Source organism: Camelina sativa, chromosome 4 (genome assembly GCF_030686135.1).
Source record: "Camelina sativa cultivar CO46 ecotype springtype chromosome 4, ASM3068613v1".
In the NCBI taxonomy this organism is placed as follows: Eukaryota; Viridiplantae; Streptophyta; class Magnoliopsida; order Brassicales; family Brassicaceae; genus Camelina; species Camelina sativa.
In genome coordinates, this window is record NC_141883.1 from 7,041,425 (window position 1) to 7,102,802 (window position 61,378).

At 35.9% G+C, this 61,378-nt stretch overlaps 4 protein-coding genes, 1 non-coding gene and 2 pseudogenes across 5 annotated transcripts; 2 read left to right on the forward strand and 5 right to left on the reverse strand.

Annotated features, from left to right (window-relative positions):
* Positions 1 to 1,436: 1,436 nt before the first annotated feature.
* On the reverse strand, positions 1,437 to 1,543 carry LOC147945528 (small nucleolar RNA R71). Its single transcript, XR_015597862.1, has one exon. It is a non-coding gene; the product is annotated as a small nucleolar RNA R71 (small nucleolar RNA).
* A 19,790-nt stretch (positions 1,544 to 21,333) lies between these two features.
* On the forward strand, positions 21,334 to 23,726 carry LOC104780048 (RNA exonuclease 4). The gene is made up of 6 exons (XM_010504504.2): positions 21,334 to 21,476; positions 21,625 to 21,776; positions 21,868 to 21,998; positions 22,097 to 22,524; positions 22,637 to 22,717; positions 23,249 to 23,726. Exons 1-6 carry the CDS (start codon positions 21,436 to 21,438, stop codon positions 23,487 to 23,489), a joined length of 1,074 nt encoding a protein of 357 aa, XP_010502806.1. The 5' UTR covers positions 21,334 to 21,435; the 3' UTR covers positions 23,490 to 23,726.
* Positions 23,727 to 32,095: 8,369 nt separating this feature from the next.
* Positions 32,096 to 35,113, forward strand: LOC147945529 (uncharacterized). The gene is made up of 6 exons (XM_087509287.1): positions 32,096 to 32,957; positions 33,054 to 33,308; positions 33,391 to 33,488; positions 33,783 to 34,114; positions 34,207 to 34,294; positions 34,394 to 35,113. The coding sequence occupies exons 1-6, from the start codon at positions 32,096 to 32,098 to the stop codon at positions 35,111 to 35,113; spliced, it is 2,355 nt and encodes a 784-aa protein (XP_087365413.1).
* A 1,474-nt stretch (positions 35,114 to 36,587) lies between these two features.
* On the reverse strand, positions 36,588 to 39,255 carry LOC104783645 (uncharacterized; annotated as a pseudogene).
* A 6,793-nt stretch (positions 39,256 to 46,048) lies between these two features.
* Positions 46,049 to 48,029, reverse strand: LOC104780049 (bidirectional sugar transporter SWEET4). The gene is made up of 6 exons (XM_010504505.3): positions 47,618 to 48,029; positions 47,482 to 47,518; positions 47,159 to 47,375; positions 46,730 to 46,891; positions 46,507 to 46,626; positions 46,049 to 46,421 (listed from the first exon to the last, which is right to left on the reverse strand). The coding sequence occupies exons 1-6, from the start codon at positions 47,658 to 47,660 to the stop codon at positions 46,248 to 46,250; spliced, it is 753 nt and encodes a 250-aa protein (XP_010502807.1). The 5' UTR covers positions 47,661 to 48,029; the 3' UTR covers positions 46,049 to 46,247.
* A 5,979-nt stretch (positions 48,030 to 54,008) lies between these two features.
* LOC147945530 (DNA-binding protein) lies at positions 54,009 to 54,849 on the reverse strand (the record flags this gene model as incomplete). The annotated part of the gene is given in 2 exon segments (XM_087509289.1): positions 54,009 to 54,505; positions 54,508 to 54,849. Coding segments are annotated over 2 exon segments (723 nt in total), but the record flags the coding sequence as incomplete, so codon positions are not given.
* A 2,392-nt stretch (positions 54,850 to 57,241) lies between these two features.
* LOC147945531 (uncharacterized) lies at positions 57,242 to 58,373 on the reverse strand (annotated as a pseudogene).
* Positions 58,374 to 61,378: the final 3,005 nt, after the last annotated feature.

Sequence of the window (61,378 nt, forward strand, 5' to 3'; positions counted from 1 at the left end):
TTTAGCCGCTTTTGAGAGAAAGAAAAGGGAGAAAAAGTGTTCTTAAGTGTTCCTGAGTGTTCTTGAGGACTTTGGGAGATTGGAAGTTGTTCCTATAGAGATCTGTAGTTGGGATCGTGGTAGGAGCTTCCTAGAAGTGTTTTCTTGCTTGTTTGAGGTTCAGAATCGTCTTGGCAAAGGTAAGTGCATGACCATGGCTTATCTAAGCTGGAAATTTCTCTGATCTCCTTGTTATGTGTTGTTTAGGCTGTTAGAATGTTATTTGAGACTTTGTGAAGCTTTCTTGTGGCTTGGGATCGAGTTTGTTGGTTGTAGGAACAAAGATCCGGCGAGAAGCTTCGGGGAAAAACGATGCTCGGCATGTGCATCGGTCGGTGCGAATGCAAGGACAACGCGTTTAACCTAGGAGCATCGGTCGATGCCATGTGGAGGCGTCGGTCGATGCGATTAGGGTTTTCGTGCTATGTCGAGCATGCGTCGGCCGATGCAGTGTGTGTGTCGGTCGATGCAAGCTTGTGTCGGTCGATGCAACCCCAGTTGGTGTTGGTCGATGCATGGTTGGTGTCGGTCGATGCAGAGTCCTGGTTTGTTATTGTTGGTTGTTGATTGTTGGTTGATTGTTAGGGATTTCTCTATTGCTTGTGTGTATAGCCCAGTAGATGGGAGGATTGCCTTACTGAGTGTTTATAAAATACCCATGCATCTCAATTTGTGTTTGTGGTGCAGGTAAAGGCAAAGTGTGATCGTCGAATCAAGGCAATGAAGAGGAGGATGTTCTAGGGACTCGATTGGTATTTGTCTGGCATTGCTAGGTTGCTAGAGTTGGGTCAATAGAACATTGCTAGGTTGCTGGTTCTATGTTTCATGTTGTTTGAGTATTGGTTAATTGTTATGTTTTACATATTGGTTATTTATTGGATATTTATTGTCTATTGTATTATTTATTTTCCGCTGACTGGTTTGGTTGTGGTTAGGTGGCTAGTGGGTATAGGACCACTAGTTGTAGATTATTATTATTATTATTATTATCATTTATTATTATTTTATAAAAAACAAGTTTGGTCGTTTCAACCAAATCCGAGGCCTGGACACATTGGTGTTGGGGATGCATCGAACACTCATACTCAACTTGCTGGAATCGTCCCTCTTGTCGTGCAGAACAACAACTTCGAAATCAAAAGTGGTCTGATCTCCATGATCCAAGGAAACAAGTTTCACGGGTTACCTATGGAGGATCAACTAGACCACTTATACGAGTTCGACTGTCTGTGTAGTCTCACCAAGATAAACGGAGTGAGTGAGGATGGTTACAAGTTACGCCTCTTTCCATTCTCCATGGGAGATAAAGCTCATCAATAGGAGAAAAACATTCCCAAAGGATCCATTACCACTTGGGATGACTGCAAGAAAGCCTTCTTGGCCAAGTTCTTCTCCAACGTCTCATGAATGACATCTCAAGCTTTACTCAGAAGAACTCGGAATCATTCTGTGAAGCCTGAGAGCGTTTCAATAGTTACCAGAGCCAATGCCCACACCATGGATTCAGCAATGAGTCGCTGTTGAGCACTCTCTACCGTGGTGTACTTCCAAAGATATGCATGCTGCTTGACACAGCGTCAAAAGGCACCTGAACAAAGACATAGATGAAGGTTGGGAACTCATTGAAAATCTCGCCTAGTCTGATGGCAACTACAATGAAGACTATGAACGCACAGTTAGAGGCGACGCTGGTTCTTAGGAGATATACAAGAGGGACCTCAAGAATGTCAATGAGAAGCATGACCCCTTTCAAGATCAAGATGGGGAGGGTGAGCAGTCTAAAGAAATCAGTTACATCCAGAATCAGGGTGGATACAACAAGGGTTACAACCTCTATAAGAAGAACCCCAATTTGTCTTACAGGAGTACCAATGTTGCAAATCCACATGATCAAGTGTACCCTCCTCAGCAGCAACAACAAGGTCAACCAAAACCTTTTGTGCCTTACAATCAAGAATTCATGCCTAAACAACAGGTTCAGCAAGGGTATCAAGCTCCCTCAGGACCACCACAAGGATTTTCACCTCAAGAGGTTCATCCTACTCAAGCTCCTGATCAATAATGAAGCACATGATGCAACAAATCCTTCAAGGTCAAGCTAGTGGTTATCTGGATACTCCCAAGAAGTTTGTTGAACTCAGTCAGCAGATGGAATGTTCTTACAATGATTTGAACGTCAAATTTGAAGCTCTTAATTCAAAGATGAGGTATATGGAAGGCACATCTGTCTCTATTTCTGCACCAAACCCTGACCAACTCCCAGGGAAGGCTGTTCAGAACCCTAAGGAGTTTGCTAATGCAATTATGCTGCGAAGTTGGAAAATATTGCATCCCAGGCAAGGAATTCCATATGTCACTAAGGACAATGAGAAATTAGATGGGGAGGATTTTATTTAAGATGAAGCTCAGATGAAGGATCCAGTCGACGTCGTCAAGGACCCAATTGAATCAGTGAAGCAGTCTGATCCTCAAGTTGTTAAGGAACCTGCTGTATCGGATGAGAAACCTGTGAGATTCATTCCTCCACCATACAAGCCTCCTCTACCATTTCCAATGAGGTTTAAGAAGCAGCTTACTGAGAATTATAAAGCTTTGTTCGAAAAACAAGTTAAGAAGATTGAGTTGAGGATGCCATTTCTGGATGCCTTCGCACTTGTTCCTCACTACCAGAAATTCCTCACGGACGTAGTGATGGAGGGATCAAAAGAAGTTTAAGGCATGGTGGTACTATGTCTTGAGTGCAGTGCAATCATTCAAAAGAAGATTGAACCCAAGAAGCTCAAAGATCCTGGATCATTCACTCTACCTTGCTCCTTTGGACCTACGTCTTTTGATAGGTGTCTGTGTGATCTTGGCGATTTAGTTAATCTTATGCCACTCTCTGTGGCTAAGAGGTTGGGTTTTATAAGGTTTAAAGTTTGCAACATATCCCTCATCCTGTAGACAGAAAAGTGAAACTTCTACATGGTATGTTAGACGACTTACCTGTCAGGATTAGAGATGCAGAAGTGCCAACCGACTTTGTGGTTCTGGAGATGAATGAAGAACCAAAGATCCTTTGATCTTAGGAAGACCATTCCTGGCGACCGTTAGAGCCATCATTGATGTCAGAAATGGCAAGATTGATCTTCATCTGGGAAAGGACTTTACCATGAAGTTTGACATCAAAGATACCTTGAAGAAACCAACAGTAGGAGTACAAGTCTTCTATATTGAAGAAATGGATCAGTTGGCTGATGAGTTGTTGGAGGAATTAGTTGAGAAAGACCATCTCAATATTTCCTTAACCAAGGATGTAGAAGAAGGGTTCCTTCATGAAGAGACCAGTTGTTACAAGAGCTTGCTTGATTCCCATAGAGAAAGGGATGGACCAGAAGAGTTTGAGAAATTGCCTAAGACATGAGGGGAGGTATGCACAGTTGAGGCAGAGACTTCAGAACGTGAGATCTCCCACTCGACCGACATCAAGACGCGACCCGCATCCCACTCGACCACTGGATTTATCTCCCTCGAGTTGCACCCCTGCCACTCAACCGTGAGCTCACTAGACTCAATCGCTGATGACTAGTCAGAACTGAAAGTTCCAAAGGTAGAACTCAAAACTCTCCCCTCCGGACTAAGGTACGTTTTTCTGGGAACCAATTCCACTTATCCTGTCATAGTGAATGCTAAGTTGAGTGATGAGGAATTGGAATTGCTAGTGATTGAGCTTAAAAAGTATAGAAGGGTTATAGGGTATTCATTAGATGATATCAAGGGAATTTCGCCTAGTCTTTGCATGCATAGAATCAATCTCGAAAATGAATCTTATGCTAGTATTGAACCCTAAAGGAGATTGAATCCTAATCTGAAGGAAGTAGTAAAGAAAGAAATCCTGCTTGATGTTGGAGTTATCTATCCTATCTTAGATAGTACTTGGGTATCTCCAATGCACTGTGTTCCTAAGAAGGGGGGGGATCACTATAGTCAAGAATGAAAAAGATGAGTTGATCCCAACTAGGACCATCACTGGACATAGGATGTGTATTGATTATAGGAAGTTGAATGTTGCATCTAGGAAAGATCATTTTCCTCTGCCTTTCATTGATCAAATGTTGGAAAGATTAGCTAGTCATACCTATTACTATTTCCTTGATGGGTATAGTGGATTCTTCCAAATCTCTATCCATCCAAATGATCAGGAAAAAACAACATTTACTTGTCCTTATGGCACTTCTGCCTACAGACGTATGTCATTTGGTTTGTGCAATGATCATGCTACCTTTCAAAGGTGCATGACATTAATTTTTTCGGATTTAATTGAGGAGTCAGTGGAAGTGTTTATGGACGACTTCTCTGTATACGGTTCCACTTCCTCTTCCTGTTTGTTAAATCTGTGTAGGGTGTTATCAAGATGTGAGGAGACAAACCTGGTCCTGAACTGGGAGAAGTGTCACTTCAGGGTTGAAGAAGGGATTTTCATGGGACACAAGATATCAGAGAAAGGAATCGAGGTTGACAAAGCCAAGATTGAGGTCATGGTTCAGCTTCAACCACCTAAGACAGTGAAGGACATCATAAGTTTTCTGGGACATGCTGGGTTTTACAGCAAATTCATCAAAGACTTCTCAAAAATTGCAAGACCATTAAGAAGGTTGTTGTGCAAGGAGGTGGAGTTCGAATTCGATGCAACATGTCTGGAAGCCTTCAGCAAGATCAAGGAGGCCTTGGTTTCAACACCCATAGTACAAGCTCCGAATTGGTATCACCCATTTTAGATTATGTGTGATGCTTCAGACGTCGCAGTTGGAGCAGTTCTGGGACAGGAATTGACAAGAAGCTTCATATCATCTACTATGCACGTCGCACCTTGGATGAGACTCAAGGAAGATATGCAACAACAGAGAAGGAACTTCTAGCGGTTATCTTTGCATTTGAGAAATTTTGGAGTTACCTTGTGGGTTGAAAAGTCATAATGTATACCGACCATGCTGCTCTGAGACACATCTACTCGAAAAAGGATATCAAGCCAAGACTGTTGAGATGGATTCTGCTACTTCAAGAGTTTTACATTGAGATAGTTGACAAGAAGGGTATAGAAAATAGAGTTGCAGATCACTTGTCAAGAATGAGGATTGAAGATGTTGTTCCTAATAGATGACTCAATGCTTGAGGAACAACTTCTGGTCGCCCAAGCTTGTGAGCAGATGCATGACACAGAGGTTGACACCTCAGACTTAAATGTATGGTGATCACTTCAGAGAATACACCATGGTATGCGGATTTTGTGAATTACGTGGTTTGTGGTGAGGTTCATGAGGATATGGATCCATAGAGAAAGAACTTTTTTTTCAGGGAAGTTAACCATTATTTCTGGGATGAGCCTTATCTGTTCAAAAGAGGTTCTGATGATCTTTTCAGAAGATGGATAGCAGAAAGGGAAGTGTAGGGAATGCTTGAGCACTGTCATGGCTCCACTTATTGAGGACACTTCGCAACATTCAAAACAGCTCAGAAGGTTCTTCAAACAGGTCTTTGGTGGCCAACTTTGTTCAAGGACGCTCACAGTTTCATCACCAAGTGTGATGTTTGTCAAAGGATGGGCAACATCACAAGGAGGAATGAGATGCCCCAGAATCCGATCCTGGAAGTAGAAATATTTGATGTTTGGGGTATAGACTTCATCGGACCTTTCAACCCTCCATCTAATGGTAATTTTTATATTCTGGTAGCAGTTGACTATGTTTCTAAGTGGGTTGAAGCCATAGCCAATCTACCAATGATCACAAGGTCATTCTGAAGTTGTTCAAGAGTGTAATATTTCCAAGTTATGGGATATCTAGAGCAGTGATTAGTGATGGTGGAACTCATTTCATCAAAAAAGTGTTCGAGAGTATGCTAGGAAAGTATGGCGTGAAGCACAAGGTGTCTACTGCATATCATCCTCAGACCAGCAGACAGGTTGAAGTTTCAAACAAACAAATCAAGGGTATTATGTCAAGGATTGTTGGAGTTTCGAAGAAAGACTGGTCTACCAAGTTGGACGAGACTCTTTGGGCATACAGAACAGCATTCAAGACTCCAATAGGAAGAACAGCATTTCAGTTGGTCTATGGTAAAGCATGTCACCTCCTTGTGGAGGTTGAGTACAAGGCGCTTTGGGCTATCAAGCTTCTGAATTTGGACATTGACACAGCTCAGACTAAGAGGACTCTTGACATCCATGAGTTGGAAGAGATAAGACTTGATGCCTATAAAAGCTTTAAAATTTACAAGGAAAGGACCAAAAATTTTCATGATATGTAGATTGTTGTCAAAGAGCTCAAGGCTAGAGATTAAGTTCTGCTTTTAAATTCTAAACTTAAGTTATTTCCTGGAAAGCTTATGTCTAGGTAGTCTGGACCTTTTAAAGTCAAGGAAGTTCTGCCATTTGTAGCTATCACTCTTCTGAACAAGGATGGTAGCGAATTCACTGTAAATGGTCAGAGATTCAAGAAATATTTAGCTGATCAATTCCAACCAGAGGGGTCTTATGTGCTCCTCTTTGAACCCCCAAAAGCATAAAACGCTGAAAATTCAAACTAAGGACTTTAAACAAGCTCACTTGGGTGAAAGTCCCAAAGGTATCACTGAAAATATTATTTTTTAGGATCCTTGTGTTTTAATTTTTTGTTTTTAGTTTTCTGCTATTCAGGAATCTACATAATAGAGTATGAGCAACAAAAAATGAAAAGTGAAAGTAGCAGTCAAAAGAGTGAGTTCAGAGTGAAGCCAAGTATGATGGGATCTACAGAAGAGATAGAAGATACAGAGAAAATAAAGGAAAAGCAGAGTTAGACAGAGTGTGCTGGTTTTATGCGTGAATAGAGTGAAATCTTACATGGTGTGTAGTGAAGAGGAGTAAAAAACATAGAGAAGGAATCTTCACTGTTCGCAACCCCACTCCTTTTTTCTTTTTTCCCCACCCACGAAATTACCCCCCCCCCCCCCCCTCTAACTCTCACCCACATGAACTCTCTCCCATCACTTCACTCTTTCCCCTCTCTTGTTCCCTCTCACCAACCACATCACCTTTGTGTCCCATCTTCCCACATCATCCCACCACCACTCACCCACCACACTCCCCCTCTCCATCACCTCATACTCGATATTCATTCTCCATTTATTACACACTCCCCTCACTCTTCAATCCCACCAACCAAACACAACTTCATCTCACCATCACATTTGCTTTCTTTGTTTGATCCAATTCCCGCAAGTTCCAACAAGTATCCGACTAGACAGACGTCCTCCCACTCGATTGTCATAGTCTCGCCTCTGTTCTTTGTCTTCAGCTCGTCTCTTCCGAGCCACGCCACATCGACTTGACTGCTGTCCTTCTCCATCGTTCCATTCATTCTTGTACAAAGCTCCACTCGACCAAACATCGTCCAACTCGAGTTCTCGCCGTTCCACTCGGTCCATCCAACAAAATCAGCACAACTCGATCCGCCATCCTGGAGCTGATACCCACTCGATCCGGAGAACAATCACGCGACGTCCATCGACTTGATCGGAGCAGCCCTCTCACTCGAGCCAACGTCCTCCGACTCGACCGACGTCATTCGTTCAGTTCATCCCAAGAGACTTGTTCCCACTCGACCGAGGAAGCCTCGTCCCTCGAGTCAACACTCTCTGATTCGATCAGTGGTACTGTTTGCCACTCTAAATCTTCGTCCTCTTCTTGCTATTCCACTCGATCCAGCTTCATCACCACTCGAGCTGTGCGACTCGACCCAGCGACTCATCACCAGAAAACCGACGTTCTTCCTCATCGATCTGTCACGCAGTGCTCGACTCGACCGACACCGTGAAGCTTCCCTGGAGTCGCGACGTTCTCACTTGACCGACAAGTTCAAAACTGTTAATCACTTGATCCGAGAAATCTTCAAGTCAAGCCGACGTCCGTCAGCTCGATCAGAGAACTCAACACGTCCCACTCAAGAGAGACGAGACTCAACTGGATCAGTTGCCCCTCCATCGACACACTCGACTCCACCACCGTCGAGTCCTCATTCGAGTTGATCTATGAAACATGCTTTCTACAATGTGTATGTGTGAACCTATGAATGAATGATGCAAAGTCAAACAAACATAAGCATTGAGCAGTGATGATCAGATGAAGTGCAAGGTGTTTCAATACCCTTATGTAGTTGTAGCATAAAAGATGTCAATCTATAAAGGGTGATTATGCAAAGACTTAAGGTGTGAACAGTGATTCAAGTTAAGCCAAGTATGGTTATGAGTTTGAACTAACAACCTAATGACAATGATGAAGATGCAGAATGTAAACTACTTAGAACAAAAGCTAAATGCAAAGTAAACAAGGGTAAACAATGCTGAAACTAGACTAAACAATGGTAATAACTAGATGTAAGCAATGAAACAAAACTACAGAACAAAGCCGAAATAAATGCAATGAAACAGGAATGAAACAGAAAGTAAACTATGGTGCTCGATCAAGCACTCGACCGTGTGTGTGGTCGAGTGGCTAGGTCGAGTGACATAAAACGAAGAACATAAGCTATTTTGACTACTTAAACAGATTGAAAATTAATGAAACAGGACAAGATGCAATAACAGACAATCAAATAACAAAGTAGGCTCCTAGAGATGGATTCATGGGCAGGACTTAGGCTATTGCTATCTAAACTGATCAACAAACCTCAATCAACATGAGCTATCTCTAGACAATGATCTTAATGACTTACTAATCCACTCTCATGACAGAAGTAATCAAGTTTAGATACTCTTACACCTAATTCTTATTAGCTAAGACATGAACAAACAGGCATTGAAGACCCATATCGTTATTTGTCAAAAACCACCCTAGACAACTAATCTCTTAGGCTAGGCATAGTAATCTCCAGTATTAGCTTTTTATCTAACAACCTAAACATTGATATGATGCAGAGAAGCTTAAGATCTGTTCTTACCCTCTCAAATCTAAGAACATCTTAGAGAACACCTAATCTGGAAGAGATCTATGAACAAAAAATCTTGACCAATCTAAACAGCCATAACCCTAAACCAGCCTAATCCATCTCTAGAACACTAGCTCACTACTCAGATGAACAGATCATGATGATGAAAAACTCAAACCCAGAAATTAATGAAACCAACATGATGAGAAAGATAAGAGAGAGATCTACAACTTAATACAAATAAGCAAAAACAGATTCTCAATACTCAGAAAGTTATGAACCTTACAAAGTATGAAAATCTGGGAAAAAACAAGAAAAAAGTGGCTAATGATGCAGAAACATAAATAAAACCCAAAAGGGGTAAGAACTAGGTTTGAGGTGGCACTAGATACTATTCTCTGACTATTCTGACTTGTGGGCGGCCATAGAGTACAAAAGATATTTACAGGATATGAGGGAAGCCCTAATTTAGCTAACAGACAAAAACACTAAGTCGGCTGGAAGTGCTCGACCATGCACAGTCGAGTGCTTTCTTCTTCTGTTTCTTCACTGGTCGAGTCCATCTACGCACACGGTCGAGTGTGGTGGTCGAGTGGCCTCTGAACCTTGGTTTTCTTTTGTTCCAGCCTTTTTCTGCTTCACTGGTTGCACTCTATTCCTCTTCAACTCATTTCCATGCTCTTTGAGGTCCAAATCACCTGTTTAAACATGAAACAATGCAAATGCAATACAAATCCTACTCTAATGCACAAACAGAGCCTAAACTACAAAATAATGACAAAACTTGCTAGTAAACCATGCAAAAGATGTAAATAAACTATGGTGAAACATGGTAAAATATATGCATATCAACCTACCCCCACTCGACCGGCGCAACGTTGCAACTCCACCACACCTGCTTTCTCATCGTCACCCGAGATGTGTGCGACTCAGTCTTCATGTATTTGTCTCCCTCAAGTCAGCCAACTCTCACTCAACATACGACGTCTCTCACGCGCCACTCGATCGATTTATCATCTCTTTGCACTTAAAATTTTAAATTTCATAATTGTTCTTGTTATTTGCTCACTAACCTAGTAATTCCTAGCTTTAAGTTAATCATGTCTCAGAGAAGCAGGAAAAGTATTGAGCTCATACATGAGATGAGAGAGGCGTATGGTTGTGTAGGTGGAGAACGCTCATCACCTAAGTCTATGGCAAATCGTTTCTTGAAAATGAAGAACATGGTCGGAGAAACTGTTGACGGTTCAAGGCAGGCAGAAGGGTCAAGCAGACCCGTCTAGCCGCTAACCAAGAGCAAGAGTAGTGGGAAGAGACCGGTACCAGCTTCTGAATCAAGAGAGGAGGACAGTGATTACGAGATGGAGGAACCTCAGTTGCGTTCAGGACAGGCGCCCAAGAAATCAATGAGTAGGAAAGCGGTTGAGGCGAGATTAACTTCCAAGGAGTACTATGAGCTGTTTCACCAGATGGAGTTCATGGGAACGAGATATCCCCATGTTGAGCCAATGGAGCAACTTGGAATTTCTGAGGATGTGCAGTGTTTGTTTAGACGGTGCCATCTGGAGAGAATCATGAACACCCCCATTCATGGATACAGAGAGGAAACAATCCAGTTCCTCTCTACTCTGAGTATCCACTTGTATACGGATGAACCAAGCACAATGTCTGATGGAGGTTTGGGCTACATCACATTCCGCATTCATGGCCAGTTTTACACTCTCACCATCAGGACCATCGAAGAGGTACTTGGATTCTCCAGCGGAACTGGGACCACGCCGCAGTTTGATAGGAATGAAATAGCAGCACTCTGGGCAACGAATGGAAGCGCGCCCACATTCATTTCATCAAAAAAAAAAGGCGATGCACTTGAGAAGCCCAGTGTTGCGATACTTCCAGAAGGCGGTTGTTAACACGTTTTACGCAAAAGAGATCAAGGGCTATATCACGAATAGTGAGCTTGAGATGATTGATCTAGCGCTTAAGGGAATCTCGTTCACTGCAATGGATGGAACGTAACTACAATGTGACACGACCAACACCTCCCCCTCGTTCTATCTTCTGAACTACATCATGACCTACAAGACTTGGTTCTCGCGATTCAACAGCAACCGAACTCCAGGAGTGATGTGCATGGGCGGTGTGGTTACTTGGTTTCTTGAAGTTTCTGGTGTTCCACTACCCTCTGAGTCATACCCACCACGCTGGATAGACGTGAACAACTTGCGGCAGCTTAATACTCTGGATCGGGGTCAGAGGCATGGACGGCTCATCTACAAGTTTCTGTATCCTGAGGCAGGTCCATCGAGATTACTTCTCCCTTGCATCGAGTTGACTAAGATTTTGAGCGATGAGCATATCGAGTTTATTCCTCCCACAGACAGTCTGTACGATTCTGAGGTTAAGGAGCAACATGTAGAAGTTGCAGAAAAATGAACCGACCCGATGGAGGAAGACACAGATGAGTACCGCCCTGAGCAGTTTCACTTCGAAGAGTACTCAGAACCGAGAATGGCCAAGGGGTCAAGGCAGCTCATGAACGTCTCAACAAGCTTCAGAGATGGGACAAGACAAGGGACAAGGCGTTCAGCAGTTTCACGAAGACTTTCACGAACTTCATGCGCAAGTTCAGCTGTTCGATATCCACTACCACCATTCCTATGTCTATTCCCGAGAACACCATACCAACACAGAGTCGCGTCTCCACAAGCCTTAAGCCAACTCACCAAAGAACACTCTCTCCGGTCCTTCACGACACTCGTCTCATGAGTTTAGGGAGAGAAGAAGAAGAGGTTCGCGAGGTTCCAGGGATAGAGCCTCCTCAATTCATCGGTCGGCGCATCGCTCAGCAGCTCAAGGTGAGCAGGAGGTTGAGCAGCAGAATGAAGCTCAGGGTGATTATCAGGACATGCACCCGGTTGAGCAGCAGATTGAGCATCAAGGTGATTATCAGCCTATGGAAGTTGTTGTGTTAGTATCAGACCACGATGAGTCAAGAGTCGACAATATGCATTGCGACAAGCAGCCAAATGCTTATCAGAACACGCAAGCGGTTGAGCAGCAAGTCGACCAAACAGCTGGGATCACTCATGCAGATCCAGAACAAGGTGAGGGACAAATTCAGTATCACGCTCCTACTGAGGTACTCCTACCTTTCCTTTGTATATACCATCTCATCCTTAAATTGTTTATATTGTGATTCTCAAATCCTTTTTCAGATTTCTCTTACACAATGGACTATGTAATTTAAGTTTGGGGGAGGATTTGAGATGATGTATCTGATGATTTTTTCTGTGATTCTTATTTCAAATTTTTGCATTTTATCATGTTTGAGTCTGCATTCATCTATTTGCGTAGAAAACCCATGAAATATTGAAAAAAATTCGAAAATTTCCACAAAAACAGAGTGTTTATGTAGTTTGCACTTGCATATTAGGATTAAGTCTAGTGTTATTCATATAGGGCTGTTGCATTTAGCATAGGGGTTGATGATGATTGTAACCTTGTTAGCATGCGGAATTCAATAGAATAGGATCAAGGCCCTTGTTATTAGTTCTTTGATGCATGTTGATTGAACTTGAAATGTAAGACTGAACCAGGTTGTGAATTCTTGAAATTGCATTCTAAGTCTTGATTGAAGCCTGTTTTGAATTGACATCATTCCCTATCTACATGAACCTGATCTTGACTTGCAATTATCTTGTTATGCATTGAAGTTGAACTCATGGATACCATATATATACTTTGATTGTCTTTCTCCTTTTTACCACCCTTGTCAATCCAAGTAGCTGATTCCCATCTTTGGAATAGTTTTCTGCACCCTTAAACAACCGTTCTTTCAAGCCAATTGTATTCTTGAGTGTCTCTTGAGTGCCAAGTCTTTTCAGAGGTTAGCTTGTTAGAAAATGTTAGGTTCTATCCGACAAGAGTAGGATCCTGTGTAGTTCTAGTTCGTGTTATCCGGACTAGTAAGACTAGGTGAGAACTCAATTTTGGGTATTGGGATTGGATTTGTGCAGAAAAGTGAAGAGTAAAAGAGTAAGCAACGGGAAAATAGTCTTTAGGAGGGGAATGTGTTTTCAAGGTTTACAAGTCTAGTAAAGGATTCGGGTTGAGCAAAGTAAAAAAAAAAAAAAAAGAGTTATTGGTTCTGGGCATAAAATGAAAATTTTAGACAAAGAAGAGAAAGCAAAACGCTTAAGATGTCTAGAGTTCCAAGAAAAAAAAAGAGAACCATAGTGATATAAAATTTTTTCAATCCGATAGAATGATAATAAGTGACCTCCTCCTTAGACTAGGTTCAAAGAATAAGAGAATCGGTTTGAGAAGAGATATTGATGAAGGGTAGAGATAGGACCAACTCATGGTTTAGAATGTCAGAGCTAAGTTTCCTTGGGACCTTTGGGTAGACGGGGTACTGCTCTTGTATGTATCAGTTGGTTTAAACATTTAGCCTTCTCTTAAGCTCAATTCCTTTTCATGAGAGAACCTTGTTATGTATTGATAAAAGCACTTGAGAAGGAGACCACCTTTGTCTCTAACCTTTTGCCCTAGCCAAATGAGTTCAATGACATTGCCTAGCTTGATTCACGGTTCTCTGTTAATGAATGTTAAAGTGAATGATTGATAGGATTGCATATGTACATTAAAGATTGGAATCGTTTCAGCTTGTGAAGAACCTGTCTAAAGTTTTTAAATAAAGCTCCCTCACCATGCATCATAGGATTAAAAACAAGGACCTTGATTGTAACTACTCTATTCAACATGTTTTAGGTTATGAGACCTCATCTTCACACCTCTCTTCTATACTTTGTTTATGATTGTTTGCTTGAGGGCAAGCAAAGAATAAGTTTTGGGGAGTTGATATGTCTATATTTTTTCTCTCCTTAGCATATATTTATCATGCATTTAGCTAGGATAACTCATTATTTTGCATCATTGTTAGTCTCTTTTGCATAGAATGCATACTTAGATAGTTCTGCATAAATTCTGCATTGCATTGTGCATATTGGAATATTTCAGGTATTTAGGAGACGTCAAACATGCGACTCGAGCATCACCTCCAGGAATAAGGCCATGCACCTCGAGTCACGCTGTTCCACTCGACCCAGCTCGAGTCGACTCCACTATACTCGACCTGTTCCACTCGACCCAGCTCGAGTCGACTTGCCTCTACATGACGCGCACCGACTTGACTGTGGTTCTCGCCGTCTGACTCGTCCAGCCATCTCGTCCCACTCGACCGCACCCCAGGGAGAGACACCATGCGACTCGACCACCATGCAACTTGGACGTGTTCCGACTCGACCACACACGTTAGGAAGAAAGACGCTCTGACTCAGCCAACCCGAATCCCGAACCACCTCTTAATCTTGTCGTTTTATGTTTTAGGGTTTTCATTGTTTTCCTATAAATACTCTCTTAAGTCTTTACCCAAGGGGCAAAACTTTTATCCTAGGGTTTATGAGTAGCCACCAAAATATTTTCTGAGTTTGTAAACAAGATTTCTCTTAATCTTTTCAGTTTTAGCATTTGATTTCTTCTCCAAGGTTGTTTATCTAATCTCTATTTATTTAGTCATGCTTGTATCAATATTTTCTGGATTAGTGTTCTTGAGTATCATGTTTTCTTGGTTTGAGCAGTGTTAGTGTTCTTGAGGATGGGATAGATTAGGTAGAGAATCTTAGTATATAGGGTATTTAAGCTTAGATTTGTATGTTTCTCTTATGGACTAGAGTTAGAAATGCTAGTTTCTCTCTGATCAACTGGAACTAGGTCTTAGACATTTTCACACCCAAAAGGTGTTTGATGAAATGTCTGACCCAGCTAGTGCCAGAGACTTACATTCCTAGCCTAAGAGATTAGTTGTCTAGGGTGTTTGTTGACGTGAATGAACTTGTTTGTCATGTCTGGTTGATCATGTTTCTCTAGCGAGAGTTAGGTGTGGAAGTGGTTGAGTTTGAGTAGCTTATGTCAAGAGATTGGATTAGCTAAGTTGTGATGTTCATTGTCTATGGATAGTTTGCTTGTGGCATGTTAAACACTCTGTAGACTAGGAGACTCCGCCTATATTAATTACACCCATCCTTAGGACCTCTATCTTTCTTATTGTGTTTGCATTCCTGAGACTGTTTCTGTTATTGTTGTGTAGTTCATGCTTAGAATCGCTTTTGCTTTTACTTTTTCATTTTCGCTTCTTGTCATGCATGTTCGTTTCTAGTCATCTAGTTTATTTCTGTTTTGCATTTTGATCATTCTAGGATGGTTAGACATAAACACTCTCTTTGAATTGGCTTGACTTGTGATATCTTGATTGCATTTTGAGTGACTAGCATCATCCCATTTGGACTGACACCTTAAGTACTATAACTACATAAGGTTAATTTAACCAGCTAGGATAGACATATAAAAATTCTAGTATCAGTTATGTTTTTGTTATTGCTGGATGGTATTGGTTATTCGTTTAATGATATTGGTTTATGTTATTGAATGTTATACATTGATTGTATTGTTTGGAGCTAGGTTGTTAGTGAGTATGAGATCACTAAATATTATGGTATTAAAAAAAATGGTTCGGGTTGTTTCAGTTTGGTATCAGAGCTCTTAGTGTTCTAAGTACGGGTTCGCTAAGTGATTTGTGTGTCTATATTTGGATTGCATGCTTGGTTGATTATGTGAGTTAGTCAATTGTGTGTGGCATGGGGTCCTAGAATATCCTCTTCGAGCCTTCAATGTGATTCCATGGTAAGCTGTGTTTCCTTGTGTAGTCAAAATCGTTTTGTTTGCTTAGTCTTCTGTTCTTGGTGGTACAAATGGTTAGAGGTACTGGAGTGGGTGTGGTCGTGGTTAGGAACAGATTCCCAAAGCCAATATCAGTGCAGCCTAGAGCATGGCAAGTGAGGAGGTGGCAGAGTCACAGGCTCATCCGGGAGGACTTGGGGATTGGATGGTGTGGTGGTGGTATCGACAGGGTTGGTGTCTCAGGGTCGGTGCTGGTGTGGGCTGGGTGCAAAAGTTGCAGCAGATAGTGCCCCAGGTCATGATGATGGTCTAGTAGACTTGCTAACTCAGGTGTTGACGTGGCTTCCAACAGTGGTGACTATCATAACGTCTCAATTATGTCGAGCATTACCATAGAATTGTTGTCACCAAATAGTCACAAGTCATGACTACAAAATCGTTGGTTAATCGTTACACTTACCGACTAAAATTATAGTATCATAATGTCCCAATTAAGCCACATTTTACAACGCAACTATAGTCATTAAAACGCCACAAGCAATGACTACAAAACTGTTACTTAATCCTCAAATCACAATTATCAACTGTAAACATCGTCTCCAAAACGAAACATTGTGTGACTATTATATTGCTCTAAGTTTGTTGCTAGTTATAACATTATATTTTGTGTCTAAAATTTGTCGCTATATATTCTTATCCACTAAATCGGCATAAATATTTAATATATGTAATAAAAACTAAAATAATATGATAAATAATAAAAATAAATTAGCAAATCAACATCCAAAACGAAATTGTTATAAAAAAGAAACAGTCGTGTTGGTCTAACTTCAGCAAACAAAAGCAAGTAAACTTAACAATATAAACAAAAGCAAATAAGCAAAGTAGCATAAGCAATCAAAGTAAAACCAAACTACGTAGCATGAGCAAACGAACCAACACCCATGGAAGCTTGTGGAGAACCATAAGTTCTTAATGGTGGAGTAGATGGAGCTGCTGCATTTAATCCATTGGGACCTGTAAATGATTGAATCAGTTGTTCCACATAATCAAATCGTTTTTGAATAACCACATTATTTTCACGACTCTTTTGCAATTCCATTTCCAGCTCTTAAACTCGTAGCGTTAATGTTCCTACTTCTTAAATAGCTTGAGGGGATTCAGTCGAACCATCTAAAGACATAGAAATTCCACTTTGGAGTGATCCAAGTCCAAGTACATGTGTCATATTTAAAAGCTGGTTGCAGTAATTGAATATGTAGAGTCAAGATTGATATTTTTTACATCATGAAATCTACTTAAAATACATCAAGTTCTGCTTTAAACATGCAGCTGTTTCTGGTTTAGCAATGTGTGTGTTTTTCTTGAGCTTCCATGAGGTATCTATCTATCTATCTTTCTAGGTACGTAAGATACTACAATTAAATACCTTTATTTTATTACAGCATGACATAATTAACTAGAGAATTGGAATAAGAAGGCTACGTGTGTGATTTGGCAAGTGGTGCAACTATTGCCTGCCTACAACTTTGAAAAAGTAGAGTCAATGCCATTTTTTATTTTAAATATATTATCTCCGAAAAGACAAAAATAAATTATTTTAGGATTGGCTTACCGTAAGAGAATTTTTAAAAGTTCAACATAGTTTAGAATTTCAGAGTATTTAAAACATTTTAATTTTTAAGAAGTTCAATATACCAAACTTATGTTATAAAATAGATTATCAAAAGCATGGTATCCCTTTGACCTAAACTTAATATACCATAATAGTATTTTTTGTACTAATATCTTAGCATTTCTCAGTTATTAACTTCAAAATAATAATTAATTAATAGTACAAGATACCAAATTTATAATTTTTAGATGATCGAGACTAACTTTTTTTTTTTGTAATCATAAAACACAATTTTTTAACGTAGATGTAAAATAATATTAGTCATATTGAAAATACTAACTACATAAAAAAAAGGTAAAGCCCTACACGATATATATATGTGTTTGTTATATATATCCAAAACATTTTTGTAAAATGGTAGCAATCATTTGTGTTAAGTAGATTTTATTAGCCATAAAATGAGAAAATAGAAAAGTATCGCTAAATACATTATAATAAAAATATAAGTAAAAATAAATTATAAATTTAAACATAATATATTTTCATGCATATATGCGTTAAAAATAAAATCCATGACTCCATGATAAAACTCAATACGAAAAAAATTATTGATTCTTTTTTTTTTTACTATAATAGCTTATTGATTTTCTTGGTAAAGTAAGCATCTTTCAATCTTATTTAAAGGTTCTCAAAGTATTTCATCTTTCACATTGTCTTTTGAAAACATGTTATAAATCTTTTTATAAGCAGAAAAATAGCAAAAGACAAAGAAGTTTATATTTGCTTTACTTATTAGGTGTACGAGTGGGATTGACAAAAAAGAAAATAAAAAAAAAGATTTACGAGTGGTTGTTGAGAAAGTTTGACTGTCCCCATTATGGGCTTCGTGTCCTTCCCATGATGACCAATCCATTCGGCATTCGCGTATCTTTCTGTATTTATATCGTATACTGTAAACAGTCTTAGAATAATGAGAGATCAGGCCCGGCTCATACCTAGGGCGAGAGGAGCAGTGGCCATGGGACAACATTTTTTTTTTTCCAAAAAATCTTATGTAAATGGGGTCCAAAAAATTGTTGAGACGGGGCTGTGAGAGATACATTATTCCATGGAAAATATTGTGTTAATATTTTTGAAATTATGTCTTACAGAAGAATTAGGATGATCGTCTGTATTTCGTATATAAAACTATTGGAACGATATAATTCCATTTTTTTGTTGCTCGTGTTACGCAATAATTTGGTCATCATACGCCTAATTTAAATGGAGACGGATCACACAGTCACAACATACCACATTACCATTACAGTTTTTAGAAGAATATACATATTTTATAATTTCGGGCATAATTTTAACCTTATAAATAATAACAGATAAATTATATTATAATTATGATATATTTTATAAATAATAGAGAATTATGCATTTTCAAGAACATTGAGTCAATACCAGCCATAACGGTAAACATTGAGTTAATATGGACCGTAATGCAAACATCAAGCCGATACTGGCCGACAGAACAATTAACAGGCCAATACGGGCTGTAACGACAAAAAACAAGTCAATACGGACTGTAATTGGACTTTGTGACCGACTCTAAATTTGCTACGACATTATCAAGAAAATATTTGACTCAATCTCGTGGAGAGAATATTTGGAAAGACCTTATCTCATGAAAAGGCGGTTACTCAAACCCAAATCCCATGAGGATTAGGGTAAAGAGACTTCCCTATAAATAGGGAGCGATTTTGACATGATATGACACGAATTCGAGAGCAAAACAAGAGATCAAAAGCATAGCCACACGACTCAATTCCAAAGCATGGCTAGGGTTCCTAAATTGACTCGTTGTATCTTAAACTCTTGTATTTGAGCTCGATACTTTGATCAATAAAAACGACTATTCAACATGTATTTCTTGTTTTCGTAGTCTCTAAACGAATCGATTATTTTTGCCCAAACAATGTTTATGAGGTAATATATGAGGGGAAAAAATACTAAATTTTCTTTTAAAACGAATCTACTAAATATTTATTTACTGTGCTATTTAAAGTTATTCTTTGTAACAAAGCAAACAAATGTTTTTAGTTCTCTGATAACATCTCTGTATTCGAAGGTAATATACAAGCAAACAATGCATTTATTCAAAAAACTTAAGTGTATATTAGAGCCAGATAGTTACTGACTTATGTTATGTGTGATTATGTTAGTCATGAAATAGATGAATTCATGGATAGATGCAGTCATGAAATATGATAAAAGAGCATCCGAATTATACGGAATATACTAACTTTTTTTTACCTAAATACAAGTGAGTGGACCTACTAACAATGCCCCCTCGTAAACCTATATTTCTTCATCTATCTTTTTTTTTAATTTTTTAAAAAGAATTTATCTTTCAGTTTTTCACATTCACATTCTTATTTATACGTAAATTGACACGTATAATATGGTTTCAATTTAAAAATTCACAAACATGTGTAAACTGACACGAAAAAGAGAAATAAGACGATCAAATTAAATGATAATAACTACTTCTTTTTTGGTCAAACCATGAAACTATTATAGATGAAACGAGTTGAAGGAATATTTTCAACAAGAAAAAAAAAACATTGAAAGTATAAATTGGATTTTCTTAGGCTAGAAAAGAGATAGGTGTATATACATGGTCTGATACCAAAGGACCATTTTCGCTTTTGTTCTTTAACACAATTTTATTTTTTCTTTTATGAGAATTTGGAATCCTTTTTGATCAAACACTACAAATTAGAATCTTAGACTTGGCCCATTGCTCGGTCAAAAGATGGTTTTCTAAATATGTGCCAAAAACTTCACACCTCGATCGAGGATACCACCATCAAGAGGAATAATTACTTTGAGTCAAAATTAAGAATCTAAAAAACATGAGTTATAATTATGCAGTGTGACTGATATATCTAATAGTTAATGTCCCCATGATTAAATTGTAGGTTATCAGAAAAAAAAGAAATTGTCATTCAATATTTGCGGCATTTGATGATGTTTACATTTTTTTTTTTTTTACATTGATGTTTACATTGCTTATTATGATAAGAAATCATCGTGTCAATGATATGACACACATACAAACTACGAACACATAATACCGAAAACAAACCATTGGTAGGAACTTTAGATAATTTAATAATGTTATGTTATGTATTGCAAACTTGTGAAAATATGGATATAATGCAACAGGCCAACATGTATACGCGTGAGCATGATATTGTAGCAGTTAAAAAAAAAGTATACCCTAAACCTTATCTTCAGCATAAATAAGATAAGATAAAGATAAGACTTTAATATTGCATGACATTTTCTTATTTTTTCATTTCAAAACTAAAAATTTCTTTTAATAAATAATTTTTCGTAACTTTTGCTTTCATTATTATTTTAATCAAGCAGATAATTTTTTTACTTAAGTGTTGCTAATTCCTTCTCTATCACGGGAAAAATGTGAAATATGGGCCTACCCTATATAAAAACACTTGTAAATGTAATAATTAAGCAAATGAAAATATGATGGATACTTACCTGTTTTGTGCCTTTGTAAATTAAGTAAAAACTTCCTTGGTGTTAGTATTTTTAAGCCTTTGTAATTAAATTTTGTGAGCTTTCAATTTACATGTTTTCTTGCATGCAACTACTGTACTTGGTGTTCGATAATTGCCTGTTTTGAGCTTTCCTTGTTTACGAACTCGATCGACGTCAAGTATTCACACACTCGTGCACACATACGATGATAGCATCTTCGTTATCGTTCAGACAAAGGAGAACTAAAACTGTGATTCTTTTTACCATGAGAAGTCGACCCTACCGCATGAAGGCATCTATACATCCATTTGTGTTTGTCTTTTTTTTTTGTAATTATCTTTACAAAGCTCCAAATGGTCATAGATGAGAACGGTCAGCGTTGCTTTTCTTCTCCTTCTTTCATACACCCATCTATAAATACCTTGAGACACCTTCTCCATGCTTCACACATTCAGCTATTAAGAAGAGAAAAACTGATCGAAACGGTTCTTTAAACTCCCTCAACTCTAGTTCTCAAATTCGTGCTTGCAGTTTCCTATACTCACCATGGACTACAGAACATCAATGGAGTCGTCCGAAACCTTAAGGTAACTATTTTTAATGTCTAGCTACGCATATCATACCAAGAGAAGACTCATAGAGTTGCATGCAATTTCATATCCAAACTCTATAATAATTTGATTAAGAACTAAAATATGTTTTTTTATTATAATAAATTTATATATACACGTGCAGGAACAAGTGTGCCGCTTGTTATAGGCAGTTCAACAAAATGGAACATTTAGTGGAGCACATGAAGATCTCTTATCACTCGGGCCATGAGCCTACTTGTGGCGTTTGCAAGAAACATTGCCGATCTTTTGAGTCCCTCCGCGAACATCTCATTGGTAAATAAGAATACATATACACAATTGTCCGCAAACATCTATTATGCGTAATATATATACAAATTTATATTTAATTGGGTTATATCTGTAGGGCCGTTGCCAAAACAAGAATGCAAGAACATTTTCAGTCTTCGTGGATGCAGATTTTGCATGGCAATCCTCGAAAGCCCAAATGCTCGTAGGATCCATCAAGAGAGATGTCAATTCTCGAGCGTCAACTCTGTAATCTTCTTTCTAATATCTATGTAAATTGAACTTGTAACCTATGAATCAACGCAAGCAATGTATACTAATATATTATATGATTTTCTTGTTTTCAGGGACTGGCGACTCGTATGGCGGCTTTAGGTCTAAGAGATAAGTCCATGATCGACAACACGTCATCACGGTCTCCACGAGTGGTTGCACTCTCTTGCAAGATGGTAGGTGGAGGAAGCGACGGGTCGTTGGATATATGTGCGAGGGTTTGCATAACGGATGAGAGTGAAAATGTCGTGTTCCACACGTATGTGAAACCGTCAATGCCTGTGACGAGCTACAGGTACGAGACGACGGGGATACGTCCGGAAAATTTAAGGGATGCAATGCCGTTGAAACAAGTACAAAGAAAGATTCAAGAGTTTCTTTGTAATGGAGAACCCATGTGGAAGATTCGTCCAAGAGCTGGAAAAGCAAGGATTCTTGTGGGACATGGCCTCGATCACGATCTTGACCGTCTTCAACTTGAATATCCTTCTTCCATGATAAGGTTGACACTTATATAAAAAACAAAGATTCTTTAGTCTTATTTCCCTTGCAATATAACCCATAGTACGTACTATGTGAGTTTATATATTAACGGTGAAGTTTATATTATGTAGGGATATTGCAAAATACCCTCCTTTGATGAAAACAAGCAAGCTGAGTAACTCTCTCAAGTACTTAACCCAAGCCTATCTCGGGTAATTATATAATCGTCTTTTTTTTAATTAAATAATAATATTTTGAATCAAATTGATTAATTCGTAAAGCGAGTATACATGAATGCACTCGTATATTACAACACTATATGTGTATCATATGTAGAATTACTATTTTTTGATGATGTGGCCTGTGGGTATTGATGCTTTGTATGGGCTTAAAGTTATATGGAAGAGTTTCAGAACGTGAAAAGATTCACATGCTTTTAAAAATATTAATTTCTATAGCTACACACACGTATACATTTTTATTCTTATTAGCTAAAAAACGTTTCTCCATGCATATACCAAATACACTTTATAACTGTTCCCTCTCTTTTCATTAATCGTCAAATAGTAAAATATTGTGTATAGGTAGATAGTTGTACACAAAATTTTACGGATATGTATGATTGATTAGTATCATATGTTTTTGTCTTTACGCTCAGCAGACAATCCTAAACTACTTGAGATCAACGAAACGAAATGTCTAAATTCAAGATTATATATTAATAAATGATGTGTTTATTATAGGTATGATGTTCATTATGGGATACAAGACCCATATGAAGATTGTGTAGCGATGATGAGGCTTTACACGAGAATGAGATATCAGAAACACAAGATTGAAGCTTACCCATTAGCCGCCGATGCTCAGAACCGTAGCAACCAGGTGGCGTGGAGGCAGAGCGAGGTCGAGAGGATGTCTCCTAATGAAATGCTCTCCATCTCTCGTTCTGACTATTACTGCTGGTGCTTGGACTCCCTCGCTTAATTTTTAAACCTACAGGGTATACTTATTTCAGTGGTCTCTCAAAATTAGTAATTCTTACAACTTTTCCAGAGATTTTTATTATAGTAGTGTAACGTCGAATAAGCATTGATATGATTTTGTAGTAGTATCTAAGTTTTAGAGTGTGTGTGAGAGATGCATATGTTGTAATTGTACTTTGCAATAATGCTTTGATCTCAATTATTAATTACATGCACGATTTTCTTTTGGTATCACCTACTCTCTCTGTTCCAATATATAAATATTTTAGGCTTTTTTGTTTGTTCTAATTTATAAGATTTTCTTTTCTATGCACTTTTTAATATTTAATTTAAATTTTTTGACTATTTAAATTCTGCATGTTGTTTTTCCATTGGTTGAATTATGTTAAATGATTAAACATTTATTGTTTCTTAATTTTGGTGCTTTTAACCAAAAACTCTTATATAATGGAACATATGGAGTAGATAGCAGTTAAAAAAAAAATCTATTTTAGTGTAATTCAATAAATTTTTGAGATAGTATAATTTTTAGATGAGTACTATACTTATAGTTCATTTTCAGTACTATAATTGAAGAGAAACACGTAAAAAAAGTCTCTTAGACCATTTTCACTGGTCGTTGCTTTTCTTAAATTCTTTTATTTTATTAAAAACTAATAGAAAATACAAAAAGGAGAGAGAAAGAGAGAGAACGTTGCTGAACTTAGTTAGTGTAGAAACGTTTCTCAATTTTTTTCTACACATGTCAGTTTCTTATTAATTATATATTAAAATATTAATTTTTTTTGAGCAACGGTGAATATGTTCTCCTGCTGGTTATGCTCTTAGTTATTTGGAAGAATAGTACTATTAGGTCTTTGAGAAAGCATGTAGGCACGCAAACAATTATATTCAGTATGTGAAACTTATCATTTTTTGAATATGCATGCTAATATGATATCCTCAAAAATTTTGATAAATTAAACAATATTATTTAGAGAAGACTATATAATATTTCTATTACGATAGATATCATAACTCCATGGAAACAGCATTGCTTGTTTGAGATCTTTGATATGGCGAAGATCATCATCGACGATCCGGAGGTGAAGGCTATTCTTACCTCAACTTCTCAAGGATCAGGAATCCACCCTGACAAAGCTTTGTATCTGTTTGTCAATTCAAATTGGGACCCAAAGGGATTTGAGACAGCAACAAGAACTCTCAATCATGCTCATGAAACCCAATCTTTCGTGCGTTTTTAAAGAGAATATTTCATTATGTGACAACTGTCAGCTTCAAAAGGCCAAAATGCCTATTACTGATTGTGGTTGCTTCCTGTGTAACGATTGCATCAGCACCCATGTATCTAATGTGGTTAAAGAATGATATGTGCTTGCCTTTTGCCCCATTTGCGTGAAGTACTACTAGCTCCTAAGTTTCTTTCGGAAACACTCTCTCCAGCTGTGCATACTGAGTGGAGTAAGTAATCTTATGATTGAAGACTTCAAATAGAAAACAAAGAAAACCTTCATTTATCAAGGTGTTGAATAACTTTGGAATCACAAACACATCATTGGTGATGTGTTACTAACTTTCTATGTTATCCCTAAATCACTGAACAGTTTCCTCACCATTGCCATGTCCCCTGATGAATTAAAAACCACTTTCTTGGATCTCAAAAATGGCCTCAAATCTTGGATAGAGGACCATCAAAGAACAGTCAGTGCATTGAAGTATTTGTAAGATCAGTATGAAGAAGGTGTCTCTCCATCAAGCCCTTGGTTATGGGGGAAATTTGTTAGGTCAATCTAAAGCTGCTGGAATCAAGTTTATCCTCCTCCTCTGTTTTTTTTGCCACAACACTGCTGAACAAGTTGTATTTATTTCCGCCTTATTTACTTAAGTATGATATGTTAATGGAGATCTTTGATATAAAAAAATCAGAGCCGTGTAGATGTTATAGATTTTGGTTAAGAACTACTTATATTTTGTTTTAGTTTGTTTGTTTATTTATTTATTGATGTTAATTTTTGAAATGACCCGACCCGTTTTTTTTAATTAATAAATAATAAATATAAATATAATATAAATTACAACTAGTAGTCTCATACCCACTAGCCACCTATCCACAACCACACACAACAGCGGAAAAAGCAATATCAATAAATATCCAATAATAATATAACCAATAAATATCCATAACAACAATCCAATAATCAAACATCAGGAAGCATGAAACCGGCAACCTAACAATGTTCCTAAAAAGCCAACTCTAGCAACCTAGCAATACCAGACAACATACAATCGATTCCCTAGAACATCCTCCTCTTCATCACCTTGATTCCACGATCACACTTTGCCTTTACCTGCACCACAAACACATATTGAGATGCATGAGTATTTGATAAACACTCAGTAAGGCAATCCTCTCATCTACTGGGCTATACACACAAGCAGATGATATCAATGTTCCAAACAATCAATAAACAAGACATAAAAACCAGGAAATCAAACATGTCTCGCTGGAAGGGAGGTGTCGACCGACACCAGCCGAGTGTCGACCGACACTGGCCTTGGTGTCGACCGACACCAGCCGAGTGTCGACCGACACCAGCCGAGTGTCGACCGACACTGGCCTTGGTGTCGACCGACACTACCCCACAGTGTCGATTGATGTCCAATTTTCTGGTGTCGATCGACACTCCCTCTGCAATCGCGATCCGCTCGAAGCCGAGAGTCGAATCTCGCTCCCAAACTCATCCAAATCGCCCAATACTCAAACCCAAGCCGGAAACATCCTCCGAAACCTGTAGCAACCAATCCCCAGCAAGAAAACACACAAAACAACAACACACAAGCAATAACAAGGAAATCAAAGGCTTAGATTAGCGATGTTCATGCACTCACCTCTTTGCAGGAAGATTTGGACCAACAACAACGAATCCTACACTCCCAGCAAACTTCTAACACGTTCCTGGCCCTAGATCCTCACTCCCACAGCAAGATCTCACCAAAAACACCTTGAAATCTCACAAGCTCTCTCGAGAACCTTTAGAAATTGTTTTATCCTCTTTCTCTCACTCTCAAACGGCGTAAGACAACAAAAACACGACCCTAGGTTGTTTTCCTCTTTTAAACCTCGGTTCAACGGTTTTCCCTAAACCAAACCGGTCTAAATTGATAATTAAATCGAACTGGTCGAACCAGAGAATGTTGGTGTCGACCGACACCACCATGGTGTCGATCGACACCCATCCCAGAAAACCAATAATTGGTTCGCAGATGTTACAATTTTTGTAGATATTTTTGTTTTGTTTAAATCGAGGCATTTTATTTTTATCCCTTCTAGTATTCGTTATCTTTCGGACGGCTCTGAAAAACATCATCGTCGATAAAACCACATATATAAGAAAAAAGAACAAATACATTAAATCGTCAAAAAAATAAAAGTAAAATCAATTCACCACACCACACAAATCTTAAATTTTATATTCTTCTTGGCTCGATCTGAATCTACTAATATTAGTGGCTGGGAACCCAGTTCTACATTTACCAGAAAAAACCACACACCATTTCGAAATACCATTTTCCTTGCAAGCAGTATTTAGTTTTATAGTTCTTTTAAAATTAACCGCAAAGTATTCATGAGTAGCAAATTATCCTTTGTATATGGATTTGAAAATTGCAACAAAAAATATTTGTGTTCATTTCTAGGGATGAACTTTTGTGTTTACCTCCTTTTCTTTCAACCAATCAGAATATTCTATCTAATATTTCATTTAAAAAGTAAATTAAAATTAAATAAAAAGCAAAACAAATCTTGTATACTATTAATTAAGAAATGTTAAATATTGCGTTGGTTTAGATTTTTAAAATTAGAAAAAAATATATGTCAATTTAGGTTTATAAATAAAATGATTAGAGTTTAGATTTTACAATTAAAACGAAATTATATGTAGGTTCGGGTTTACAAATGAGGTGGTTAGAGTTTAGATTTTACAATTAAACGAAATTATATGTCGGTTTGGATTTACAAATGAGATGATTAGCGTTTAGATTTTACAATTAGAACGAAATTATATGTTAGTTTGGATTACATATGAGATGGTTAGGTTTTAGATTTTACAATTAGAATGAAATTATATGTCGGTTTGGATTTATAAATGAGATGGTTAGGATTTAGATTTTACAATTAGAACGAAATTATATGTTGGTTTGGATTTATAAAAAACGGTTTAAATTTTATTTTATAATAATGTATACAAATTTTATTTTCTTATTTTATAAGGGGGTCACCCTCAAATATTGTTCAATTGCAACTTTTGCTACAGTGAAATCTATGATGATTATTGCAATAATCATCATTGCAATATATCCCCTATATAATAAAAGGGAAGTATACAACATTGTTTTGTAGACTATATAATTTTAATAACTTAGTTACAAATCTGTTATATATAAATGATAGATTAATTAGTTACAAATAGGTTATACCAAAAATCTTAAAGAGAATATTCTAAAGAATCATATCATCTAACTTACCATATTAATTTCCTTTATTAAATTATTCATCAAATAAAATCTTTTGATATCTAACTTAACATATTAATTTGTTAACTATCAATATACTTCACCTTTATTTTTATATATGAGTTTATTTTGTGAAACAAATAAATTATCATATTATTTATTATAATTAAAAATAGTTTTATTTCCGAATATACTGTGACAACCCGTCCTGCAGACCCTACTAGCCTCATTGTTGGCCGCCCCAACGGACCGCCCGTGGACCCTGCTAGCCCTCCGCTAGCCGTCCCAACGGACTTCAAGCTGGCCCTGCAGAGCATCGATCATAACCCATCACTGTGGATATCTAAATCCACCGGTAGGTTATTGGTGCGCCAAGCGTTCCTCGAACCCTGGTCTCCACCTTTTAGCAACCTTCCCACAAGACAAGCTGTCACCAATTGATATGCAGATTCGAGGACAACCTTCCGTGGATCAAGCTTGTCATGTGGGAAGGTTGTTAAAGGGTAGGGACCAGGGTTCGAGGAACGCCTGGCGCACCAATAACCTACTGGTGGATTGGGATATCCACATTGATGAGTTAGGATCGATGCCCTGCAGGGCCAGCTTCGGATCCGTTGGGACAGCTAGCGGGGGGGCTAGCAGGGTCAACAGACGGTCCGTCGGGACAGCTAGCGGGGGGTTAGTGGGGTCCGTGGGACGGGTTGTCATATATACCATAATTTGAATTTTTAAAAAAAATATAAATTCTTCAATCTATTAAATATTCAAGGTTTAGTAATATTATTCTTTAAATATAAAATTAATTGAATTAAAAAATTTCTTGAGTAACGGGTCAAAATTTGAATATTTAAATTCAAATTTACAAGATTATGTCTTATAATGACATTCAAGTCATATGTAGAATATACATTGTTGAAATAACTTCACATATATAACCTAATACAACATATTAAAATTTTATTTTAAAATAGAAAATATACAAAATTTTGTATAATATAAAATTTAACGAGTGTTATAGCACGGGTAATTATCTAGAATCATTAACAATATAAAACTTTCAAAATAAGTATCTTTTCAAGCCATCATATTTTGCATATGATTTTATTGCATAATATTTTATCCAAAAAAACTTTTAAAAACAATAACATAAATTCTATTTTATATAAAAATTATAAGGGACAATTGCAATTTTTGTACCTTTATTTGTATTTGAATGAAATCGTAGACCCCATATTCGATTTTTGATAAACATAACCACTAAGGGTGCTAAAATTACAGTTGACTCCCTTACGACCAAACAAAAAACAGAAGCTGAAATGACAGATGTAACCCGGAAGAAGTATGCAATAGATACATTTAAGGGAGACTCCAATTGACGTCAACGAGTAGACATAAAGATATGTCTACTCGTTAATTATAGTTTAAATTTTAATTATAAAAATTATAAAAAATAATTTGGTAAACCTATTGACCAATAATAACCACATAGACTTCCTGCATTGAAATAAAATAAATTTACATATAAACTAGTCAAATTAAGGGAGGAAAGGCTGATTAGGTTAAAATTATTTGATTTAGGGTTTGCTTAAGTAGACTTCTCTGTAGACTATTGGTGGTTGACTTTGTAATGCCATCAACTATTAATATTATATTATTTTCATTTCACAGACAATTTAACCAATCCGATAGCTGAACCTAACCGAATGCGTACCGATTCCTTGATTTTAACCTAACCGGATTCAGTAACCATATAAATACTTCTTTATGTAAGTCAACCCTAGTTTGTATGTGCTTTTTCTCTCTCCACATTTTCTCTCTCTAAAATTCCGATATTGTTGCTCTCGAAAATTCAGATTCCATCCTCATCATTTATCGTCTTCAAAACTCAAAGACATCTCAGATAAGTATTCTCATCATTTATCGTCGGCTATTTGCATTGTAACGCTTTAGCTAATTTTCTTCGAAAACATATATGTTCTCATAGTTTTTTGTTCATTTTGCACTTAGATATGGGGTTACACAGCTACACTCAGCCATCTTCTAGTTCTTTGCAAGTATGGAGTGAAGATCCACCCGAAGTAAACTTTCTTGGCCTGACAGTTGGAATTCCTGACAAATGTTTCTGCGGAAGGGAAACTGTTATGAAATGTTCCACCACAGCCGACAATCCTGGAAGGATTTTATTTGGAAGCAATAACCATGAGGTTGTTAGATTGTATGATGGTTTATTCGTTTGGTATAATTATTATTTGAGTATAGATAATATTCTTAGGGTATATTTATTTCTATGGTACGGTATAGGATGGAGAGGACCCTATTATGAAATGGTGGGATGAGGCTATTATGCAAGAACTTCAAGCAATGAGAGGTGGACTTGCTGACCAAAGGGATTCTATTACAGCCATCCAGGAAAATGATAAAATGTTATGGGTTCAGCAGGGGCTAGACAAGGTGAATGATCAAATGAAGGAATTACGTCTGTCAGTCCGTCGTGTATGCGCGGTGGCCGAGAATGTCTTAATCACCGGTATAATCTTTATTGTTATATTAATCTCTTTTGCTTCGTAGATCTTTCAATTAAAATCTGTGAACCTCTCTTTATCGTGGCTGTTTGTTTGAATGACGTATTTATGTATGTAATCTGTGAACTTGCTTCAGTTTCTGTAATATTTGGACGATATCGTTGACTTCATTAGATGACCTATTTAGTAGACTTCCCCCGTTTACATTAAGAAGTCAGTAGACGAAGTCTACTCAATAATGATTTACGACACGACGGTTTGCGTTATTAATTATGTAACTGTTCATTGTAACCGTTTCGTCTCGTATAAATAAACCAGCACGGGGCCTTTTGATTATTTTAAAACTGCAACCAAAAAAGTTATCTGTAAATCATTTCTTTTCTCTTTAAAAAAATAGTATGTAGTTCATCTTCACGACGGAAAATTGGTGATTGGTCAATATACTTGTATCGGTCAATATAAATCATCCACGCTTAATTGGAGACTGATCACGGTTGGGTAATTGAAACTTTCTCTATATCACTTCACTTCATCATATAAGTGTATAATCATCTATCATTCATGTCTGTGTAACTCTTAGAAAGTTTCTATATCATATCACTTTATACTTAAAAGTGTAGAATTCTATATACACGCAACTTTTGTCCCTGTACCATAGAAACTCGTTCATCGTCGTTAACGATGTATTAATTATTTTGATTTGATGGATTTGCAGTTTAAAGTATGTTTTAGTTTACCCAGAAAGAAGTCTACTTGATAAGTCTTCAGCATAATAGTACAAAAATTAATTTGATTTGATGGATTTGCAGTTTAAAGTATGTATTAGTTTCCCCAGAAAGAAGTCTACTTGATAAGTCTTCAGCATAATAGTACAAAAATTAATTTGATTTGATGGATTTGCAGACGGTCCGGTTTCCCATGGAGAAGTCTGCAAGAGAAGTCGTCAACATAATCATTACAAGGTATAAATTGATTTGACGTTAGTTGGCGATAATATTTATATGATTAATTTACCGATAAGCGGGAACCGCGGTTTCTTTATAATATCTTCCTAATTTTCTGGTACTGTTTCTAATAAAACGATTTTGGTTTTATAAAATCGGGATTATTATAATTATTGTAATTTTATACAACTTAAAAAACCGAGATAACATAGGATATTTATCTCTAATTCTTCCTCATAAGGAACTAGAAAACGATTCCCTTCCGCTTATCTCTTCCGCTTATCCTTCCGCTTATCTATATCGCTTATCACTAACGGTTGATTTTCCCATTTTTTGTTCATGTTAAACCTAAATTTCTATCTTTCGGATTGTCAGTTTACTTACTTTGTTTAACTTATTTGTACCAGATCTCGACGAACTCTGTATTCTTCAACCCAGCCGCTTTATCTTCATCTTTGTTGCGTCTTCGCCGCCGTTGTCCTCTTCGATCAAAGCAAAGGTTGACTTCTTTTGCAATTCGATAGTAGCCTTCTTTTTCAATTTGATGCATAGACTTATTGGATTTGTCTTCCTCTTTCTCAATCTCTCATTTTTTAATTTCTCCGCCAAACCTAATCTTATCTTGCAGAATGGACGAGGAGAGAAAACCAGAATTTCCTCGGAGGTTTTACACGAAAGGTGATGAGCCGCTTCCAATAAAAAGCATCGGCTATTACAGCAACGATACGAAGCTGTTTGATGAACTGTACAAAGCTCTCGAGCCGGATGAATGGGACGAGATTTATCAATCTCGACTGGGTGTCTTGTTACATTTCTACAAGCTCGAATTCGAATGGGCTTCCAGACTGGTTCACCATATGCTCACCTTTCAGATAGTTTGCAACAAAAAGTACGAGATCTGGAGTCTGGTTGGATCTAACCCTTTACGATTTTCTTTGAATGAGTTTGAAGCCATCACTGGACTTAACTGTGACGATGTCGAGTCGTTGGAGCAGCCACAGGTTGAGGTTTCAGACGAGATGGAAGAGTTTTGGGAGAAGCTTGGAGTCAATTTAGACAGCGGTCCGAGTATTGAGCATATGGTTGCAGCATGTAAGAACTCAAACGATTGGGATAGAATAGAGCGTATTAGGTTGGGTTATTTAGCTATCTACGCTGGGTTTATAGAAGCTAGGAAACCATCAATGCCCACACGTCTAAATATGGCTAGGCTAGTCATGGATTTAGATGCATTTCTTGATTATCCCTGGGGAAGAGTTGATTTCAAGAACCTGATTCTGTCTGTTAAGGAGAAGGACTTAAACAAGCAGAGTTACACCATAGACGGATTTTTCGAAGCTCTGCAGATATGGGTGTACGAATTTATGCCTGATTTTGGCAATTCAATTGGGGAACCGTTGGCGAACAATCCAAGTCCACCGTTGCTTGCTTACCGTGGTTTTCGCGGTAGAAAAAATGTCAAAGAGGGCATTTTAAAACAGGTACGCACCTGTGTGATTTGTCTATAATTTATCTACGATATTAGATGAGTCGGTAACCATTATTGTGTTAGATTTAAACTAGTACACTGTTTTATATCAATTGTAGACAATGATATAAAACAGTGTAGACAATGGAGGTGGGGGAGAGGTTTGTGGCAGACGGATGGTATTTATGAATCCAATAATGCGAAGGTGAAGGTGGAGGAAAAGAGTGAGAAGAAAAGAGCTGGTACATTTGATGAGCCAAGTGGGAAGAGGTACTGTCCAGGTACTTCAACTGCCTTGGAGTTCAATATCTTGGATTCTATTAAAGATGAGCTCGGCATGTGGGGAGCAGCTCTGCTCGATCAGATGAAGGAAGGTTTCAATATGTTGAATGGGAAGATTGAAAGCCTGGCTTCGGATCTTACTAAAATGAAATGGAGATGTGACTGGTACGAAAGAGGCTGATCCTTTATCAAAGGAACAAAATGACTCTCAGGCAGCTACTGGTACGAAAGAGGCTGTATCAAATGAACATAAAGACTCTCAGACGGAAATGGTTAGTTCTGAACACTTGCAATTTCCTACTATGATCCCTCACAATCACAATACCAGGTACAAGGCGAGGAAAAGATAGACTTCCAGAAGTTGTCAACTTCAAAGACATAAAAACAATTGTCTTCCTTATGTGAAGTAGACTTCCTTATGTGAAGTAGACTTCCTTATGTGAAGTAGACTTCTATATCCGTGTTTTCTTTGTTTGTTTTATTTGAGACAAATTAAACATATGAGGCGACTTTAATATTATCTGTTTCCATAAATGACCATGTAACTTTTAAACCGGAATTTGCAGAACAAGCCAAGGCAATCTGAGACCCTAAAACCATCTCCATCTGTTACTCGTACGGATACGAAGGTGCCAAAGAAAGTCAGCTCTGAATCATCTGACACTAAGTCAGACCCACCTGTATTTATTCGCACGGAAATCCCAACAGCTGTCGATTTGACTGCTAGAGCCAAGAAACAAGAACCAAGGAAAGAAGCGGCTATGATTGCGGCACATGGCAAGGCTGAAAGGGTTAAGAGGTTGGCATCAAGTCAACGTTCTCCTTTCGTTGTTGATAACACAACCAAGACTATCATGGAGTTGAAGAAGGTTTTTCTTGATTTCTTAAAGAAAGATCCGTAAGTCTACTAACTTTTATGTTGTGTTTCAAAAATTCAAATTGTCGAAACTCTAGTAACTTATATGTATCCAAACCATTCATCACCTGCAGGACGTACAAGAACAAGGTCCCAGAGAAATCCCGATGTTGTCTTTGGTGGTACAAACTGCAGAAAAAAACCGTCTGGCTACGAGATTCGGTAAGTCTACTGGAAAACTTCGTCTCCAAGAATACTAGAAAACTTCAAGCCGATCTTCAATATTATATAACTTCGTCTTAAATCCAAGTGTTTATCCAGCACATGGATGCGGGGTTAGATCTATTGAGACATCGACACGCGCAGCATCCTCAGATATTTAGAACGAGTAGACAGGCTTTCCTAGACGCTATGTTCACTCATCTATGGACAACGAAGTACCTTGACTTTGTCAATTATGAGGCACATGCTAATGGATCTGGGAAACTGTTGCCGGCCGGTGCCTTCAGCTACCATGCAGGGGAGTATCCACCATATGATCAGACTAACAAGCAATGGGGTCTGGTAGTGGACGACTTATACACTCCTTTAAACGTGAAGTCGACGCACTGGGTAGCTATGTGGATCTCGATTCCCATGAGACACATTGTCGTCTGGGATAACATCCCGAGTGTCACCAACGACGAAGAGCTTGCATCTGCCATCGAGCCTATTGCCGTCTTGGTTCCCTACGTGCTGCGGGAGTTAGCCAGCCCTGACCACAAGCATATGTATTCGTACGAGAAGTTCACTCATGAGCGGGTCAAAAAGGGAGTGCCTCCGAACAAGAAGCCAGGTGACTGTGGTGTGTATACTTTGAAGTACATAGAATGTCATGCTCTTGGGTTAGCCTTTCCTACTACTTTGTGCGACGCAAACATCACACGGATAAGGGAGAAGATGGCTTGTGACTTATATCACGAGATTGAATGTCGTGGACCAAATGAGGAGAACTACATAGACGACTTTGGGCTCTATGATCCTCCCCCAATCCGGGACTAACTCTAAACTTTGTTCGAAAGACTTAAACTCTTGTTTTAAGTATGTATGACTCATTAGGATGATGTAGGGTTGATGTTTTGTTTCTGTTTGGGGGATCTTTATATTTTGTGGGTGGGATCCTACTGATTCAACCCTGATGATGGGCGGGATCTTGATATTTTTTGTGTGATCCTCCTTTTAAACTCTAATGTGTAAGGATGATTGTTCTTGTTGTCTACTAGTTATACGTGGGATATTGGTATTTTTTGGTCAGTTTTTCGTAGCATATACATAACTTCAAACGTTAAACATTAATAATAGCGTACACTTGTTTGTTCCTCATTAGTTAATTAATAAAATATTAATTACTTGTAGTCTTCTCTAAATAATAGCGTACAGCGAAAGCCTAGTAGACATATTTCTGAAGTTAACTTGGAGACTTCGAATGGATATTGTTGTTCAATAGACATGTAGAACTTTTGTTCTCGTAGTTAAATTTTTTGTTTAACTATGATGATAGGTTGCTACCCATATATGTTTGTGGAATCCTTTCACCTAACATCTCAATACTAAAACAATGGTTCATCCTTTTGATGTCGGACCTAATGTCAATCCATCTACAGAGTTTCAATAAAACCCAACAAAGTGCTTTTTTATCTGCTCTCCCACCGATACTCTACACTTGCTGTCGGAACCAGAGAAGCAATATAAAATAATATAAAATGTGACAGAGTTATAAACTTTATCAGGGAATGTGTTATTTTAATTTTTTATTAAAATATTAATAAAATAATACAGAAAAGAGAGAGAGAAGAGAGAACCGATGCTTTTTTTTTGTTGACTCTGTTTATTTTTACACTTGTGTGTTCCTCATTAGTTAGTTACTCAAATATTAATTACTTGTAGTCATCTCTAAACAATAGCGTACAGCGATAGCCTAGTAGACATATTTCTGAAGTTAATTTAGAGACTTCGAAAGGATCTTGATGCACATTGGACATGTAGAGTTGGCCGATAGAAATAGAGAAATAGATATTCAGAATGCATACATTAAGTTCAAAAATAAATTACAAATAGGAGTTTGTGTGATGCAACTAATCGTCGAGACGAACATGAAGTTTGCCCAAATAAATAGGAGGAAGAACCACACACTGTTTGACATCAGCTTCCGCAACCTCTCCCATCTCCTCTAACCTCTTGTGCTCTGCCTCGAAGTCGAAAAGTTGTTGACCCAACATTTGAGTCAGTTGGGATAGTTGAGCGTCGATCAGATCCACTTGATGCACAAGGGCGGTAGCCTCTTCCTTCTTCTTCATGTGATCTCTCATCATACGAAGAATGGCTTTAAAGCGGTCCTTCGTCTCTTCTTCAACCATGACTTTTGTCCTCTCAAAAGCGTCTTTCATGGCATCTATTACTTCCTCTTCCCACTCAAAATCGGAACTGCTTCGCTTACGCTTACTGGAACTCTCTCCGGCCATAGCTCGTAACCAACTTATTCTCTTGTTATCGAAGAAGGAGATGCAATAGATTGAGTGGAAATTGAGAGGATATTTATAGGTGAAATTGAGACGGCAACGATACAATGAATGTAGAGAAATTGAAAGGGTACAACGAATGTAGAGATATCGAAAGGGTACAACGAATGTAGAGATAGCGAAAGGGTACAACGAATGCAGAGATATCGAAAGAGTACATTGAATGTAGAGAGAAACGCATCATACATAGAAAGCTTAGTAGACATCAGATTAAAGTTAACTTAGAGACTTGGTACACATCCTAAGACACATTGCGATGACAACAATGAAACCTATCCAAGAGAGAACCATGAATTGTCGAAGCATTTTTTCCCTTTCATTGGCTGCCAGTAAATCACATTCAAACTTCTTCTTGTCTTCCTCATATGTGTTAACCACCCCTGAGTTCACCAAACCGTTAACAACTTTTTCTTTCATTTCTCTTACAGATTCTTTAAGTACCTTGATTTCTTCTCTATGCCGACGGATCTCATCCCTCGCATCCAATAAACTCCGCCTTTGCCAACCACGTGATGGTTCTACGTCTGATCAATGGGAAAACCCATGAACATTGCATCTGAAGAAATTTCTTCCCGGATTTGCATATGTCCATGATTTCACAATAATCGTTGATCTACCGCAGTAGTTGCAGACTGGACCATTTATTTGTATATTCGAATTTGTATTAGAAACTGACCCCGAAATTTGGCTCATCATTCTCTAGCTGATTGTGGTTGTTCAAGAAGCGGAGTATCATAAAATAAAATGGTCTTATGAGTAAATGATAGTTACGTACTATTCTTTAATAATGTCGACTTGAACACGTGGGATAGTCCCTGAAAATTACAGAGACAAATTATAGCTAGGGAAATTCTAGATGACTTCACGATGAAGTTAACTTCTACTCGCCGTCTTCAGCAACCTATACAAATAATTGTTAGTGTAACCGATGATCATATACAAAACGTTAAAAATGTATCAAGTGGGATTGTTACTTACACAATGAGGTCGAGTATGTCCAGGCTGTCTGCATTTTGAACAAGCATATTGCTTATGAGACTTCCTCGGCTTGCTCCCATTTTTACGTGACAGTTCTAGCCATGTTAGCCAACGAGACTTCTTTTGCCTTCCAGGCTTCTGCTTCGGAATGGGAGGTATACATCGGATATCTGGCCCAATTGGATGGTGCTCGACATTGGGCATGATGGTAGCCGCGTACGACGCATAGACATAATCTTTTCTATAGTAAGCTTCGACTACGGTAGACATATGCCATCCGCTTGACTTGACAGCCTTAATTGCATGTGAACATGGCATTTTCTCAACATCAAACACCCCGCATGAACAAGATTTTGCTTCCAAGTCAACCAAACAGTCACGTTGCCCACCCCTAACGTAGAAACGCCAGCCATCAATGCGTTTTACCTTCATCATATCTGCGTAATGCTCCCTTACGGCCAATAAGAACTCAACACCCCGGCCAAAAGTGGTTGCCAGACTAAATGCATCCTTTCGTCTTTTCCAATACCACCTACCTAACTTTTTCGTAATAAACTCAATGAGATATGTGATGGGATAACCTTTGGCTTTCTTTAGCATGGAGTCAATAGATTCTGCAATGTTGCTAGTCTTGATGTTGTATCTATCTCCTGGACAGTAAACTCGAGACCATAAAGCTGGATCTGCCTCATTCAAGTACGCTGCAAGGGCCGGATTTACGTTAGTAAGGGAAGCCATGTAGTGGTTGTAATCATCATACATATGCGCATATGCTGCCCCTTTCACCAAGTACATCAGTTGCTTCCCACGGAAATTAGAAATTATCTTTTGTTGGAGATGGTAGTAACATATCCTTCGTGTTGCCCACGGCATAACATTGCGACATGCTTTAGCTATTGAACTTCACCTATCCGAAACTACTACCAGTGGATATTCATCCGAGATACACTCACTTAATTTGGTGAAAAACCAATCCTATGAAGCATCACACTCCGAGTCAACAATTCCAAAAGCCAACGGAAATATTTGAAAGTTATCATCTTGTGCGCAAGCGACTAGCAATACACCTTCATACTTTCTGGTGAGATGGGTCCCATCAACCACAATAACTCGCCTCACGTAATTGAAACCACGGATTGAAGCATCTAAAGATAGGAAAAGGTACTTAAACCTATGCTCGTCATCAACAACAAGGTCAACGACACTTCCCGGGTTTGAGTGCTCTATTTTTCTAAAAGAATAAGGCAACTTCGCATATCCAGATTCAACGTTTCCTCTCACATATTCCAAGGCATATTGTCAAGCCCTGTATGAAGTTGTGTAATCCAATGTCATGCCGAACATTGTCCTCATTGAATCTTGGATATGTTATGGGACAACACCATCTACTATTCCTACCCGGTCTACAAAAAGCATCCCAATATATTTGGAGGTGCAACGCTTACGGTGAGCTATGCGGTCCACAATAGAACATGTATGCACGTTCAGATATTTGGTGACCCAAAAAGTGGTTGGATCATTCTTCACAGTGGCCACGACCCTCCACGTGCATCCTGGCACAGAGCATATTGCCACCAACCGAGACTTTGTGGAGTTCTTAATTTTGAAAGAGAATTTTAGCATAATAGCGGTCAAACGCACCTCTGTTATGACATCATGTTTGCATGGAAAGCATTGACCTACTTTCAGTTGGTCTATCCAAGGATTATTTAACTGTCCATGAATACTACCAACAAACGGTTTCCCTTCTTCAGCATCTACATCCGGATGATCTCCATCTTCATCATCATCTTCATCTTCAAATTTTCCGTACTCACTATAATCGAAATCCATGTCATCAACATCTTTTGGCTTCTCATCTGTAGTGTCATGGATAGCTTCTTCACATTCTTCTACACCTTCATCGGCACCTGGATCTACATCGTCACCAAATTCATCTGTTGGATCCCCATCGGCAATAGAACAAGAGTTATTTATATCATTAACACATCCCTTAACTTACTGTCCATCCATGCATCGCGTAGAGACGCAAAGGCGAACAACATTCCTACTACTAAAATCTATCAAGTTCTGAACTGATCTATCATTTGTGACATAGACAGGAGGGGTGTCTTGGGGCAATTGTTGAAGCATCATCTCTGTTAAGGGATACGATAACTGAACCATCTCTGTTTCTTTGTCAATCAGATAATCTTCTACAACCGTTTCAAGAAGCTCAGCGTATGTACAACCGTGTTGCAAAAAAAACATTCTCCCACCTTTGCGTCCATCCATATCAAAATGTCAGGACCCATTTCTCGTCGCCCATAATCCGTAAACAACAGGTATTTGCGCCATCTACCTGAAAGAGTAAGCAGCAAGTCAATTACTCATTACATAGCTGACTATCCGTAGAAGTCTTAAATCAATAACCTAGGTGCCTAACAAAACTAAAAACATGATTGATCCAAAAGTATAATATATTATCATGACAATAACAGACAGAGGCAAGTACATAACTGATACAAAACATTTTGAACTACAAAATCAAAAAGAAAAATTTATAAATTTCAATTAAACACTATTTCAAATATACAGACTTCACAGATAACTCCAACGGTTTGACTTCGTAAATTAGTCTACTTTAATAATCTAACTGTCTATGAAAACCAAAAACTTGATTTCTCCATATGTATAATATGGATTCATGTCAAAAACATACAGAGGCAAGTAAATAACATATATCAAAGAATACAACAAGAAAATCTTAAAAATTATTTACCAATTTGCAATAATTTGGTTTTCAAAATCTGCTGACTTCATGTTGACGTCAACGGGTAGATATAAACTAGACTATACGAAGATAACTTCAAATGAAGTCTATTTTTGTGGTCTATTTTTGTAATTACAATTTAACAAAGCAGACAGGGGATGAAGTCTACTAGAACCGGTTGACTTCTTCTGTGGTCATCCTTTGTTAATTTTTTGGTCATTTTTGCAATTAAATAGATAAAAATAGGTAGACTTCAATGGAAAGTTCCACTTGTTAACTTCAATGGAAAGTTCCACCTGTTAACTTCAATTATAGTTTACTCTGGTTATTTTTGCAATTGACCAACCCATTGACTTTACAGTAGACTTCTGTCTAACAAGTAGACTTCATCTATCCGTCAACAAGAAAATGTAAACTTCGTCGTGGTTAGTATTGCAATTGACCAAGTTTGACTTTTGCCAAGTAGACTACATACAAAGTCTATAGTAATGATGACTTCGTTTGCAGTCTGTCGTGGTCATTTTTGGGGTTAACGGAAAGATTATAATGCAGTCTAAATCATATTTTTGTGTTTTCAAATGAAATTAAGGAGACTGAAATTTTAGTCTACGGGCTCGAAAGTAGATAAATTTTAAATTGCAAAACTGACCACATAGTAGACTTTACATGATATTATGACGGTTGGACTAACAAATGAAGTCTAAGTTCGACAAAAAAACAAAGAAAATCACGAAATCTACCGGAAAATAACCTTATCGGTGGTGGTTTCGCAATGTCAAGCACCGAGGACGTCGTATTTAGTCACCACTGAAGAAACACAGCGCCAATTTTCCTTGTTCACGAGAAATAACAAGATTAACGAACTTTCAATTTTTTCGATTAAAATGGAGAGAAGATGGAAGAAAATGAAGTTCTCATAGCATTGGGTGTTATTTAAGCTCACAAATCAGGTTGTTGAAGCATTAAGAGCTTCAAATTTAGTTGTTCATGGTTGTTGGAAAATTGATGGCGGTGGTACAACCGTAAATAAGACAAGAATATGAGGATATGGATGTAATAAACATTTTCGCAAGAAATTCAAATAAATTAGAAATAATGACATTTCTGTGAATACAATGAATGACAGAAGATTTAGTAGGCAGAAAGTGGCAAATGTTTGAGAGAGAAAAAAAGGAGTCTAGTCTTGCAATTAACTCAAGTTAGGGGTCTAATTTTGCAATTGTCCCAAATTATAATATAAATAAAATGAATTTCACCACGAATATTACTCTAGTACCTTGGTATGCTGGCCCATTTGTAAATGAACATCTCATCGCATCTCTCAAGTTTACTTCATTTATCTTCATCGATTTTATACGTTTTCCCTTATTTGCTCTAACGTCAAATAGGGAAACTTAGCATACATCAAGCCGTTGATCAAACTATTATTAGGTGAAAAAAATTATTTATTTATTGAGACCACTAATATTATTCAGCAAATCAGATTTACTATTTTTCAGATATTTTTGTAACCTTAATGCAGTTTTTGATTTTAAAATATTTTTAACAAATGAAATCAGAGAAAAAAATTCAATAATACTAGTTTTAAGAAAAAAAAAAAATCTAAGTAATTTTAGTCGCTTCTTGTGATTTTGTAACTTGACAAATTACTTACATTCGAATAATAATTCTAATAAAATAAGAGTAATAATGACCGACAGTTTTACCAGCTTACAATTAAAATGGATCTTAAAAGAGACATAAAATAAACCAATACAGATGCTTTGAGAGAATCCTAGAAAAAATCACCATAACAAGTACAGCACACCCAATTTACAATTGAAGTGGTTGTTAATATACGAAAAACAATAAATATAGTTTATTGTATATTATATACTAAATTCGTCATTTCAAAAAGATGAATTTCTCAAAATATCACACTTAAATTTTTTTTTTTCAAAAATATCACAGTTTTCTTTTTTCCAAAAACAGACACAAAGGTTTTTTTACCAAAAATTTATATTTTTTAGGTTGGGATTGACAATTTTAGATTTAGGGTACGATTTAGTATTTAGGATTTAAAAAATTAGTTTTTAGTATTAAAACTTTAGTTCAATTTTGTGGTAATTTTGAAAAGTACATTTTAATAGTATTTTTAAAAATTAAAAATTAAAAATTGTATTTTTGGAAAAACTCATTTCAGTGGTATTTATGATAATTGCCAAAATAATAAAATTGTTACAAATTGGTGCTCGAGAATATGTGATTTGTAAAATGACATTCTATATCCATAACCATATTTGTCTCCATTACCTGTTTTAAGCTTACACTTCTGAAATCAACACTACTAATACTCCCTTAAGGTTTACAATGTTTCTACTTAACTATTTTAACACATGTCATTATCTGAAAGGTGACTAAGGATGTCGAAAGCATTATTTGTCTCTATCTGCAGAGCCTTATGACAGCTCATATCTTTAGTTTTTGCAACGGCTGGGTGGTATGAAGGTTCCTCTGCGATTTCCTTCTTCTTACCTTCATATGATCGTTGCTTTATGTTGAGTTTGGTGGGCAGCATCGTGGGCTTCGTCATTTGAATGTTATTTGGCTTCAGTTGAGTTTGATTCATCTTCTTGCTTTTGAAAGGCTATATTTCTCCTTTATACTACAATGCAAGAAATATATAAACTCGATTTACGTTTCTCCGGTTCTAAGTCCTGTGATTGGTAACGGCTTTTATTTTTGGTTGTAAAGACTTTAACTTTAAAATTTTAGCTATAGAAAATTTGGTTGTAGATACTTTGACTGTAAAATTTTTAAAAACTTTTAACTGTTAAAATCTGATTGTTTACAAACAACTTTTAAAACTGTAGCTATTTTTATTATTGTCATTAGATATTAATAATATAATTATAATAAACATAAATTATGTCAGAATTTAATCCATATAGCAAGTTAATAACAAAAAATATTATTAATGATAAATTATAATTTTTAAAATGTAAGTCGATCAAATATATGATTTTGTTTGAAAATTCTGTTTTTCTTTTGTTTTTGGTGATTGGTTTTTGATTGATTTTTAATTGTTTTAAATATTTTTTTAATTGAGTAGTTATACTATCAGTCAAAAATCCATTAAACACTTATTAATACATTGTTTTGAATGTTACTCTCTTACTAATGATGAATTTCATAAATCTTTCACACCATTATTAATGATGATGAAGAAAAAAATAAAAATTATTATTGAAATGGATCTTAAAAAAAAAGAAAAGAAAATAAGAATAATTAATTTGTAAAGATATAATATGTAATATATATATATATACTTTTGAGAGTTTTTAAACATAATGGAGGAGAAAAAAAAGAATGTTTTTAAAATTATTTAGGTTTACAGCATGATTTTGACGCTTTAAAATTTTTGAGAAAACAAGGAAGGAAAAAAAAAAGCAATAAAAATGTGATTGACAAAAATATGACTGTCGATGCTTTAAATAATTTTAAAGTGTTAAAAGTCTGTTACCAATCAGGCCCCTAATCAAATTCAAAAGTTTGTATGAAATGATATTATTGTCATATAAGAAGTTACATAACCCATATCAATACAATAAAACTTGGATATTTTTCACCAGGTGTTAATACCTCAACTTTAACCAGAGCCATCGCTAACTTTTAGAGGGCCACAATCAAAAAAAAAATGGGCTGAATTTTTGTGATTGTATGCAATAATAATATATATATATATATATATATATTTACTAAAACAAAGACGAAAACTGAAAGAAAATGAGCTACAGGCCATTCGAACACATGATGAGTAAGTCTTCACTAACACTGATAACGCCACTAGACCAAAGAAACTTTTAAGAAAATAGGGCCGAATTTTGTATATAATATATACGGCTGCAAGCTGATGCTTCATTGGCTTGGCCTATGGGCCGGCTCTGGTTTTAACATTCAAGTTGGTGTTGATAACTAATACAGATCAGCTTTTATTTTTGTCTAGGTGGATTGTTTTTTTGTTTGTATCGATCAATTTTTTCAGAGAGAAAAAGGTTCATATCTATCATCGTCTGAGTCCGACATATCTTGTCGGCTTCTATGCCTAGATGAGGTCCGGTATCACCTCTTTTCCGTTGCCGTTTTCTTGCCGTTAACATGGTTTTTCGTGGCCATGTTTCTTTTGTTGTTTCAAATACTCAAGTTGAAGATTTCAGGCTTGCGTGATTATTAGACTGGGAGGGTTTGCTCTTTGCATGATCTACTTTCCTATGCCTTGATTTTATTTGCTGATGAGGTTTTGCTTGAGGCTCTGGTGTGTTTCTCGGCGATGTTATGTGGCTATGTTTGGATCCAACAGCTAATTGCCTTCTGGTGCTTCGCAAAATTCAGAGATTCAATTGAATACGGCTTGTGTAGACTACTCATTTTTCTAATTTCTTTTACCCGATTCACTAATTCCTTTGTCTTCTTAGCAATTGGATGAAATTAGTAGATTGAGTTTTGTCTTCTAACCCGTTTGTTTCTGGTTTTAAAAGTTTGTTTTTTTGGTGTTGTGAAATGCAAAAACATCAAATATGTTTTATGTGTTGGTGGTGTGGAGATTTCAGGTGATAAGAGAATTGAGTACTCTCTTCAGTACATTCATGGGATTGGTCGATGACCTTGGGAATTTTGTCTTTGGTGGTATGGTGCTCGTTTTATATGGTAACATCATTGCTAGAGGCTTTGGATTACCATATTGGTCATTATCTTCTAATATGTATTGTGATTTATTTTCTATATTTTTCGTTTGGTTGTGTGCAATCAGAGAGGTACGGAGAGATTGAGCCATGGAGAGATAGGTTTATTAATGAGAGTTTATAAACTTTGCAGTTGTTGCAAGCGACTCCGTGAAGTGAAGAGGCAAAGATGGAGCAATGATTTGAGAAGAACAATTTAGTTCAATTACGGAGATTATTTTTCGGATCTTCTAGAAACTATGCAAGATGGAGAGGAGCGATTTCCACAATTATCATAGTGCAGTGCAGGACCATAAGACTTATGACATGGTATTTGAGGAATTCCTCGTTATAATATTGATTCCAAACAAGTAAAACTAAATATTATTTCAAAAAAATACAAAACAAAAAAATAATCAAATAAAAGATCTAAAAATACTTGTTATGGATGAAGCACTTGATTTCTTTTTTCTTTCATCTTATGAAGGGCATTGTTTTCTCAACTTCAAGCTGGTTTCAAAGATGTCTTTAACCAGCCGCTAGCTCTTCATATCAGCATCACGTCAACAACGTCGGCAGAAACAGTTGACACAATTCCACAAGCTCTTCGAACTGTTAACATGTACAACAACAACACGATATTGTCGGCAAAATAACTATACGACGTGAAGTGTTCAAGTCTATGCTCTTCAGCTCTTCTTGATGGTTCTGAGATGGTTGGTTCTTAATCTCTGCTGGTTTCTTCTTACGCAGCAACGGCTATATATGCTAGCAAAAGGCAAAAAAATGCCGAATTTCGCCAAAAATATGTGAATTTTGTGATCTTTAGACTCTGAATCGTTGTGCTTTTGTGTGTACTACGGTTTGCATCTACTGATGAAGGTGTTTAATTCAGTTCGACTACTTCAGCAATTAGAGTTCATTTTTACTGCCCCATATTAACTCAGCAAACATTTCTCAACCTAAAATAAAAATCCACTCATACATATAGTTTAACATAGATTTATATTGTCGCACATTATAGTTATCTTTCATAGACGAGAAAGAGTTTGATTTTTTACACAGCAAGAAAAAAAAAACTCACAAAAATAAGATTACTTATAGTTTAATCACCCAAAAACTTTAAAATAGAAAAAAAAAATAAGGACATAAAACTAATTTCATATTTTATTATCCAAAATATATAATCAAGCTGCAACTCGTTTAGCTTGTCCATGGTTTCCACTAAGTTGTAACTGAGAGTTAGCCTTAGAAAGATTCTCCTCGTCTTCTTCTTCATCGTCTTTTGGTGTTGTCTTGTAATAGCAAGCATAGAGTATCAGTTGTACTAAACCTGATATTGTTCCAAGTCCATTTCCAATCTATGAAAGAAAAAAGAAAATGAAGTGAAACTAGTACATAAAAAAAAGAAGATGATGAATAATTATATAACTTTAATAAACTTACCAAAATGAAAAGGTCAAATTTAATAAGTGCATATATAACCCAAACGACACCGTTGAGGAAGTTGGCAAGTGAGAGAGAGAATGGCATGTACTTCACACTTTTTGTCTTGATCACCTTACTCTGTTTCACTCAAAAATATCATGTTTGTTTTTTTTTATTTTAATAAAAAGTGAAGGACACATACAAAACATTTGAGAAGTGGATACTTATAAATAAATATTACCATGATGGTGAGAGGAGCAATATACATGAGGCTAACAAATATGACACAAAGGATTCCAACAAAAGAAGATCTCTGGTTATGTGTGTGGAACAATAGCAATGTGCATGTGGCTACTATTCCTACAAACACCATCTCTCCTATTAACCATAGCCCCACTTTCACCTGCACCCAGAATCACAATTTTAATTAAATCATTTCATAAATAAAACTGTATAAACCTTTGGTTTTGCCTATCACTATCCTAAAACAGAATCAATCATTGTCTCCCACTTCTTATTACTACGGTATTCTAGCTTTCATTTTTTTCCACAATAAAAAAAGACAAAAATTGAATATCTCTTTGTAAAATTTAATTAAGTATATTGTACAAAACAAAATTAAGTATTATAATAATTAGGTACGTATAATCAGAGATGTTAGGTATCGTACCTTGCGAGTAGTTGGAGAAAAGTAAAAGAACATAGCGAGATAGAAAAGCTCTATTGCAAGGCCAGTGGCATTAATGGTGATCACAAGGAGACTATCTGGATGAACCACTGGTAAGCCATAAAAGACCCATAGTGCGCAATTTAGCACCGTGGCTAAGTATGGGTCAGCTTTGTACTCCTCCACCTTCTTCTTCTTGTATATCGTTATGAACGTAGGTCTGCATAAAATATAATATATATTTACTCATAAACATTAATTTAAGAGATCTAAGTTGTTAGCCCAAAAGAATAAGATCAAAGCTAGATATAGAGATTAATAATTACATGGGAGATAAGAACAAGAACAAGGAGATGACATTTCCTGCGACAATAAACAAATAAAATTACAAGTGTTAGTAAAAAAGAGAAAGGTCAGAGATTCTTCAAAATATTTGTACACATACAAAACTTATGTACGTACCACAAATGCCGGCAATGTTTCTCGCAACTGTCGCGTTAACCATTTCACTTCAGACGCAAAATCTGAACAAGAACAAGAAGAAAGAGAGCAAGAGAGAGAGATAGAGAGAGATATGTAATTTGGTATGTCAAATATGTATGAATGGTTTTTGCATATATTTATAGATACAAGATGAGATGTTGGTATATTAATATAGGTACTCATTTGTATAATTTTACATATAAGTATATATGTGTGTATTGATGACGAAGCGAAACTCAAGAAGTAAAGGAATTGAAATGAAAACGACCTTGAATTTTTGTTTTTCCATTTTGGGGAAACAATCATGACATTTATCTACATATCTTTCAACACTTTCTCGTTTGGCTTATTGTTTTTGGAGCCATGATTATAACTAATATGCCTACCCTATATAGTATACGTGTGTATGTACATGTATATATTACATGCATGTGCATTGTATGTAAGTTACGTGTCATAATCTTATTCACGGCCATCTTTAACTTTAAAAAAAAAAATACAAAAAGTTATCCACGTTAGTGTAAGCGAGTGATCTGATAGAAAAACAAATCACGTAAGATTTATTTTCTTCTCCTTTTTGATCTTTTTGGACGACTACTGAATTTGTGTTGTTATTATGTATATATCATATTTATATGTTGGAAAAGGTAAACAAATTTTCTAGTTTTCATGGATTTCATATGTGTATATGATCTTTCTCTTCATTTCGTTTTTATGAGGCATCTCATTTGTTTGCGATTATTAAGCAGAATAATAGTTTCATTAATTTTCTTCTGTAAACGAACGTTATATATGATTTCAAAGAATATATTACTTTTTTTTTGTTAAAGGATCTTCAACTCCAACGAATATATTACATTGAAACTAAATAATTTATAGTATCAAATGCTATATAAACAAAATTCTGAGGCAAAAGGGAAATAACTTTACAGGTGTTGTGAGAAGGTACACAAACCCAATGATTTTTGTAACTTTTATATAAAATAAAGTAAGCATGCGACTATGACCATTTCGAATTTTGGATTCCGATACTATATTGCTAACGATCTTTTATGAAATCTATGGACGATAAAAATCGCAACATCTATGCTTCCCGATCGGCGCAGTTTACCTAAGTTTTAAAAAAAATATATATATCGAGAAAACAAATATCTATGCTTTGTGATGAGTAAGGTACACCAACAACTAGATCAATTATATTTACTAAAATGAAAAATTAGTTGTGCTGAGACAATTACATGGTGAAAGGGATGTTTTTTCCAAGATCAGATAGCGCTGTTGCTAGGAAAGCTATGCTAAAATACTAATTTACGTACTAACCTAGTCTTTCAGTTAAGAATAATAGTAAATTATTATAAAAATATATTCATAATGGTTTAGTAATTGAGAATTTGACAATATAAATTGAGGAAGCAGGGTCCGGAAATTTCTAATGCGATCTCAATAATTGTTTCTACTGTCCATATTTAAAAATATTAGAAAAAAAATGTTCTTTTTCAATCGTATTCTTCGCGAGGCACTAATACGTTTGTAACAAATGAAACATTTAACTTGAAAACTAATATGCGCAAGCCGATCAACAAATGAAAATCAAACAAATGCATTTAATCACAAAATTTTATCAACGAAAAAAATGTTAACAAACGTACGATGGAATTTTTTTAATTAGCATATAGTATCAATCTAAACACTTCGATGATTTTAGTCACTAGATTTTTAAACAGACATACTAACTGGCAGGAAAGTATTAAAAATGGAATAGTATTTAGTTGTTAAATATCACGTCAGCATTCATGGTTTTGATATGTGAACAGAACACTAGTGAGTTTTTAGAGTAGAAATATCTAACTAGGTTTTTTATCGACAAGTGAGATTTTTAAGTCGTGGAATGGAATGGACTCCTCTATTTATAGAGAACGAACGTATGTATAGAATTTACTTTGCCCGGTTTGGTTTCCGGATGATTCGGTCTAAACTCAGGTCAAAAGATGGTACGTAAACCTCATGAACGTGTCCACTCTAGTCTGTTCATGCATCAATGCGTATCTAATGCTTGAGTGATGTGCTTTGGTCATTAATGTTCGTTTGGCAAATTATTATTATTCTACTTACTCTACCTATCTATGTAGTAATGAAATTTTGACCCTATATTAATTGTCTTCTAGTATACAAATATATATTCGAGGCTTAATAATACTGCTGAAATGGGAATTGGAAACAAAACAAATCTCGTGTATAAAGCTTTCTTCTCTAGGGTGATTACTTGACAAAGTGTCACACACATTTAATGGTCAATCCATCGGCTCCAACTACTTTTTATAATATTAATTCAAAAAGATACAATATTCTCGAAAGTATATAAAGATTAGCAACTAAAGTATAGTTAACTTGTATATATAACAACTAAAGACTAATTACCATTTACCGAACATTCTTTAAAGATTTACGATATAATTTTAACCATGTAGAAAAAATATCAACTGTATAATAGTAGTGTTGGTTTTATATGATAAGAAGATATGTGTGGACCTAATTTCTTATAGCAAATGTAATGATGTATATAGAGTATGCTAAAATTGATGATAATCAAAAGTTTCTCTTATGTTATCACAGTTCTTTAGATTAGATATGATAGCTTAATTATTACTGTATATAGATAACTTTCATTTATACACTTATAGATTTCAATTGACCAATTTAATACGTTTTACATAACAAAATAAGTAGGATTTGTATCACGTACGGCATGAGACCGATGTTTCATACATAACTTAAGAATATAGGATGGTTACATCTTTTGGACACACGTTATATAACATACATCATGTTTACATCAAGCTTGACTTTTTCCTAAGCTATTTTAAAAGCCTAAACTGTAATCAAAAAGACTCTACGTGTGCCTTTTTTTGTTTTTTTCTAAATTCTTTAGGGAAATTTAATTAATTTAAAACAAAATGCGCACCAATAGGTGGATAGGCAATTCCCAACAATGTGACAATCATTCAACGTGTCTATAATAATTGTTCCTTGAAATACATAATTTGTTTGTTGTGAGAAAACTAACTTCGATTTTGTTGGATTACTAATAGATATATCATAGAAAATGAACTAATGCTTTTATTTCAAATTGGTTACGATAGTGATCATCATCAGTTGATGAATTTATTCTATGCAACAACTAATGTATTCGATGTGTTATCACATGGGTATAAACATAATATGCACATTTTTAGTGAAAAGAAAGTGAAACCAAAATATTTGATTTGGCACACCAAAAGAAAAGGAGAAAAGAAACTACAACAATCAAACTAAACCAAACGGTCTAAATTCAAATGAACGTTACAAGTTTCAAATAGTAATATGAAACGACCAAAACAAGAAAACATCAATCCACTATCGGTTGTTATCCATTACTGTAATTGTAATATATTGGCTCAATAAACATATTACTTTATAAATTTTTGTACCAAACACGATAGAATTGAATCCTAACAAGGAACAATTCCAAACCGTCCATATTTTTAAAAATAGTCTTAATGAAGAAAAACAAAAGCTTTTTGCGGTATCTCTATTTCTTACAAACAAAAATAGGCATAAAGTTTGAATTATTGCATCATGTGATACTATTGGAACAACGAAAGTCCCCACCCAGGATCTGTAACTCATTATCATGTTAATTACGTACATCCAAAATCTTTATAATTTTTCTTTATATCTTTCTAATTATACTTTATTATTCGGAATATTGGTTAGAAAGGTTGTTTAACTTTTAAGTTTCAAATTGGTTAGAAAGGTACGTTCGTAGTTTAGATAGATTAATCTAAAGGATAGTTAATTTAGGGAATTTGGTTGAACGACTTGTTTTCACTATTTCCTAAGACATTTTAGTCCTTATTCTAATGAAATAAAAAGATAAGTTTACGCCATTTTATGTGTATGATATACTGATATGAAACGTGTGTATATCGTACTACGCATCGTTAGCAACGACGGTGAACAGTTCCAATCTACAGCGGTGTAATGTGAAGCGGTGTGATCTCAAAACTACTTATTAATATAAGATATGTTCTTATCATCGATTCGTACGTAGTACTATCAAATTGGGTAAAGGGTAAAGACGTTACCCAAATTGACCAATATAAGTTTCAATATAATTTCTTATCCACAAATATTAACTTTATGATGCACTTGTTATAAAACCTATTTTTTTTGAAATAAATTTTACATTTTATTCAAAAAAAAAAAAATTATACTTAATACGTAATATAGAGAATAAAACAGAGAAGGATTTTGAGGACTGAAACTTTACTGTATTATTTCCTTACCTTTACAATTACAGAGTGAGCTTTTATTTATACAACCTTGAAAAATATTCTAGGTTTTTTGACCACCTTCCTAATCTTATGACAAGTTTTGAACATCTACACCTCCTCTAATGATAAGCGAGGATCATAACGGCATGATAGTACTATTTCGCCTTCTTGTCCAGTTGGTGTTTTTGTCACCTTCGTCATCACCTTCCTCTGCTTTTCCACTTTGTGTTATGTTGCAGAGAGAGGAATGTTTGTTGTGTTGCTGGACTCTATTTTGGTAATGGGCTTATCATGTTTAGGTCTGAGTCCAAAACACTTTTGTCCTGGGCTTGGTGTTGTGGACTATCATCCCCACGCAAACTGATGGTGGGAGGCATCGCAACATTCAGTTTGTAATGAAGCTGTTGGAAGGCTTGCCGAGGAAGAGACTTTGTAAAGATGTCTACAAGTTGTAGTGCTTCTGGAACATGTTTAACTTCAAGAAGACCAAGGGCAGCTCTCTCACGAATATAGTGATAGTCGACTTCAATATGTTTTGATCGATTGTGAAAGACCGGATTTGCAGAGAGATAAACAGCCGAGAGGTTGTCACATCGGAGAATTGCTGGCTTAGTTTGAACGATTCCCAAGTTGCGAAGCACAAAAGATATCCACGTTAGCTCTGTTACCATGAGAATAAAACAGAGAAGGGTTTTGAGGACTGAAACTTTACTGTATTATTTCTTTAGCTTTACAATTACACAGTGAGCTCTTATTTATACAACCTTGAGGAACATTATAGGTTCTTTGACCATCTTCCTAATCTCATGACAAGTGTTGAACATTTACATCTCCTCTAATGATAAGAAAGGATCATAACGACATGATAGTACTACTTCGCCTCCTTGTCCAGCTAGTGTTTTTGTCACCTTCGTCGTCACTTTCCTCTGCTTTTTCACTTTGTCGTTATGTTGGAGAGAAAGACATGTTTGTTGTGCTGCTGGACTCTGTTTTGGTAATGAGCTTATCATGTTTAGGCCTGAATCCAAAATACTTTTGTTATGGGCTTGGTGTTGTGGACTATCAATATAAATATAATTTTTGTGATTATAATTGTTTTGATCTTGTGGTTGATCAATGATTAGGGGCTTAATGTTTTAATTTACCCCATTTTTGGGATTTTGATCCTAGATAATGGATTTTTTTTCTTCTTTTTGTATATTATGGATGCAAACGAAGGTTTTGTAGCAGATTTAACATAACCATATATAACTCACATTAATACTCACTTATATTAAACGGATAGAAGCATCTAAGTTTACCTTTATGCTTGGCTAGATATTCGCATTTTTTTTTTTTCTTTTTTTTTCCTTTTTCGCTCGCTTTCTATAGTTCTTACTTTTCTTTTTTGGTCGGCCATTTTTTGTTTTTGCCTTCGTGTTGGTTCGACAGTGAGTACACCCAATCACCGGAATAGAAAACTCACCAGCTCAACATCACACTTGTAGACAACATATACGTGTAGGGGATCTTAGTCCCCTATGGCTTACCAAAAAAAAAAATCACACGTGTAGACAACATACATGTAGGCTTACCCGTTTTCCTTTGGACTTGTGATATCTCAAATAAAATTAGTCAAAGAATTAATAAATGGGAAGAAGAAGAAGATAACGGGCATACATGTATAAAAGAAGACATTTGACCCCAAGAAGAAGAAAAAAAACTATATAAAGACGACGTTAAAAACAAAATTAAGACAAAGCGAAAAGCATTTATCTTCGGGTTTTAATAAATTACTATTTTGTATGCATATTGTTACTACGTTTTCGTTACTAGTAGAGAATAAGTTCTTTTTTGACATAATAATAAAGATTAGGTTGAGGTAACCACTATATATAAAGCACAAAGTCTGATTTCTTTTTTTTAGTAACTCTGAATCATTCTTTTGATCAAGGAAATTGGAGACATATTTTCTTTTTGAATGTCAAATTGGAGACATATTACAAAACCAAACGAGACTACAAGGAAGATAAACATGTCTTCAAAGAGATAGATTAAACTATGTTCTTCTAGGAATTAATATTTTTGGGGCAATATAACCAAAAACCAAACCGAAGAGAAGAGAAGATGACTTTAGTGATACGAACGAAATCGAAGAAGTTGAATTCTCAGAGTCTGGTAGACACATTTCGCTCTACCGAAACCCTTGCCGGACATAATTCAACATCACGTAATTAGATTGCTCAACAGGCAAGAACCTAAAAGCATCGATCTTTTTCACCAAGTAGTTGAATCCATTCACAAAACCAGACGGGACACAGTTGAGAATCCTTTGGTTCCATTTATTTCTAGAAGATGCTAGAATAAAATCAGCTTGAATGATGAAAGGAAAGTTTATTACCATCTCGGTGGGAAGAAACGCATAGATACCAGGAGAGTTGCTTCCTGGACGCTCAACTTCGCTCCTTCTTACACGGTTCTCATGTTTCACCGGAAACTTTTGCCTCCACATGTAGAAACAGTATTGTTTTCCACAAGCTGAGAGCTGTTTTGTGTATGATTCAGCATCAATCCACTTCCTCGTCACAAAATTAGTCTCGCTAACATCCTGATTGAGTTCACAGTGCGAAGTTTAAGATCTTGGCAGTGTTCTTTGATTGAGAGGAGCTTTATCTTTGAAAGAAACAACAGAACCTCAGGATGAACGTTGTAAAGCTGTTCTTTCACTGACTTTACTTTGTCACTCTTCAAAGATAAGATATTGGTTGTGGTCGGAAGAGCAGCACCAAAACCGTATATCCTTTGTATATCAACTAGAAAAGGATGTTCCTCAACCACCCACTCAGGATCAATGTAGCCAAGGCTGCAGTGGCTGCATGGTGCCTCATTGAAGCGAATTTGGTAACTATTACTGAAAATGTATCATATATGGCGTTGAGGTTATCGAAAACACACTCTTAATGAAACCGATACCTACCACGATTGAAACAGAACAAACTAGTAAGAATAAAAGTCTGCGAGGACATATATGAAAGAAGGCAAAGATGTACCTTTGTCTCCAATATAAACCACGTTTTATATTGCATTTCTTTGTTGACCTTCCAACGCTGCAAATCGAATCGATGTTCTTCTCGGAGTAACCCTTCTCATTTTTTAAGATAAGACCAAACGAAATGGACCAAATTTAAATGGACGTTACAAGTTTCAAATAGTAATATGAAAAGACCAAAACAATAAAACATCAATCCACTATCGGTTGTTATCCATTACTGTAAATATAATATATAGAGGCTAGCTAAATAAACATATTACTTTATAAATTTTTGTACCGGACACGATAAAATTGAATCCTAACAAGGAACAATTCCAAACCGTCCATATTTTTAAAATAGTCTAAATGAAGAAAAGCAAAAGGTTTTTGCGATATCTCGATCTTATACAAGCAAAAATAGACATAAAGTTTGAATTATTGCATCATGTGATACTATACTATTGGAACAACGAAAGTCCCACCCAGGATCTGTGTAACTCATCATGTTACATATATATATATATATATATATATATATATATATATATATATATTCAAAATCGTTATATCTTTCTAATTGTACTTTATTATTCAGAAAATTGGTTTGAAGAAATAGTTTAATTTTTAAGTTTAATATTCGTTAGAATTAAAGGATAGTTTTTTTAAAAAACTTTGGTTTAACGAATAGTTTTCATTATTTCTAAGACATTTTAGTCCTTGTTCTAATGAAATTACACAATTGTCACAACCATACAATATTCTATGTGTATGATGAAAAGGTGTATCGTTAACAACGACGGTGAACAGTTGCCACCAAGGCACCAACACACGTTGTGACTTGAAGCGGTGTGATCTCAAAACTACTTATCAATATAAATACCATTTTTATAGCATCGATCAATACGTGATACGTAGTACTATCAAATTCAGTTTAGACATTGGTACAAAGCATATATTACGTATATTGGTCAATTTTGGTTTCTCATACTGTCATACATATATGTGTGTGGTAGAACTGTAGAAGGTAAATACCGTTTGTCATATACGAATCAATCCAAACATGACATGTCGGTGTGACGGTGTCAATCCCATACAACTTACAGACGACCACATATCAAACGGACATACGGTCCATTTTTCCAGAAGAACTATAATATCGAATTAGATAGAGCCCGTTTTTTATTTTTGGTTTATATATCCTTAAAAAATAATTCTAAACTAATATCCCCAAATCGAAAGTTCAAAATCTATCTCTCTGATTCTAGATTACAACGGTTTAATGTTTAAACTAGAGACCAAACCAGATATATTTCAAAAATAAACTAATTTTTGAACCAAATTCTTGCACCAACCCATCCTGTTTATCATAAAACCCAGACTTCCCAAATAAAACCTAAAATTGATTTTCATGGTTCATAATCGATTCTTTTTCTTGAGTTTGCTTTTTCTTCTTGAATTTGCTTATTCTTTCATTTACGAGTTCGAGTATCACAATGAGTAATGTATCAACCAATTCCACCGAATCAAGTTTCCGTGCAAGAGAAAGGATTATCAGTGTGCCAAAGAGATGTTGGTGAGGGGAAGGAATCATGGCATTGATATTGAAGTCTGATTTCAATCTTTACCGGAGATATTATCGGTGTGGATTTGCAGTAGCTAATAAGGTAACTGGTTTTTTTTTGCTTTGTTATTCTGATTTCGTGTGTAACATTGGGGTTGTTGTAGCTTAGGAACGATGGAAACACATTCAAATGGGTTGATGAGGCTTCTGTCAATGAGATAGATACATTAAATGCAAAAAATGTTGAACTTAAGAAGCAGCTGAAATAGATCAGAACAGAGATGTTTGAGTTTGAGAAGATGGAGGAGGAGATATTTGAGAAGGTTGAAGATGCTTTGTCTGAAGTCAAAGCAAGCAATAAGAAAATGATGCTTATCTTAGTATTCTTATGTATGATCATGATTGGTCTCATTAAGCTACTAGGTTAAAGGAGAGAATGAGTGTTGTTGTTAGTTTGTTGTTGCTATGTGTGTGTTTCAGTTTTATTTATGTTGGCCAGCTATTAAGACAGTATTGTGTGTTATTTAGCAGTAATGAGAAGTTAAAGTTAAGAATTTATACTCATTCATGAAATCTTAAAACCATTTATGAAACATTCACCAAAAGACATAGCAAGTTTTGACAAAAGACAAAAGACATAGGGATATACAAGTCTATGTGGACAAAAATACATTCAATGCAACCACAAATTAGAACCCTATTTCTACTTAGCTACTTAATTAAGCTTGAGTGATTGAACCTTGACTTGGTTCCGGTTGACTTGGCTGCAAAACAAATTTAAAACATTGTAACAGTAGTAAACCAAAACAAACTCCATAAACTGAAACCATGGAAAGGAAAATACATTCACCTTGGCAAATTCATTCTTGTGAAACCTAGAATTATGATTCACTTCTCCACAAATGCCATAATGCATGATTCTTTTCTTCTCCTTTGGTTTCTTCTTAGTTGGCGACTCATTGGCACCCTTCTTCCTGTTTTTTTCAGGCTTTATCTTATTATCTTGATCTTTATCTTGATCTTATCTTCATCTGGTAAACACACATTAGGAGCATTTGTCTCATGCCAAAACCTTGGACCTCTCTGTGGAACTAGGCCTTTGGTGTAGTTTCTTCTCCACATAGCTGTCCGGAACCATTCACAGACATAGTTCTCAGCTACAAGTGTTTTGTCAAGGATGACTGCATAGGCATGTTCACATGGGATGCCACATATCTGCCACTTCATGCGGTATAAACCATCTTTTTAAGGCAGACTTTTTGTTTATCTAAACCATGCGTTACTTCATATGCTCCATTTGTGCTTGAAAACACCTTCGACTCAGATGCACACTTATGCTCTTTAGCTAGAAAGAATGCAACATATGGAGTACATATCCGTGCAAACAACCATAAGCAATCATTATCGTTTAAAACCAGAAACAAGCATCACCATTTATAATACTAAAAAACAAAGGAAATTACCTGTGTGAGAATGAAATAATGCAGACCTTTTGGCAATCCTCACCATCACAAGTTGTCTGATTGTCTCTAGCATAACAATAAATTGTTTCTCCCTTGCCTTGTTAATGGAACTATTAAAAGACTCTGTGGGGTTATTATCAACATCTTCACAATAACTGCCAATCTTGTGGAAGATCTTGCACCAACTTTTTGGATTTGTCCTCATGACATCATTGTATACACCAGTATCATAACAGAAGATCCTCTTCAAGTGCCGCTTATAATCTTTCTCATTGTAAGACCATGCCAAATCCCACATTAGTGGCTTCATACGGGTTTTATTTCCATGATGCTTCTTCAAGTTCCCGTAAATGTGTTGTACGCACACTCGATGTTCCATCTTTGGTAACTCCAGATGAACAGACTTGATCAATCCCTAAAACATAAGAATAATCATTTAAAGTTAACATAATCAAAAGAACAATCAACATCTTACATGCCAAGAGAGAATAATAAGTTACTGTTTGCCTAATAGCGACCATAATAAAGTCGTCACCATCATTTAATCCAAGATCAGTTTTCAGCAACTTCATAAACCAAACCCAATTGTCCGTGTTCTCAACTTTTACAACTCTTTATGCTATGGGATAAATAACATTGTTTACACAAGATCACCATAATAGAAAGCTCACCACCTCAACATCACATGTGTAGAACATACATGTTCTGCTGACCCGTTTTCGTTTGGGCTTATCATATCCTACGTAAAATTAGTCAAAGAATGAATAAATATAAGAATAAGAAGTAGAAAACGGACACCGACCGACATAGTCTCAATTCAAAACCATTATGCGGATTGAGAAACATAAATTCTCACTCACTCTTCTACATTACTTGTTGACACTGCATGTGAAAACAAAGAGAAAGTATGAATTCTGGTGGACATTTTCAAGAAAGCCAATAAGATATGCGATTGAGGATTTTGCTTAGTTAATGATTTAAATTGTGATCTAAGAAAGCAGATCTCGCTAGTAGACAATAACAGAAAGGAGAAAAGAAAAAGAGCAAACCTATCTGATAACCAGGATGATGAAGAAATTTGGAATTTCTTGTTCTCGTAGGGGAGATACCGACACCAAAATTTATTATTAAAAAAGTTAACCAACAAAAAATTCAGAGACCTTTTAAATATAGAGATTATTGGCATTTTAGTACATTTTCCAAACTTAATTAGAAATATAGTACATGTACTATTCATAATTGGAGAAATAGTCAGGGTCCCACTTGTGAGATAGAATGTTTGTGAGATAAAATTGTGAGAGAGAAAGAGAAATGAGATAGTGTGAGTGTGTGAGAGAGAGAAATAAGGAAAATGTATTTTTTTTTTCTTTTGTCATCACACCCCATCATATCTATTTATTCAAATATTTTGGTAATATGATTTTTTTTTTAAAAAATTCAGATATATAAAAATCTATATTTTTATATTTATAATTTGATATATATTTTGTTTGATGATTTTATTTGATAATGTTAAATATTTATTACAAATTTTGTATCCGTACACATTATTAAGTGTACAGATGTATGTACACATTATTAAATGTACATACATCTGCACATCTTATTAAGTGTATAGATGTCTCTACGCATTACTAAAAGTATACACATTACATCTATACACTTAATAATGTGTAGAGACATCTGTACACTTGCAGATATCTGTACATTTAATAAGGTGTACAGACATTCGTACATTTAATAATGTGTATAGACACTTAGTAATGTTTATAGACACTCGTACACTTAATAAAGTGTACGGGTACAAAAGATGTATATAATATATTTAAAAATTATTAAACAAAATACATATCAAATTATAAAGAAAAATATATGTATCTGAAAAGTTTTCTAAAAAAAATTATATTAACAATTATTTAAATAATTATCACAATTTTTCAATCTCACAAATAGGTCCTACATAACTCTCCTATCTCACACACACACTCACACACAAACACTCTCTCCCCTATTTTGCCAATTATATATAGTGTTTGTACTAAAACACTAATTAAGTTTCCAAAATATACTATAATGCCAACATACCCAAAAAAAAGTATTGGTTGAAAGAGATACTTTTCTAACTAGTGATTCTTCTAAGACTCATATCAGACTCGAAATAGTACGGATATTGGGTGATGTAGACGAGTTTCTGAAACGCCCATCGGAACAAAAAAAATTTCTCCTTAGAGTTCAAAGCTTATAGTCAAAAACTTCTTTCCATTACCCTGAACAATCGTTAATTGCAGTGCAAGGATTTGCACATGCCATGTTTCTTGTAACCCTCTACAGTTGTCCCACTCTAATTGGTCATTCAAAAAAGTTAGAAAAAACATTTCAAAGTGCATGAAGTTGACAACGCGTGTCCAATCTGCATGTAACTATAATTAACGTGGACATGTCAGTTGTTATTTTCCAATTTTTTTTTTACTTTCAATTTTTTTACTTATTTTTCCGATTCATTGTCCATACCAAAAAAATCAAAAGCCAATTTTTTTTTAAAACAAATCTACCACATTGCAAAATCTTTCTTTTCTTTTCTACCACATTTGATAACTTCTTTCACCCAATACCACAATCTTATAAGAAAATGACGAAGATACCCCTTATTTAATATAGAAATATATAATATATAATATATCATCTCTCTATATTCATCTCAAGACTTAATACTCTATTAGATTTGTTTGTAGATAAGTCAAAACTTATTTTTTCGATAACTATTTGTCCACGGTATTAAATTGGTCAATTATTTTATGTTTTCGATCCATCATATTTCAAATGTGGTAATTTAGAAAAATCTTTTATGAAATGTGGTAGTTTTATAAATTCCCGAAAAAAATAATAACTCACTTGTTCATCATGATTATGGTTACATGCAGATTAGACACGAATGACCAAAACTTTAAAGACTTTAATGACCATAACATTCTGTAATGTTTCTTCTGGCCTTATCATGGATGACCAATTTGAGTGGGACAACTGTAGAGGGTTATAAGCAGCATGGCATGTGTAAACCCTTGCACTGCAATTGATGATTTTATAGCGTAATGAAAATGAGTTCTTGAGTATACGCTTTGAACAGTAAGGAGCAAAGATTCTCGTCTCCATGAGCGTTTGAAAAACTCTTATTCATCACCCAACACCCATTTTGTCTCGTAACTGATAGGAATCTTAGAAGAATCACTAGTTAGACAAATAATTCATTCAACCAATACTATAAGAGCTACTCTAAACAGTTTCAAACGGTCTCTGGCTTTCTTGCTGGTTAGCTTGTTAATAATGAATTCCGGTGTCGGTATCTCCTCCTTCGAGAAGAAAGGAGTTCCAAGTGTTGTCATCATCTTGGTTACT

Bases quoted from the DNA above. Each gene is read 5' to 3' on its own strand.
- LOC104780049 (XM_010504505.3), bottom strand. From the start codon at position 47,660: ATGGTTAACGCGACAGTTGCGAGAAACATTGCCGGCATTTGTG. The intron at 47,519-47,617 runs GTACGTACATAA...TTATTGTCGCAG, and splicing joins AAACATTGCCGGCATTTGTG to GAAATGTCATCTCCTTGTTC. The intron at 46,627-46,729 runs GTAATATTTATT...TGAGTGAAACAG, and splicing joins TTGCTCCTCTCACCATCATG to AGTAAGGTGATCAAGACAAA.
- LOC104780048 (XM_010504504.2), top strand. From the start codon at position 21,436: ATGGACTACAGAACATCAATGGAGTCGTCCGAAACCTTAAG. The intron at 21,777-21,867 runs GTAAATAAGAAT...TTATATCTGTAG, and splicing joins CCTCCGCGAACATCTCATTG to GGCCGTTGCCAAAACAAGAA. The intron at 22,525-22,636 runs GTTGACACTTAT...TATATTATGTAG, and splicing joins TATCCTTCTTCCATGATAAG to GGATATTGCAAAATACCCTC.
- LOC147945529 (XM_087509287.1), top strand. From the start codon at position 32,096: ATGGACGAGGAGAGAAAACCAGAATTTCCTCGGAGGTTTTACACGAAA. The intron at 34,115-34,206 runs GTAAGTCTACTA...CATCACCTGCAG, and splicing joins GATTTCTTAAAGAAAGATCC to GACGTACAAGAACAAGGTCC. The intron at 34,295-34,393 runs GTAAGTCTACTG...GTGTTTATCCAG, and splicing joins CCGTCTGGCTACGAGATTCG to CACATGGATGCGGGGTTAGA.